Genomic DNA, 72,089 nt, shown 5'->3' with positions numbered 1-72,089 from the left:
TGGCCAGCCTAAGGCACACTTATGCAATAATCATGCTGTATCATCAGCATCTTGATATGCCACACCTGTGAGGTGGGATGGATTATCTCGACAAAGGAGAAATGCTCACTAACACAGATTTAGACAGGTCCAGTTCTTCAGGCCACAACCTCAGCTACTGACGCAGCTTCTCTTCTAACTACTGACCAAGCCTCTGCCCCAGCTACCATCCAAGCTTATGCTCCAACTACCAACCAAGCTACTGCTCCAACTACTTACCAAGCCTCTGCCCAGCTACCAACCAAGCCCGTGCGCCAGCCAGCAACTGAACTTCTGCTCCAACTACCAACCAAGCTGCTATTTCAACAACCACCCAAGCTTCTACTCTAGCTAGCAACCAAGCCATTTCTCCAGCCACTCAAAAGCCACAGTGTCTATACTGACATGGCTGAACTTCAGCGCAGCTGAACCAAAAGGTAGACAACTGAAACTCCCTTTAAACAAACAGCAATAATTACTGACAGACCTGTCAAGATGGCATTGGAAGTAGAGCAAAAGATGAGGTCTTAGAAGGTGAAATGGAGAATAAGCTTGCCTCAAAAAAGTTTGATGGTAAAAGCGAGTGCACAGTGGCACTTTTTGTACAATTTTATTGTTACACATGTTCAGATGTTAGTGTAGTTTAAGTTCCTTCATTCTGCAGAACCACAGCAATTTTGTTGAAAGGTTTTGAACAAAAAGCTTTCAGTATCTTTAATCATTGTCTTGGCCTTTATTTCATTGTTACATTTCATCTATGTTACAACTGACCCAGGGTATGGGGTCAATTGTAACGTTTCACTCCTTGTTTTTTTAGATTAAGCCATGCAAGCTCTGTTTGTGTTACACTGACATTTTAAAATGCCATTTATTAGCAGACACTTGAAGCTAGTTTGGGTGCAGTTTGAACACCCTTGGTTAAAGGAGCTCGAAGTTAGAGACAGAAATGTAAAAAAAATTACAATTTATCCCTGGTCTCCCCTAACCTGTTGTACAAAAATATGAATACAAACAATCCGCCAGTGGAATGAATGTTCACTGACAGTGTGGATTTAGTCATTGAGCCAGTTTTGTGCTGATTGCCCTGCAGACAGATGAACGCCAGCTTGTGCACAGTAACGACCCAGAAGGCGGGACTTCAGAGGCTTGCGCAGCAGAAGGTCAGGGGCTAACGGTTGAGGTGGGGGAGGATCCACCGCCACAAGTGAGGAGTGAGGAGGCTGCGGACACACACCCACTCCGGACAACTGCTTCAATGTCAGCTGAATGTGACATAGAAGGCAATGAACAAGACCACCAGAAGGATCCTGAAGAGAAAGAGAAGGGGGAAGATAGGGAGGAGCTCAAAAATGGAGATCTTGGTGTGGTGAAGGGTGAGAGCAAAGATATAGTTGAAGAAAAGGTAAGTGAAAACAAAAGTGTTGATAAAAACCCAGAAAAGGTGGAGGAGGAGAAAAAACAAGTTAAAGATCAAATGAAAGATAAAGAAGCGGTAAAAGAGGGAGAAAAACAAGGGAAGGCCAAAAGAAACCCAAGAGCAACACCTCACGCTCCAGCCCGTCCGAGGCCCTCGGCTCGCTCTGCCCGAGCCTCTAAAAAGAGCGACATCATCGCCAAGTTCCAACAGGGTGCACCAGAGTAAGTCACTAAACACGAGAGACTATTTATCTATCTCTCTATCCATCTATCTATCTATCTATCTATCTATGGCCGGTCTAGGACGCCGATCCCACGCAACTTCAAAATTCAAAAGTCATCCACTGCTTCGGCCACAGGGGCCTCCATCAAACAGAGGATGCTGCAGTGGTGCCGCAGCAAAACTCAACACTATCACGTATGTTGTCAAACCACGATTCAGCATTATTAATTTATTTAGTTGCCTCAAGACACCAAGTCCTTCTCTTGATCTTTCAGGGCGTCAACATAGAAAACTTCTCCTCGTCTTGGTGTGACGGGATGGCTTTCTGTGCGTTGATCCATCGGTTCTTCCCCGAGGCTTTCGACTACAGCACCCTAAAAGCCACTGAAAGGGAAAAAAACTTCACACTGGCCTTCCAAACTGCAGAGTATGTGCATCCAGTCTGTCTGTCTGTTCATCTGTCTGTCCGCCAATCACATCCCTCATCTGTCAATCTGTCCATCTAGCTTTCATCCATCCAGATATCTACAGTATCCATCCTGCCATCTATCATCTACGTATTCCTCAACATCCATCAATCCATCCACAACACCCATTATCTATCATTATCTATAATTGATTTCTCTCCCACTGTTGTTCTTCCCTCCCCATATGAACCCCGCGCACTTCCCTCCAGGTCACTGGCCGACTGCTGGCCACTGCTGGAAGTGTCTGACATGCTCATGATGGGCAACAACCCGGACCCCATGTGTGTGTTCACCTATGTCCAGTCCTTGTGTCACAGTCTCTCCAAACTTGAGAAAGAGAAAGAGGAGAAGGCCAAAGAGGGCCATAAGAAGGATGAGGATGCCGCTAAAGAGCTGTCAGCGGACAAGGATGAGGCCGAGCATGCTCAGAACGGGCCACTGATAAGTGGCCAGGAGGAGAAAGGTAGCGACGGCTCAGAAGCAACTGGAAAGGAAGAAGAGACCCCAAAGAGCTGTGAAACGGAGGGAGATGGAAGAGTTTTTGTGGAGGCAGAGTCCTAGGAAAGAAATGACCCCCCCCAATATATATATATATATATATATATATATATATATATCATTGGAGCACTGAATTGAGAATGTCTTAGTTTGTTGGTGGTTTTGACACGCTCTTATGTCAGCTGTGTCATGTTTATTTTTGGATAAGCTGCTTTTGTTTTTGTGCACATGAAGTAGCCAACTTTCATTTCTAATTGTTGTGTATACTGAGAAAGTTACGGAGCCCCTAAAGGGACATGGGGGGGGGGAGAAACTTCTCATTCGAACGAGAAACTTTCTCCTTATAATGAGAAACTTTCTCATTTGAATGAGAAACATCTACTCGTGAGTGCAAGCTTACTCACTACCTGCTAGCGGTAGCTTCCTGCGTTCGGGTAGCCGTACAGTAGCTTATTTACAACTTGCTTCCAGCGCATGTCAGCTGAGAGTGGCAACAGAAGAGGACTTGCTCTCTTTCCTCAAAACAAGGAATATACATGATCGTGTCATCGACCAACTAAAAGAAGATAAGGTGTGTATAAATGTAAACTTTCATCACACGAATATAGCAGTACAGGCTATAGATAGCCATGTTTGCTAGTGTGTGTGTGTGTGTGTGTGTGTGTGTGTGTAAATAAGCTACCACTCAGGTATAAATTTCTTTTTTTTTTGGCATGTCCCTTTAGGCCCTCCGTAGAAAGTAAATTCAGCAATTAATATTTTTTAATGATTTAAAGAGGCATTTAAGAGATGTAGAATGGATCAACAATAGAGTGATGGCCATAAAGAAGGATTCTAATCACAGTTGTTTGATCAATTAAATATTAAAGATATGAAAATTTGTACAGTGGTTGATACAGGGGTGGGGAACCTTCAGCTCGCCGCGTGCCATATTGGTTTCAAATTAGGGTTTCAAGCCCAGTGTGAGGGTTTCACGTGCAACTTAAGTGTAGGTTTGTGTGTGTGTTGACCAGGTGAAAACCCGACAAGTTTGTCCCTTCCTTCCGTCCTTCCTTCTTTCGATAATATTTCTAGCAGAAATGGAGATGCCCTTCAATTTAGTTGCCTTTATAGAGTGACATAACATCTGTGCATCCATCCATCCATCCATCCATCTTCTACCGCTTATCCGAGGTCGGGTCGTGGGGGCAGTAGCTTGAGCAGGGACGCCCAGACTTCCCTTTCCCCAGCCACTTCATCCATCTCTTCCGGGGGGGATCCCGAGGCGTTCCCAGGCCAGCCGAGAGACGTAGTCTCTCCAGCGTGTCCTGGGTCGTCCCCGGGGTCTCCTCCCGGTGGGACGTGCCCGGAACACCTCACCGGGGAGGCGTCCGGGAGGCATCTGAATCAGATGCCCCAGCCACCTCATCTGGCTCCTCTCGATGTGAAGGAGTAACGGCTCTACTCTGAGATCCTCCCGGATAACCGAGCTTCTCACCCTATCTCTAAGGGAGAGCCCGGACACCCTGCGGAGGGAACTCATTTCGGCCGCTTGTATCCGGGATCTCGTTCTTTCGGTCACGACCCACAGCTCGTGACCATAGGTGAGGGTAGGAACGTAGATCGACCGGTAAATTGAGAGCTTCGCCTTTCGGCTTAGCTCCTTCTTTGCCACAACGGATCGATACAAAGTCCGCATCACTGCAGACGCTGTACCGATCCGCCTGTCGATCTCCCGTTCCATTCTTCCCTCACTCGTGAACAAGACCCCAAGATACTTGAACTCCTCCACTTGGGGCAGGATCTCATCCCCGACCTGGAGAGGGCACACCACCCTTTTCCGACTGAGGACCATGGTCTCAGATTTGGAGGTGCTGATTCTCATCCCAGCCGCTTCACACTCGGCTGCGAACTCCTCCAGTGAGAGTTGGAGGTCACGGCTTGATGAAGCCAACAGAACCACATCATCTGCAAAAAGCAGAGATGCAATACTGAGGCCACCAAACCGGACCCCCTCTACGCCTCGGCTGCGCCTAGAAACTCTGACTCCGGTCGTACAGGGACCGTACAGCCCGTATCAGGGGGTTCGGTACCCCATACTCCCGAAGCACCCCCCACAGGACCACCCGAGGGACATGGTCGAACGCCTTCTCCAAGTCCACAAAACACATGTAAACTGGTTGGGCGAACTCCCATGCACCCTCGAGGACCCTGCCAAGGGTGTAGAGCTGGTCCACTGTTCCACGGCCAGGACGAAAACCACACTGCTCCTCCTGAATCTGGGATTCAACTTCCCGACGGACCCTCCTCTCCAGCACCCCTTAATAGACCTTACCAGGGAGGCTGAGGAGTGTGATCCCCCTGTAGTTGGAACACACCCTCCGGGCCCTCTTCTTAAAAAGGGGGACCACCACCCCAGTCTGCCAATCCAGAGGCACTGTCCCCAATGTCCACGCGATGTTGCAGAGGCGTGTCAACCAGGACAGCCCTACAACATCCAGAGCCTTGAGGAACTCCGGGCAAATCTCATCCACCCCCGGGGCCCTGCCACCGAGGAGCTTTTTAACCACCTCGTTGACCTCAACCCCAGAGATAGGAGAGCCCACCACAGAGAACCCAGACGCTGCTCCCTCATGGGAAGGCATATCAGTGGAATTGAGCCACCAAAGCTGCATTCCGCTTGGCCAGCCGGTACCCATCAGCTGCCTCAGGAGTCCCACAGGCCAAAAAGGCCCGATAGGACTCCTTCTTCAGCTTGACGGCATCCCTCACCATTGGTGTCCACCAACGGGTTCGGGGATTGCCGCCAACGACAGGCACCGAACACCTTACGGCCACAACTCCGGTCGGCCGCCACAGCAATGGAGGCGCGGAACATGGTCCACTCGGACTCGATGTCCCCCGCCTCCCCCGGAACATGAGCAAAGTTCTGTCAGAGGTGGGAGTTGAAACTCCTTCTGACAGGGGATTCCGCCAGACGTTCCCAGCAGACCCTCACAATACGTTTGGGCCTGCCACGTCGAACCGGCATCTTCGCCCACCATCGGAGCCAACTCACCACCAGGTGGTGATCAGTTGACAGCTCCGCCCCTCTCTTTACCCGAGTGTCCAAGACATGCGGCCGCAAGTCCGATGACACAACCACAAAGTCGATCATCGAACTGCGACCTGGTACCAGAGCCCAAGCTGTGCGTGGAGGCGAGTCCGACTATATCTACTCGGAACTTCTCGACCTCACACACCAGCTCGGGCTCTTTCCCTGCCAGAGATGTGACATTCCACGTCCCTCGAGTCAGCTTCTGTAGCCGGGGATCGGATCGCCAAGGTCCCCGCCTTCGGCTACCGCCCAGCTCGCATTGCACCCGACCCCTATGGCCCCTCCCACAGGTGGTGAGCCCATGGGAAGGGGGACCCACGTTACCCTTTCGGGCTGTGCCCAGCCGGGCCCCATGGGTGCAGGCCCGGCCACCAGGCGCTCGCCTTCGAGCCCCACCTCCAGGCCTGGCTCCAGAGGGGGGCCCCGGTGACCCGCGTCCGGGCAAGGGAAAACGTAATCCAATCATTTTTCTCATCATAGGGGTCTTTGGAGCCGTGCTTTGTCTGGTCCCTCACCTAGGACCTGTTTGCCATGGGTGACCCTGCCAGGGGCGTGAAGCCCCAGACAACTTAGCTCCTAGGATCATTGGGACACACAAACATCTGTGCAGCAACAAATAAACAGTTACTGGACAACCTTGTCTTATGCCTCTCTCCAAACAAAATGTTTGTACAGTGCCATCACTTAATTTAACTGAACTATTTCCATCAGCGTAGAGAGATTTTCATAGCATTACAAATGTAGGTTCCAATGCCAAATCTCTCAAGGCTCTCAAAAATAAGGGGACGGTCAAGCATGTCAAAAGCTTTGTAGAAATCCGACAAAAGAACAACATCAGTTATCAAGTCAGAATAATCAATAAGGTCAAAAAACAATCTTACATTATTGAAAATATGTCAGTTACACGATTGAAGACTCCAAATTGCCCGTCGCTGTGAATGTGAGTGCGAATGGTTGTTTGTCTATGTGTGCCTTGGGATTGGCTGGCGACCAGTTCAGGGTGTACCCCGCCTCTCGCCCAAAGTCATCTGGGATGGGCTGCAGCACGCCCGCGACCCTAGTGAGGATAAGCGGTACAGAAAATGGATGGATGGATGGATGGATGGATGTCAGTTACATATAAAGTCAGACTGATTTTCATCGATAACACCTCATATATCACGTGTCCATACTTTCTCGTCACTCTTCTTTGACTTCACCCTTAACCCACATCACTAACCATGTCCTTGCAGGTTTCTCTGCTGGTCACTTATTAATACTACAGTTCATCAACTGCATATCAATATAATTATGAGGACATAAAAAGACTTTATTTATTTATTTTTTAAGAAAATCCTGGCTTCAAAGCCAGACTTAAATAACACACAAAAATCGAACATGTGTAAAATTTAAAAAACATAAAATTTCAAGTCAAGTAAAATGGATAGCGTGGATAAAGTGCTGTTTAGTGAAAGTTTGTGAATGAATGTACAATGTATGATGTCATCCTGCTGAGAACTTGTGGTCAATGTCTGTATGATTGTCATCAGTACGGGTGTGCACTGTATAAGAAGTGAGTGTGCGTGGCTGTGTGTGAGAGGGTTCTGTAGTGTCTTTGTTCTTATTTTAACGTACCTGTACTGCTTTCATGATGGAAGTGGGACAAACAGTGCATTTCCCGCGTGTGTGGAGAGGAACACTCGACCAGTGGCTGCGTTGCCCTCGGTGTGCCGTGTGTAAGGCTGCCGTACTGAGTAGGCAATTGTATTATGCATACAGTGTTTACAGCAAAACAAAACATTTCTTCGGTTTTGCGCACCAGGGGCATCTCCGTTTAAAGCACGTTACCACTAAATTTCAATTGCATTGCCGTCTACTGGAACGACGACCTTTCTAAAATGGCCGCCACGTAGGCACGTCACTTGCCGGAGCGCGCTGTCTTATCTAGTTTTTATGTAGATGAGCGAATCACTCAGTACATTCAGTAGTCCCTCCCCCGCCTGCACACCGGCTGCTCAATGGTCTCTCGCCAAAAGCGTCACAGGCGAGTGACAGAACGAGTGCACTTCCGTTTCCGCTACCAACAGAACGGAGAAAAGAAAGAATCCCTTCATAAAGTGATTCAATTCAGTACGTTCACTCTCCAAAATTCGTTCGTTTGCGAACGACCAAACTATTGTGTTGTAGGTCTTGGCAAGGCTAATGCTAATCTAGCTGCTGTAGCGTTACGTTGTTCTCCTCCAACGGTGTTTTCTACCGGCAGCGACGTGACTAATGTCAACAAACATGACGACGGACACTTTGAATCTCGAGTCGCAGCTTTTATCCATCATGGACGTGCTGGTAAAAGCGGCCGTGTTGGAAATAAGCCAGTTGTTCTCGGAGAGCTCGGCGTCCCTGCGGCTCCACCTCAGCCAGAGCCTGCGGGACAACGAGAGCCTGAGGATGAGGATGAAAGCGATGAGGAGCGAGATCTTCTCCCTCCGCCTGCAGACCAGGAGCAACCGGCCCGTCAGCCGCTTCTCCGCCTTGAGAGCGAATGTGACAAAAGCCCGAAGCAAAACACCAGGTAACCAAGTAGCTGGAGCACAAAAAGTTTGTCACACATAAAATCACTCTTTGCTTTCTTGCGTGACAGTCCACAGGTGTCACACTTCAAGGCCTGCCACATCATCTTATGTGGCCCGCAAAAGCAAATCATGTGTGTCAACTTCCATGATTCTTGTGAAAATCTGTACCCAAAAATTCAAATTATCATATGTCATGGATGATAATGTTGAAATACTGCAAGGATTTTTTTTTATACAAACCTGTTTTTCCAGTCACTTGAACAATAGTTGAACAAACTATTATCCTTGACTTCTGATTCCAAAACTAGTTCATAGATTTGGTGTATATGTAGTAAACATATTTATGTTTTCACAGTCATAATGGCCCTCTGAGGGAACCCCTAACCACAATGAGGCCAGCAACAAAAAAGAGTTTGACACCGTTGCAAGTTTACACGATCAAAGTGGATCAAGCTTATTGAAAATGGTGAAAAGTTGTTCTTAGACGTAATCTGTGGTCATTTATATGCTGTACGAACATTCTTTTTGGACAAAGACGGGGGACATTACTCTAAAACAAAAAAAACCAACGTCACTTAAAGTCTGAAAACTGTGATCGGTCGTCACCAAAATGTATGTGGTCATCTCTATGTATGCCCTCTTCAACCTCTGAAAATATCAAAATGATAACCCCAGTATTACAGAGTTTGTGCATGTTAAGCCTTTGTTGAATGCCCACAAATCATTAAATTTGTTTCTTATGTGATCTAATAATGTCTTGAGATGGTGAATTGAGGGTTTTCATTCGCGATAGTCCAGGTGTCAGTGGGTCATGGTACCTCTTGGATACTGATTAATGCGAGAGGCTAAAAGTTTGATACACACTTCTGTAATAACAAATTTGATCGAATTAAGTTTAAAAATGTATTTATTAGGCGGCGTGGTGACTGACTGGTTCGCAAATTTGCCTCACAGTTCTGAGGTCTGGAGTTCAAATCCCGGCCCCGCCTGTGTGGAGTTTGCATGTTCTCCCCGTGCCGCCGTGGGTTTTCTCCGGGTACTCGTGTTTCCACCCACATCCCCAAAACATGCGTGGTAGGTTGATTGAAGACTCTAAATTGCCCGTAGGTGTGAATGTGAGTGCGAATGGTTGTTTGTTTATATGTGCCCTGCGATTGGCTGGCAACCACTTCAGGGTGTACCCCGCCTCTCACCAAAAGTCAGCTGGGAAAGGCTCTAGCACGCCCGCAACCCTAGTGAGGATAAGCGGTACAGAAGATGGATGGATGGATTATTATTATTTTTTCCACAATCTTTTGTTGGTGTTATGTTACACAAGCAATCTAATTGCTTATCTCCTTAGTGATGTACTGTGGAAATCCAGCCAGAAATAAACAACCCAAAATAAACAAATTTAAAAAATGTCTTCTTAATTATCCATCCATCCATTTTCTGAGCCGCTTCTCCTCACTAGGATCGCGGGCGTGCTGGAGCCTATCCCAGCTATCATTGGGCAGGAGGCGGGGTACACCCTGAACTGGTTGCCAGCCAATCGCAGGGCACATATAAACAAACAACCATTCACACTCACATTCACACCTACGGGCGATTTAGAGTCTTCAATTAACCTAGCGTGCATGTTTTTGGGATGTGGGAGGAAACCGGAGTGCCCGGAGAAAACCCACGCAGGCACGGGGAGAACATGCAAACTCCACACAGGCGGGGCCGGGGATTGAACCCCGGTCCTCAGAACTGTGAGGCAGGCGCACCTAACCAGTCGCCCACCGTGGCGCTCTTCTTAATTAATGAATATTAATATATGTGAAGACACTTATCACGTTAATTTCTCACAAAATTTATCAGCAATGATTAAACAAGGAAGGAAACAGATAAATATCAATATGTGTGTTTACATAAGTGTTTACATTTTCAAATGATCACTTCTACAACATTCCTAGGAAATCATGTTGTCCCATCGCTGGTGAACTCATGTAGTCTTTGGAGGGCTGGTGCCTGCTGGTACCATGTTGGTGACCCCTGGATTCAGCTCCCCATCCGTTTTCTATACCTGATCATCAAAATGATTAAAAGGTGGTGTTCTGTGACTATCAAAACTAAATTAGTCATTACTGCAGTTTGAGGGTGTTTATTGGACTTTTGTAATAACACATACTTTCAGATGTAAAGCTTTTGATGTACTTGCAGTAATGGACTATGATGTTAACAGGCCTAAAGTATTGTTGTGTTGCGTAGTTGTGTAGTAGCGGTCAACAGAAATATCAGCACCCTGCCTCCACTCTGCCTGTGTTATTATGCTTGGATCAGACTACAAGACATATTTGGTCTTTCCCGATTGCACTATGTGAGACTACTGGCATAAAATCTTGCCATATCTCGGTCAGACAGTAGCAACACTACACGACATGTATTCCGATACCACTGCATCCCGTCTTTTACGATCACTGGGCTTTATCTTGTCCAATCAAACACTGTCGGAGAGGCGGAACCATCAGGGTCAACGCGACCAGATACAGTTGTTACCATGGCGATGATAACAACCCGCAGCCTCAATGTATTTTGTGTGGAAAATGAGGAAAAACGTGTGGTGGTTTTCACCTGTGCTCGGGAGAGGATGTTCATTCAATGATTGCTTGAGTTATGTTCACGTACTTTGAATACGATACGGCTCGTGAGTAAGCACCAAAACGTTATGTAGCATAGCAAGCTAGTGCTAGCACTAACGGTTGTATGTAAACATGCCGGCGTTCTGTCAAATCATGCTCCCAAGCTTCGGTAAACATCGGTTTGTGCGCATGAATAAATGTTGACAAAAGTGACCAAGTATATTGCGGTAAGCACGGGGAACAAAGCGCCGGTCACAATACGTAATCCTATTGGTTGACATCAGATTGCAATGTCGGAGATTTGTCGTTGATATGTCACACTATACGGAAGATATCCAAAAAAATCAAACGTGCTACACTTTTCCTTTTGGCGTCGTAGGGCCAAATCGTTGGTCGTGGATTATGTCACACTACAAGAGATTTTGTCGTTCCCGAAAAAATATGGCGGGACCGAACTAGGATATGGGCTGTGATATTGGACCAATATCGGGGCTAAAATCCTGTAGTCTGATCTAGACATTAAGAAACAAACATTTTCAGGCTGATGCAGGTGATATTCATTCGGTAATCATTCAGCCCCAGTGACACACCCAAACACACAGCTCCACCCACACACATGACACACTCACCCCAATTACTCCTAGTTATAAGTAAGGAAACACAACCCTACGTCTACAGGTAGAAAACAAAAAAAAAAGTGAGATTCATATTTTATAGATTCACAACACACAGAGTAAAAATATATCATTATTTTATTTGTTATAATTTTTATGATTATAGCACCCATCTCATCTGACTTCAGACGAGAGGTGAGTTACACCCTGAACTGGTCGCCATCTAATCGCAGGGGACATGTAGACAACCATTCACACTCACATTCACATCTATGGGCAATTTAGAATCTTCAATTAACCTACCATGCATGTTTTTGGAGTATTGGATGAAACCGGAGTACCCAGAGAAAACCTATGCAGCCACTGGGAGAACATGCAAGTTCTGTGGTGTGTGTGTTCCGGGTTTTGTCCTCCCCCGTTTCACACACACCTGCTCCTGTGAGCATCTTCATCACCTGTGCCTCGTTCAACCTAATTACCCCTTGTATTTAACCTCGTGTCTCATTCCCCCTCGTTGCCAGTTCGTTGTACCTTGTCGTCACATTCCAGCATTCCTTGTTTCCACGTCACAGACTCACAGTAAGAGTTGACCCTGTTCCGATTATCGACCTTGCCTCTTTGCCTCATGTTTTTGGATACTGTTGCCTTTCTTGGATTGTCTGCCTGTGTACCGACTTATGCCCGTCTATTAAACCACTCTTTTTGGAAACTGTCCATTTGTTTTGGAGTCGTGCATTTTTGGGTCCTATCCTCTGTTCCGTTCATGACAGAACGAACTGGCCATAACATGGAACCAGCAGACTCAGACCCGGTGCGCAAAGCCCTTCAAGCGCAGGGTCAACGCCTCTGGAAGCAGGATGAGCAGATTGCTGCCCTCCACCTTCATCTAGAGGGACTGTCAAGGCATCAGGACAATATGATGAAACAGGTGGCCTCGCAGTTTGAACTTCTTATGAAAATTATTCAAGAGAAGGAACCAGTTGGCACCTCACCCAATACCGCCACGGCATTTCCATGTGAAGTAGTCACCATGCAGCCACCTGCCACCTCCGCTGCTGTCTGCCCAAAGCTCTCTCGACCGGAGAGGTTCTCTGGAAATTCTGGGAACATTAAGCCGTTCATCACGCAGTGCGAACACCACTTTGAGCTGCAGGCAGCTGCCTTCCCCACCGAGCGGGCAAAAATCGCTTTCGTCATTTCCCACCTGACTGGTCGTGCGGAGGCGTGGGCAACTGCTGAATGGAGCCGCAATTCCGCCGCGTGTCATTCATGGGCTTTTTTCGTAAAGACTATGGACCAAATTTTTCAATTTTCCACTCCAGATCGTGAGGCAGTTCGCTCCCTTGTCACCTTACAACAAGGCAAGCGCAGGGTGTCAGATTACGCGATTGAGTTTCGCATTCTAGCAGCTGAGAGTCATTGGAATAATCGGGCGCTACTCGATGCCTTTTTTCAAGGACTATCCCCCGCCGTCAAGGATCATTTAGTCCCGCTAGACCTGCCGACCGACTTGGACACTCTCATCGCTCTCGCCGTAAAGATCGTCAAGAGGCTGAACCATCATTTCGCAATTTTGGAAAGAGTTTTGCAATCTCATAGGTGCTACCGTCAGTCTGTCATCTGGGTTTCATCCTGAAACCAACGGCCAAACCGAGAGGCTGAACCAGGACCTGGAGACTGGGCTCCGATGTCTCGCTTCACAGGAGCCGCGATCCTGGTCTCAGAAACTGGTTTGGGTCGAATTCTCCCACAATTCCCTCCCCTCTGCATCCACTGGTCTATCGCCTTTTCACGTTGTGCATGGTTACCAACCATCTCTGTTTCCTGCCATAGCCCCAGAGTCCACAGTTCCAGCGGCATTAACCTTGGTGAGATGCTGCAGGAGGACCTGGGAGCGAGCCCGCCAGATGCTGCTGCGCCAGGGACGGTCCTACAAAGCCGCTGCTGACCGTCAGAGGAGACCGGCCCCGAACTACAAAGTGGGTCAGCGAGTTTAGCTCTCGACCGAAACATATTCCACTCCGGGTGGAGTCCAAGAAGCTCGCTCCCAGGTTCGTTGGGCCCTTCCCCATCACAAAGATCATCAACCCTGTCACCGTGAAGCTGAGGCTCCCAAGGTCGATGCGGGTCCACCCTGCTTTTCACGTCAGCCTACTCAAGCCAGCCCGGGAGTCCCCTCTGGTCCCGCCTTCCAGGCCCCCTCCTCCCCCCCGGTTTGTGGATGGGGGCCCTGTCTTCTCTGTGAAGGGGCTGTTGTCGTCTCGTCGGAGGGGGAGGGGGTTTCAATATCTGGTGGACTGGGAGGGCTATGGGCCTGAGGAACGTTCATGGGTACCGTCTGCGTTTATCATGGATGATTCGCTCATTCGGGACTTCCACGTTGCGCATCCAGGGGCTCCAGGGCCGTCTGGGGCCGGCCGTTAAGGGGGGGGGGGGGGGGTACTGTCGTGTGTGTGTTCCGGGTTTTGTCCTCCCCCCTGTTTCACACACACCTGCTCCTGTGATCATCTTCATCACCTGTGCCTCGTTCAACCTAATTACCCCTTGTATTTAACCTCGTGTCTCATTCCCTCTCGTTGCCAGTTCGTTGTACCTTGTCGTCGTGTTCCAGCATTCCTTGTTTCCATGACACAGACTCACAGTAAGACTTGACCCTGTTCCGATTATCGACCTTGCCTCTTTGCCTCATGTTTTTGGATACTGTTGCCTTTCTTGGATTGCCTGCCTGTGTACCGACCTATGCCCGTCTATTAAACCTCTCTTTTTGGAAACTGTCCATTTGTTTTGGAGTCGTGCATTTTTGGGTCCTATCCTCTGTTCCGTTCATGACAAGTTCCACACAGGCGAGGCCGGATTCTGTGCAAAACAGTACTATATAATATTGGAATTTGTAAGAACATATAGTAATTAGGGGGGTCGCGATCCGATCTTTGAGATGGAAATTGGTCCGATGTCAGCAAAAAAAAAAAAAAAAAAACCCCACAAGCATTAGATCCGATCGGACTGCATCTAAAATCTCCGATTTTACCACTCTTACACAAGCAGTCCATTCCATTCTCTTCCCAGCACTCCTATCCACCAGTGCCCGGACGGCATACAGATCCCACGTGACAACAACAGCTTGCTAAGGTGCCAACATAGTAGCAAGGCGTAAGAGTAGGGCTGCACAATTCTGGCCCAAATAATAATCACGATTATTTTTGATCAAATATTGTAATCACAATTATTAATCATGATGATCGCTCATTAGGGGAAAAAAAATCTTTATTTTTATTGCACTACTTTTCAACAAAGAATATATTACAGTTTTCAGTGCAAAAGGAATCTTTAGATAAGGTTACGTGATTGATTATAACTCTACACTATCAAGCGCTAACTGAATTAATTATTTACAGTACCCACCACCTCCCCCTCTCTCTCTCTCTCTCACTCTCACTCTCACTCTCACTCTCACTCTCACTCTCACACACAGAAAATGGCCGTAGCTAGGGTTCCTGAATCAACTGTGTTAATAATTTCCCCAATCCTGTGATTCCTCTGGTTGGCTAACAATACACAAGGCGAATTAACAGACTCGGATGATCTGCTTCAGTGACTTGCGTTAGCGGTCTCATCGAAAACAAAACAGACTCGTATGATTTGGTTCACTGACTCAAGTTGGCTTACTCAGATGTTTTGGTTCACTGACCCAACGCAATTACCGGAAACACAGCAGGCGCTTGATGTGGTTTACAGATTTCTCAAGTAGCACATAACATTTTGAAATAAACAAGTAGTTGCACACAATGGCTGATATATTGTATGCACATACGACGATAACAATATTATTATTAGGGCTCAAGCGAGCACCAGGTGGTGCGAAGGCCATTTTAGAATCACTGTTTGTTGTGTTTGCAATGAATGAATCGTCTTATGGGGTACCTCAACATACTCAAGAACTCAGCAGTTTTTACCAGCATGTGTATCCTGGTAAAAATGTTTTAAGGTTTCGAACACGACCCCCCAAAATTCAATCTGTAGCCCCCCTGAAAAGTTGGAATCAAAATCAGTCCTTGACTCCTGTTTCACCAATCTGTATGAAATTGGGTGGACATATTTAGCATAATAGAACGCATGGGAAAAAGTCCCAAGGACTCATTCCCAAATTTGAACAGAATGTCGTCCATTTTCGTTTGAAGCAGCCATTTTGTTACAATTCCAGGGCTCAAACTTTGTATCCTAGAAAGATGGGAAGTACTAAATCGTGATTTTTTTTTTCAAAAAATTCTTTTGGCCATGTCATTTAACTTGTGCCTGTGGTCAAGGTGAAATGATCATTTTAAGACCTGAGCTTGGACCTTTATTATTATGTTTATTTGTGGTTTAGAATGGTAACACGGTCAAATAGGTTTTATTCCAAACAAAATAAGAGCAAACTATATATAATTTACTCCATATGTATTAAACAACGATGAGTAGTAGTTACCATCATGTCTGCCTCGCATTCGAGAGGTTCTGGGTTCGTTTGCATAGTCTTCCAGTACTTGTATGGGTTCTGTTTCTTCCATGTCCCCAAAAAAGCTTTGTAGGTTAACTGAAGACTACACTCGAGATCAGTGATTCCCAACCACTAATGTAATACCAGCGACTTATGGTGACAGGCAGAAGAATTAAATGCTCTTTCACTAGATGGCAGACGGTACAATTCACCTGTGTGTCCACCTGTTGTCAATTATACAACAGAAGACTAGCTAGCTAAACAGGCCCCGATTTCACAATAAGTAAAATACATTTGTGAGTAAATTGAGATGTCATCATTATTTATAATGTTGGATTTTTTTGTCTATATGCTAATGTGAACATTTGAACACTGCATTTTTGTTGCATTTCACACACAATTTTACACTGCCTTTCTAGTTGTTTTAAAGCCTCCAGCAACCCAAGAAACTCCTTCCATCTCTGGGCATCTGGCACATGAGACTTCTCCTGATATAAAAGAGGTATATATTTTTTTGAGATGTCTTGCTGCAGCAAAATTTGCTTTTTTTTTTTTTTTTTTTTAAAACGTGCTTTCTTGTTAGCGTGCAGTCGAAGAGATCCCTGATATCATCCTGATAAAAGATGAAGAGGATACTGGAACATGCGAGCAAAGTGAAAGTGAGTGCATGGTCATATTCTTCTAAAGCAGTAATTGTCAAAGTGTCATAAATAATCATTGAATTTTGTCACACTCACAACCCTGCATTCGTGTTGAGCAGATTGTTCATGAGTTCTGTAATTTCCAATTTTCTGGGAGGCCATGAAGGTCACAGAGTGTGCTTTGTGATTGGCTGGGGGAGTCATAGGGTGGAGAGAGAGGAAGCAGAGAGAGAGAGTGTGAATATTGAAGACACGATATGATTGTTGCAGTAAATACAGTGCAGTACAAGTTCTCACCCAACACTAATTTATTGATTTGTTTTGAAATAAATGTTGAATGCAACCCTATGGGGGGGGCACAAGCCAGTACAAACTGTAGGCCGGTCCCAAGCCTGGATAAATGCAGAGGATTGCGTAAGGAAGGGCATCCGGCTTAAAACTTTGCCAAACAAATATGAACGTTCATCCAAAGAATTCCATACCGGATCGGTCGTGGCCCGGGTTAAAAATGTCCGCCACCGGCGGCGTTAACCTACAGGGCGCCGGTGGAGATTGCTACTGTGGGCTGAAGATGAAGGAGAGGTGGAAAGCGGGTTCTTTGGCAGAAAGAGAAGAGGAAAGCTCAGAGCCTAGAACTGATTGTGGGGACTTTGAATGTTAGGACTATGACAGGAAAAGCTCGGGAGTTGGCATGATGATGATGATAAGAAAGGTGTGTCCAGGAGACCAGGTGGAAAGGCAGTAAGGCAAGAATAGAAGTTTAGGGGCAGCGTTCAAATTATTTTACTATGGTTTAGATGGGAAGAGAAATGGAGATTGGTGATTTTAAAGCAAGGAGACTTGGTGGTGGAACCTCAAAGGACAGGAAATTATACAAGGAAAGAGGTTAGCTAAGAAGAAGTGGGACATTGAGAGGACTGAGGAGAGGAGAAAGAAATACACGGAGATGCGACGTAGGGAGAAGGTAAAGGTGGCAAAGGCCAAACAAGGGGCTTATGATGACATGTATGCCAGGTTGGACACTAAAGAAGGAGAAAAAGCTCTATACCGGTTGGCCAGACAGAGCAGAGGGACAGAGATGGGGAAGGATGTGCAGCAGATTAGGGTGATTAAGGAAAGAGATGGAAATGTGTTGACTGGTGCCAGTAGCGTGGTGGACAGATGGAAAGAATACTTTAAGGAGTTGATGAATGAGGAGTAGAAGAGGCAAGTGTGGTGGACCAGGAAGTAGCAATGATTAGTAAGGGGGAAGTTCGAAAGGCACAAAAGAGGATAAAAAATGGAAAGGCAGTTGGTCTCGATGACATACCTGTGGAGGTATGGAAGCGTCTCGGAGAAGTGGCTGTGGAGTTTTTTCACCAGCTTGTCCAATAGAATTCTAGCGGGTGAGAAGATGCCTGAGGAATGGAAAAAAAATGTGCTGGTGCCCATTTTTAAGAACAAAGGTGATGTGCAGAGCTGTGGGAACTATAGAGGAATAAAGTTGATGAGTCACACAATGAAGTTATGGGAAAGAGTAGTGCAGGCTAGACTCAGGACAGAAGTGAGTATTTGCGAGCAACAGTATGGTTTCATGCCTAGAAAGAGTGCCACAGGTGCATTATTTGCCCTGAGGGTATTGATGGAGAAGTACAGAGAAGGTCAGAAGGAGCTACATTATGTCTTTGTAGATTTACAGAAAGCCTATCACAGAGTTCCCACAGAGGAACTGTGGTACTGCATGCGGACGTCTGGAGTGGCAGAAAAGTATGTTAGAATAATACAGGACATGTACGAAGGCAGCAGAACAGTGGTGAGGTGTGCTTTAGGTGTGACAGAAGAGTTTAAGGTGGAGGTGGGACTGCATCAAGGATCAGCCCTAAGCCCCTCCCTGTTTGCAGTGGTGATGGATAGGCTGACAGATGAGGTTAGACTAGAGTCCCCGTGGACCATGATGTTCGCAGATGACGTGATCTGCAGTGAAAGCAGGGAGCAGGTGGAGGAACAGTTAGAAAGGTGGAGCCAAGCACTGGAAAGCAGAGGAATGAAGATTAGCCGAAGTAAAACAGAATATATGTACATAAATAAAATGGGTGGATGGGGAAGAGTAAGGCTACAGGGAGAAGAGAGAGACTTAAGTAGGTGGAGGACTTTAAATACTTGGGGTTAACAGTCCACAGCAATGGTGAGTGTGGTCAGACAGTGAAGAAACGGGTCCAAGCAGGTTGTAACGGGTGGAGGAAGGTGTCAGCTGTGTCATGTGACAGAAGAGTCTCTGCTTGAATGAAGGGCAAAGTTGATAAGACAGTGCTGAGGCCAGCCATAATGTACAGATTAAATACAGTGGCACTGAAGAGACAACAGGAAGCAGTTGGTCATTATCCCTACGCTGTTGCTATTTCAGCTTAATGTACAAAAGATGCCTGCTCGTCAAGTTGACTTACCTGAGGCAATTGTGTAATCACCTTTGCATTTGTTTTATTTGTTAACACTGATCTTTAATTGTTTTAGTGGCTCTTTAAATTAAAAGTTGAATACTCAAAAAGGCACACGGTTTGGAGTTTAACTAAAATTTAGTGAGTGGACACGTGATATGTCCTCAAATTTGAGACTTAAGCTCAGTAACTTTCAAAAGGATTATTTTGTTTTTTGTGTGTGATTAATTTTTGTTTTTCTTTCTGGCTGCTCCGTACAATATGAGCAAAAACAGTTTGTTGAATATCAATTACTCAAATGATCTAGTGAGGATAGGCTGTACAGAAAATGGAGGGATGGATGGATTTTTACCTATCAAATGTAACATAAATACAGTCATTACAACTACTACTACTCAACTCTTACTTATCAACGACCACTAGATGACAGTGTCGCTCTGCAAACAAATTTCTATTCCTAGGTTAGGTGGGGTGTCTTTAAAGAGTTAATTTGATTTTGTTTAGTGTTGCTATAAAATGGAATGCTTGTAAAGAATGTTACATGTGGATAATATCTTTGAAATGAGAACAAGTTTAAAGTCACCCAGCATCACGGAACAGAGTTTGTTCCATTGCAAGCTCCACTCCATGTACAGTATTTGGAAAAATAAATCACATACAGTATTTGTATACATTTTGCCACGTTTCAAAAACAATATATAATGGAATGCATGTTGCTAAAGAGTCCTACTTACCTTAGATGTCTGACACTGGATGTTCTGGCTAGTTCAAACGCATTTCTAGCCAGGCAAAAGGATGTGCATCTGTGGGTAAATGCAATTTCAGCCCCTATTCACGTGTGCCAATCAGTGGTGAGGGTTCAAAGTGGGCAAAAAAAAAATCCAAAGTCTCACTTAGTCTACTTTGCAAGTGAGCATAAAGTGCTTTGGAGCCTAATGGGATTGTCAACTCATCTGTGCAACATGAGATACATTTGTGCATTAGTAACATAACACATCATAAATGCATTTTGAGACAAAATACTTGCATGACAGAAGCTAAAGTTAGCCAAAGTCTTGTCTGGATCAGACCTAAAAGTCCACATTTGACTGCAGTTTACGTTTTACCGTGTAAATTTAGTGCTCGCCCTGTTGTGAATGATGAAAATCCACTGAGTAATTGAGGCCCCCCTATAAATATTTCTAATTGCCTATAGATGCCACAAGATGACGACAAACTACTACATTTATATTAGACAGCGCAATGGACTGTCTAAAGGAAGCTCACTTCAGTAGTTATCTATCATGAAGTGTTATATTATTTCAGCATGTATTTAAATATTTCAATAAGTATTTATTTGAATATGTATTTATTTTATTTTTTATTTAAATATGTATTTCAATATGTATTTTAATATTTAATTATTTCTCTATTCAATTTGGTTACTCCTGTCCCCTGTGCATCATGGAATAGTGAAATATTTAAATAGATGAATAAATATATAAATAAATACATATTGAAATAATTAAGTACTTACTGAAATAAGTAAATGCTGAATTACTTATCTGATTATTTATTTAATTATGTATTTAATTTTGGGAGTCTCGGTCCTCCATACAGGGCTTTGACCTGAGCACAAAAACAAAACAGATATGTTTTTCAGTGAATAATGGAGGTTAGATTCCCCCCAAAAATCGGCAAATAGGTGAAGATGTGAAGCAGAAAATAGCAAATATGTGGGGAACGCTGTATTATAAAAAAAATCCAAAAGAATGCTTATATCTTGTCCTTGACAGAGGTCTGCGCTTGTTCACTGACATTGTAGTTGTGTTTTTCAGGTCAGGACGCCTTTACACATCCCTCTGTTCAGAGTGAGCTTGCCGCTGGGGCACAGAACATACACTCTGCGGGATCTTCTTCTCTGACAGGAAATAAAGAGGAGCTGAGAATCATCAGCATTCATGGACGAGGAGAAGGGCCTCTCCAGGATGAGATTGAAACCCTCTTTGCGGCAACTGATCAGCAGGTTTTTAACTCTCAGGACCTTACCCGTGATAGTTTCCTGAGTGTCCTCCCTGGTGCCAGTAACAGAACCCTGCTAAAAAACACCGAGCTGGACAGAATTCCCTCCTCTCAGACGACCATATTAAGAGCAGCCGACGGTAGGGGAGGACATCCCAGTCACATGGACCAGTTCTCCCAGCAGTTGAACCCCATCTTCCAGTCTCAAACCCTCAACAAATCCTTAGATTGCAACTTCTGTGGCATGTTCTTCCCCAACCGGGAGGACCTGATGGCTCATCGGGCCACACACATGGCAGAGCCGCATATTTCCTGCACTATGTGCGGCAAGTCGTTTGCCAACAAAACCACACTGGGCATCCACATGCGCATACATACCGGCGAGAAGCCGTACGTGTGCTCCCTTTGCGGGAAGCGCTTCACGCAGAACGGCAGCCTGAAGATTCATCTGAGGACGCACTCAGGGGAGAAGCCGTATTCCTGCTCCCAGTGCCCGGCCAGCTTTAACAACCCCAGCAACCTCCGCAGGCACATGATTACGCACAACACTAATGGACCGCTCTGACTGTGATTTGTGGAAAAGGATCAATTATAGTGCTGTAAAAAAGTATTTGCCCCCTTCCTGATTTATGCAAAGACAACCAAGTAAATATACATTGCCGTTTCTCAAGAATGATTTTACTTTATTAATGGGACTAAAAATGGCAGGAAAAACTAAAATCCATAAATGCGACAACTGGTGATGAGTCTTTTGTATCGCTGTGGAGGAATTTTGTCCCAATCTTCTGAGAATTGTGATAATGCATTCATATTGGAAGGGTTATTCGAGCATGCATTGCCCAATTAAGCTCATACCGCAGCATCTAAATTAAATTTAAGTTCGGACTTTGATTTAGCCACTACACAAGATTATTTTTTGGGGGGGGCCATTCAGTTGTGGATTTGCCGTTATGTTTCTGGTTGTTTTCTTGCTTCAAAAACCAAGAGTGCTTAACCCTGAGGGCACAAACTAATGGCTGGACGTTCGCCAGCAGAGTTTTCCGGTAGACAGTCGAATGAATTCTTTCGTTAATCACAGCAAGTCGTCCTGGTTTTGAAGGTGCAAAGCAGCCCCTGAAAATCACACTGCCACTACCATGTTTGACTGTTGGCGCTGTGTTATTGTTATCAAATGCTGTTTTATTTTTACGCCGAGCTGCCCACCTTCCAAAACATTCAACTTTCAATTCAACTATTTCACCAAAATTCTTAGGGTGGGGATCATCAAAACGTTTCTTGGCAAATGTGACTGACATAAGCCTGCTGGCAGTGGTTTATACCTTCAAACTCTTCCATGAATGCCATTTTTGCCCAGTGTCTGTCTTATTGTTGAGTCATGAACACTGACCTTAACTGAGGCCTCTTAGCCCTGCATTTCTTTGGATGTCATTCGGCGTTCTTTTGTGACCTCTTGGATGAGTCTTCCTTGGTTGGCGGACCACTCCTGGGAAGCCTCACCACTGTTGACAATTTTCCTCCATTTGTGGATGGATCCCACCAATAAATAATATCTTGATTTGGAAACTGCTTTTACTTGGGTTGTCTTCGTAAAATATTGAAATTGGCTTGCTAATCATTTCATCAGCATGACATTTAAATGGGATTAATATGAAAAAAAAAAAAAAAAAGTCTGAAATCAGGAATGGTGCAAATTCTTTTTCAGGTCCTCTGAATGTTTTGTGATTTTTTTTTTTTTTTTAATGGGAGGCATGGTGTATAACTGGTTAGCACGTCTCCCTCACAGTTCTGAGGACCCGGGTTCAAATCCGGCCTGGCCTGTGTGGAGTTTGCATGTTCTCCGTGTGCCTGTGTGGGTTTTCTCCCACATACGGTTTCTTCCCGCATCCCAAAAACATGCACGGTAGGTTAATTGAAGACTCTAAATTGCCCGTAGGTGTGAATGTGACTGCGATGGGTTATTTGTCTATATTTGCCCGGCGATTGGCTGGCGACCAGTTCAGGGTGTATCCCGCCACTCGCCCATAGTCAGCTGGGATAGGCTCCAGCACGCCCGCGACCCTAGTGAGGATAAGCGGTACGGAAAATGGATGGATGTGTTTTTTTTTGTTTTTTTTTAATATACTTTGTTTCAGACTCTTCTCTTTTGGACAGCTATGGTTTAGAAAAGAGACCAAACGAATAAACACCAGCAATTGCAAATAAACCTGTATTTTAGAACAGAAAAAGAGATTTTTAATGCTGAAAATGACCAAAATCCAGCCAATAATCTCGCAATTGGATTTACTTTAATTCCACTTTAGCTTGCTACTGTACTTACCTTGATGGAATCTAGACTGTATTGCTACAACATTGTGCACAACAAATGAAGCCAAGTCTATATTAACAATGCTCAAATGTCAACTTCGGAAACACTGTAGCTTTGTTACCTCTGCAGGGGATTTGTTTAATATGGCAGATTAGATTGATTTCCCCCCAGGATTTTAATACATTTTGTTCTAAGGAAGCCTGACAAAATTCCAGATGTGGATGAAACCTTTGCTTTTCAGGTCTTACAATAGCAGTTCATTCAGATTTTGCAGGTTGAAAATATATATTAGTTGTCGATTTCAATTTTAAACAAAGTTTGAATATTTGACCCTTTGAGCTACATATCTAGTGACAGAAAGGTGACAATTTGTTTAATTGGGTTATTTACACATTTGAACCTACCTCCATTGTTTTGAACTTGTCTTGACTTTTTGTACTTTTGTACTGTTCTTTCCCCTTGTTCCTGTCGGATTATTAACATTTTGTGGCTCTGTCAACTGCACATGAATAAATACTTGTTTTTTTTCTACAACAGTTTTGTGTGTGTGTGTGTGTGTAACAGACGGTGCTTTCAGTTTTAACCTCTAGATGACACCCTTGCTATTTAGTATTATGATTACTGTGACTCATGTTTGTACTGCACAATGTAAAGCAGGATCGGCAAACTATGGCCCCGGGGCATTATGCGGCCACCTCCATTTTTGTTTTAATTCAACCCACTGAGCATTTACATTTGAGTCCAGTAATATTTGTTGTATTGGTTTAGCCGGGCTGCTATAGCGTGCTGGAGTAGATAGTATTGTCTTCATAACTATGGTGTGAACCGCTACACACATTTCCAGCTGTGTTAAAGCTAATTTTACGACAGGATAGGACACCTTATGAAACACTGTTTGCAGATGTCTGCTTTTCAATGGATGGACAATATTTTTGAAAAAGAAGGTGAAGGTGAGAGACTAAAAAAATACATCATTGCATGATAATGAGTTTGTCTTCATTTGTTTTTTGTGTAGTTGTTATACTGTATACTGCATTTCCAACAGTGTTGTCTATTACTCAAAGCAAAAGGTGACCTTATAAACAACAAATTTCTTCTTTAATAGAGCAAGAGACTAGCTAAAATGTTTTTAACATTCCTTTCCTCTGAGATGAAATACTCATACCGTTACAAAAGGTTTTCTGACAATAAACCAGACTTTTATAATGTATTGAATAAATGGACAAATAGATATAATTATTATCTGGGCTAGCCCTATTTTGGGTCGTCCACCAATGGGCCTCTTTCAAGGTCGAAGAAGTTTGATCAAATTTCAGAAGGGTACTTTCCAAAATTTGTTCATGGGCTCAGCCCACCCAAAGCACTCGATCGAGACTTGTCCCTGGGGGCCAATACTTTTTCACGGCACTGTATACTATTTTGAATAATTAAAACTATTTGTGACACAAACAATTGTAAATTTCACATTTTCATTAATTTTATTTGATTCGTTTTTAATTATAATTAAATTCATTATGAATTAATAAAAAACATTTTTTATTAAAATAGTGTATTTCAATGCACATTTTAACTTAGTTTTCGCTTTTAACCTACAATGACGTGGCCGATCTGTCCATTGTAAAAATCAAATTTTGCCCACCCTGATGTAGCATCAATGCGTCATCCTCTCTGAAACAGGGAAATTCCTTGCATGTTCCTCTTATCACTCCTTGCGCCCCCCCCCCCCCCCCCCCCCCCCACATTTAATTATCTTAAAACAACAACAAATACAAAACCAGTAACGCCAATTAAATATCGTTTTGCATGCCATGCATCATCACACCAACTCTTTGAAGTAGAGGGTATTTCTTCTGGTCAGACTGCAGTGGACGGGTCTTGTGTTAGGTTTATTATTATTATTGTGTATGTATGTGTGTGTGTGTGTGTGTGTGTGTGTGTCATGCAGCTGTGGAATGTGCGTGTATTTCCACGAGCCACACTTCCTCCCGGGCTATTGTTCTTGGGCAATCAATGAAATGACATCAGTGTGAGTTTATGTGGACAAGAAGTGGGAGGAGAAGGGAGGCAGCCAGTTTTTTCATATTTTAACATCTTTTAAATCCCAAATTACTCATTCATAGCCATAGATTGAGCAAACAAGTGCTACTGGCACTTGTGGCTACTACTGTTGAAAATGTATTAGTATAGTAACTATTTCAATTAATTTCTCAAAGTAATGTAACTAATTACATTGGATTAAATTTGGATTACTTTTTTACAATTTTGAATGAATGCATCTGGAGGACACTTGGATCTTTCCTCTAAAAAAGTGGTTTAAAACCATAGATTATTATTTTGGAATTAACCACATATTTGTTCTTTACACAAATCGTAAAATGATAAAACACGATGACATCTAAATTCATAATAATAAAAATATTGAACAAATGCTGAAATGGCAGTGCTAGTATGATGTTGAATAAATGCTTAAACTGCAGGACACTAATGTCAAATAAATGTATTTGTACTAGTGTGTTGAATTGATTTCCTAAGAAAAAAGTCAGATTTCATTTTATAAGGAACTAATGTTACACTTATTTAGAAGTTAATGTCAGGTTATCGCTTCATTTCATTGTTTTATTTTTGTTTGTGTTTAATTATTTCTATTGGGCTTTATTATATCCATTTGGTACTTTTCATCTGAAAGATGTTGCTTGAGGATCAAATAATTTTTTGTTTTGTTTTAACAGAATTTGTTTTTTATATCTTATCAGTTTAATATTTGGTTCCTTTTGTATAAATGTCGTTGACTTGTTCGACTGTGTTCCATGTATTTTGAGTATCTACTATCCTGTGACTTGTATTTTGTCCTAGAAATGAACTTATTTGTCAAGGGTGGGGGTGTGGGGGCGAGGGGTTGTGCGAACGCTTATTTGTTTCCACAAATCATTGGTCAACGTTAGACGCCCCTAGTCCGTGGATACTTGTGTGGACGCTATGATGGCGTGTTTGGAAGTGTATGTGCGGAAACGCATGGGTAGGAGCGTCTGGTGTTGCTCTGTACCTAATCCTCTACTGTCTTTTAAACTGATGTAGTTTTTTTTGTTAGGTATTGTTTCCCTTGTATGTCATTCTTGTAATGTGGCTTTTTTTCCCCCTGTCTGAGACGAATTTCATCCCGGGGGAGACCAGTAAACTGAAAATGATATGAAATATGGTCAAACGTTCTTACCAAACAGCGCAGAACGATAAATTTCCCACGCGCAGTTTTTTGTCCTTTACGGTAAAAGCGCTCAAATGGCCCCGCCCCCTCTTTGAAGAAACCTCTCTGATGTCGCCTGGCTGGCTGGCTGGCTGCTCCAAACAAGCTTGACCCAGAGGCCAGGAAAGGAGGGGAGAAAGACGGGAGACAAAACACACACTAAACGGAATAATCCATAAGGCGTCTGGGGACATTCTGACGATAAGGTAAACGCATGTATAAAGGCTGCTAAATTGGTAATATAGCGGTGTTTTGTCGCGAAAATAGTGGCTGCACTGCAGCGTTGGGAAAAGGAGTGGTCACGTCCACCGGGAGACCACCGATAGGGCTTTCGAAGTGTGTTCCCCCCCTTTCCTTTCGGACACACTTCACACTATAAGAGAATAAAAGCCACACGCCGTCGTCCTTGAGCTTTGACTACGTGTGTAACTATAACGGCGAGCGAGCGAAACGACCGTTAAATCCGAGCGGTTGCTAGGCTAGCGTTAGCTGTCTTTCTCGCTCTCTCCGTCGTGGCTTATTGTGATGCTAACGTAGCGCGACAGCCGAACCAGGTCACACGGCCACTTCAAGCCGTGTGGGCCTGATTTGATGTCCAACGTTGTCATTTATCACCGCGCCAGTGTTTGTGTGTAACGACGCCGTGTATCTCAGGCGCTCCTTTTGTTCGAGGAGTATTTATTCTTTTTTGTGGGGGGGGGGGGCTTTGGTCAACTGTTAGCGGCCAAGTTTATACGCTGCTATCTTTAACATTCAACGACGCTCCTAGATGTGCAACTGCTAACGGCTGGGCAGCCAGGATTCCAGAGGCTTGTTGAAATGGGAAATCGGAGCTCACATGACTGTTAGTTTAACAGCTGAACTAGGTTCTGTTCCTTATTACAGTCGTGTGTGTGTGTGTGTCTATTGACCTAGATATCTTATCTCGTGTGTTTGCTTCGTTTGCGCAACTGAGACATCTTTTTGGGTGGTGGTCCTCTTCCAGCTTAGGTCTGTTAGTTTGTCAACCCGTCCGGTGGGTCCTGCGCAAACTTGTTTTGGTATTTACTGTCAACCATTTCACAAACGTTTTTGAATGTGATACATAAAAAAAATATTATTTTTTTCAAAACATAGACATATACTTATCTAACTTTTCTGTAGCAGAGTACGAGAATGAGTCACATGATTTTGAATCTGTCGATACCGACTCCCAATCACATACCTTGGCAATGCATTAAGAAAATAGAGCGCACACCAAAACTGTCGGATTTGTCTTACATATTTTACTTGAGTGAACGTATACCAATATGATACCATTTTTATATGGCTATAAGTAGCTCTGCATCAAAGGATTATTTTAATAATCAATTAATCTGTTGTTTTTCAATTAATCAATGAATGGGATAAAAAATAATTTCCATCCTTTTATTCAAAAACAATACTTTGATATTGACAGTGCAGAAAATGCACAAACACAAATTGATTATGATTCAGTAACTGCTTTCGTCCATAACTTGTAAGAAAATGGGTAACAATGTTGATCGTTGTTTTCTAAAGTAAAAGCAGATGTTTGTAAATGTCTCTCTTTGATTGAACACAAAGGTAAACCATTTGCTTTCAATAGTGAAGCAAAAAATAACAATGCAAACAAATGCAATTTACATATCCTGTCTTAAATTAACTATCCAGCCATCCATCCATTTTCTTCACTGCTTATCCTCACTATGGTCGCGGGCTGCTGGAGCCTATCCCAGCTATCTTCGGGCGGGAGGCGGGGTACACCCTGAACTGGTCACCGGCCAATCGCAGGGCACATAGAAACAAACAACTATTAGCACTCACATTCACACCTATGAGCAATTTAGAGTCATCAATCAACCTACCACGCACATTTTTGGGGATTTGGGAGGAAACCGGAGTGCCCGGAGAAAACTCACCCAGGCACGGGGAGAACATGCAAACGCCACACAGGCGGGGCCGGGATTTGAACCCCGGTCCCCAGAACTGTGAGGCAGATGTGCTAACCAGTCAACTCACCGTGCTGTAAATTTAATAGAATCTAAAAAAAAAAAAAGAGTTCAGAAACTCCACTTAGTGCAATAACAAAATATAGATCTTAAATGGTCAGTGGATCATTTTCACACAGTGCAACGTTGGAGAATTAAAACTCGGTGCATTCCAACACTTGTAGCAGGCAGGCAGCTACTCTTAACTACTCTTTAGGTTTAGTAGGGGTGCTCCGATCAGGGTTTTATACTGCATATTCCGATACCAATGATCCATAAATTTGATCTGCAGATTACTGCTGATACCGATCACATGGATTAGCTGTAATTTTTTTTCTATTTATTTTAATGATGAGGGCAGTTGTCAATATGATCTGGGGAAAAAGGAATCATAAAATCACGTTAATTTAGACGAAAACATATTTGATTATTTTTTTTTCAAGAGAATAAATACCAATGCTCTATGCATGCATTGCACCGCATTGGCCCGAAGAGGCCAAGGCAAGCACAGCAGGAACAACAGACTGTATTATCATTGACTGTATTCTAAGACAGTCGTCCCCAACCATCAGTCCGCGTACTGGTGAGGCATTTGTTACCAGGCCGGAGAGAAAAAATGACCAATTTATATAATTTCTGTTGTATTGCAATTTGCGTGTCAATGTTTTTTATTTTGAAAATTGACTGGATCTCCTCTACCGCACCAGCTGCGCGTCTCAGACTCGAACGCTTCTGTTTCCGGTCTGAGTGGGCTGGCTAACGGCGGGAGATCTCAAAGAACGAAATCATTTCATAAACTAATTCATTTCATTACGTTTACTGAAAAGATTTGTTCTTTTCAACGAAACGTTCGTGAACGAAACAACACTATATCAGGAGTGCTACTTAAAATACGGGTTTATCGCAACAGTTAATTCTCACGCACCAAGTCCGCTCTGATAAAGATACAATCGGAGGTTTCTGCTCGACACAGGCAGAACTACATTTACAGAGTTAAGTCTACTCATTGAGGAGCTATGGAACTGCAGTCTAGTCTGGCTGCCTACAATAACTCCGACCCCCACTCCTGCATTGCGCCCACAGTGGACGCACCACGATAGAGTGCATGTAACAGACAGATGGAGACGCATTTACACACAGTGTTGCTCTGCTTCTGTTGGCCCAATGCAGCACAGCGTGTAGAAGGAACAACATCTTTGTCCCTAAAGCTGTGCAGGCTTTCAGACAATGAAACACAATGTGAAAACATTTTGCTTACATGCCCCTAAGGGCGAGCCGAAAGATACTTAGAAAGAAGTCTGCAAAGCCTGGTATCGAAAGCCGCCTCGCTGAACTGCATCGTCAGAGTTGAGAGGACGACAGAAAGGTCAGCAATTTTGACACATTCAAACGACTTCACATCCAATAGAAGTTTAACAAGTGTGAATTATTTTGTGACAAGCCAGCTTTTTGCACACTGGTTGCACTTAAACGAGGTCATAAATCAATAGTGCTGTTTGCAGAAGAGCAGTTACGCACATGACGTAACCACCAACTGCATAGCTGCATGGTAAGACCAACGCTAAAATAAAAAATAACTATGTACCGTAATTTCTCGTGCATAATGTGCATTTTCTTCCCCAAAAAATTGTCAAAAGTCAAGAATGCACATTATACATGGGTATCCATCCATTTTCAGAGCCGCTTCTCCTCCCTAGGATCGCGGGCGTGCTGGAGCCTATCCTAGCTATCATCGGGGTATACCCTGAACTGGTTGCCAGCCAATTGCAGAGCACATACAAACAAAACAACCATTCGCACTCACATTCACACCTACGGGCAATTTAGAGTTGTCAATTAACCTACCATGCATGTTTTTGGGATGTGGGAGGAAACCGGAGTGCCCGGAGAAAACTCACGCAGGCACGGGGAGAACATGCAAACTCCACACAGGCGGGCCCGGGGATTGAACCCCGCTCCTCAGAACTGTGAGGCAGACGCTCTAACCAGTCGTCCACCGTCCCATTATACATAGGTATAGGGGAAAATGAAAAAAAAAACTTTCATATTTTATAAATGTATGGTGCCATCAACAGGTTATGAAAAAGCTGTACACTTCCATTAAAAAATGCCACTGCCATCTAGAGGTTATGAAACCGGTGTATGAAACCTTCTTTCCAATATGACAGGTACGTATAACTGCATATATGTACAGTTGTGGTCCTAAGTTTACATACCCTGGCAGAATTTGTGAAATGTTTTTTTTTTTTTTTTTTTTTATAAATATGACTGATGACTAAACAATGAACATTGTCTTTATGGTTATGTTTTGTTTAATGAGATTGCTTTTCTGAAATGCTTGAGTGTGTTTTAATTTGAATCCCATTAAAATAAAATCTAATGTTTCGCCTGGTCCTTCATGTTTTCTTAAAAGGATTGTACCCATTTTACAAATTCTGCATGGTTAATCCAATATATGAGCACAACGGTTTTCTCATTTACTCAATAAAAGTAGGGCTGTGAATTTCAAAATAAGAGCAAGTGAATAAAAAAAGAGAGTATTACGTGTTCAAATAAAGTGCTTAACTTCGGAATAATTATTTGAAACAAACTAACAAAATTCAGATATTTTGATCATATGGGTTAAAGCAAAATCATGCATTGTAAAAATGCATTATACATAGGTGCAAGGGTTTTCCCGAATTTTGAGCTTAACTTTGGGGGTGCGTAGTATACATCGTTGAGCATTATACACGAGAAATTATGGTAAATGTATTGTTTACCATATCGCAGGGCACATGTAAACAAACAACCATTCGCACTTACATTCACACCCATGGACAATTTAGAGTCTTCAATTAACCTACCATGCATGTTTTTGGGATGTCAGATGAAACCGGAGTACCTGGAGAAAACCCATGCAGGCACGGGGAGAACATGTAAAAAGATGAATCTATACATCACTGAGTCAAACTTTAATGAAATGGCTACCAGGAAAGTAGTAATTGGTATTTTTAGTTAATTTGATTAGCCTAAACCTCTGATGTGAGCTTGTTTTGACTGTTGATGGCTGCTATTCTATGTGTGGTCTCTTAAGGTGTGCAGGTTAAGCGAAAGAGCCCTAATGTATGTGAACATGTATGTTTGTGAGGAGCTTAGTGGATTGGTGGGCTAAAGCTTCAATCCCATTACTAACCACGCTTTTCTCCAACTCGCGCCAGTGGCATCATGCTGACAAAACTCAACAGCAAGCTAATGAGAGATACAATATTTTCGTTTTGACAGTGCATTTGCTGTGGGGTTTCATGAAGTCGACAAATGCCATATTGTTGCTTATGTGCGAATGGTCACAGATGTCTGGCAGGCCTGGGTGAGTCATGGTGACTGATGTTTCAGAATCAGGTGAAACTATGACACTCATGATGTGATCAGCTGTTAGAGTAGTATGTGTGTATGCGCAACCTTTTAAAGCAAACCTTTTCCTTGACATTTTCAGCACTTGTCGAAGTCGTGTTTGCTTTCATTTCTTAATTTTTAAGGTGTAGGATAATTTTTGTTTGTTGTTTTTGTCCCCCTGAATGAAATGTAGTGTATGTCAAATTTGGTGTTTGACAACAACTTTTAAAGGGCACACAATTCTGGGATTTTGGGGTGGCCTCCCATTTGTTCATATCGCCGGATGTCACAGGCGACGTCAGCAAATCTCGTCAGACATCAGCTCACTCGTGTGCTTTGGACTGTGGTGTTTCAGGACTACGAGCGTATGCGCAATACACTGTGATTTGACTTCTTGCGTCATTAGGACGATCTAAATCTGCACGTATACTTACCTCCATAGCTGATGAGCTGCCTTCTGCAATTAAGTATTAAATAGATTGATTTTAACAATGATAGATTTTAACAAAACAAGCCAAATGTGTCATTTTTGATGAGAAAATGTCCAAACTATGGCTTGAAGGGGCGTTCATTGTATTCCATCCATTACAATTCCAAAAGTGAACTAACTATAACTCTTCATTTAACACAAGAAAATACTTTTTAGAAGGCCAATTCCAACCTCATTTCCATAGAAAAATCTTTTTGACTGTTTCGTATGTAACATTCAAATTTCTCGGTGATGGTAAAATGTGGGTTTTTGTTACCTGTAAGCTAAAATCATCAAAATAATAAATAAAATCATAAAATAGTTTACGCTGTGTAGTGAATCTATCTGTTTTTTAATTGAGCTGTAGATGTAGGTTTTCTAATTATAATTTGAGATTGACCTGTATTTACAACTAAAATAGAAACCTCCACTTTTTTGCTAAATATCAAGGTCCAATTTCTGGGGAAAAAAAATCAAAATAATGATACTCAAGTAACAGCTTTCAGAAATTTCAGCTTACTGCAATTCCCTCTTGTTTTGATTCTGAATGTGGAGAGGAGATTTGATTGCTGCCAAGTTTTTAGGTGGCTCAAATCTAGGGAATACAGAAATCATGAAAAATCCTGAACTATTTTCCCATCACCTTTAACAGACTATTGTGACAGATTTTTTTCAAAATAACTGATATATAATTGCTTGATGCAATGGTTTTAGCATTTTTAATAAAGTCAAAGAACATCAGTGTCCCTTGTATCCGTAGATTTTTCTGTATGTGGCCATCGGAGGAAAAAGTTTGGACACCCTGTTTTAAATCAAGTGACTCAAACTCAAAAAAAAACAAAAACAAAAAAAAAAAAGTGATTGGTACGTCCCTAATCTTAAATCGTTCAACCCCTCAAGGACAAAATGTCACGATTGAGTGCAGAGGTTAAACCTGGCATTCATTCGTTCATTTTCCGTGCCGCTTTTCCTGACTAGAGTCGTGGGTGCTGGAGCCTATCCCAGCTATCTTTGGGCGAGAGGCGGGGCACACCCTGAACTAGTCGCCAGCTAATCGCAGGGCACATATAAACAAACGTCCATTTCCACACACATTCACACCTACGGGCAGCTTGCAGTCGTCAATTAACCTACCATGCATGTTTTTGCGATGTGGGAGGAAACCAGAGTACCTGGAGAAAACGCACGCAGGCACGGGAAGCACATGCAAACTCCACGCACACCTGGCATTAACTTTTTAAAAATGCAGAAAATAAATTGACAATTTGAGTAGAATATTAGTGAAGTGAAAGTAATTTATGGTTGGGTCAACTGTGGGGGAATTTCTCACCACAGAGCACTCATTTAAAGGAAGAAGCCAATCATATCGTTCTGTGGAAACCGACCAGTTGAAGTGTTCATGCTTGACGCTTTGATGCTTAGTGCCTACATGCATGGAACGAAAGTGTAATTGTTGGCTAACCACGGTAGCTCTTGCATCTCTTGCACTTGCCTCTGATGTCGAACATAACATCCTGTTTGTCAGGAACTGGGTTGGGGTAGCGAGGGGAGTGGCTGTGGGACAGAGGCAATTGTTTTCATTGTTCAGCGATACTTTGCACAGACCTCTAAGGCCAAAAGAAACAGCTGTGAATGGGAGAGACAAATGGAGGACAGAAGTCAGAGGTACAAAAAAAACATGGCTGTGCACTCGAGATTGAGCGTCCTTCTCGCTCTTGTCGTACTTTCTCACAAACTTTTCATTGTTCCGCCAGGCTCCTCCTCAGACGGACAGCTGCAAATTCCTTCTTCTGACACACAATAACAACCCTGAGTGCACTTGTCAAGAAATTTCACAGTTTATAATTCATCTTGTATAACTGACAGCGATGCTCATTACTGAAAGAGCGAGTGTGTAACGCGCTAATGATGATGATTATTCACTCATGTCTCGAATTGATATGGAAGGAGCCAGTGTTCATATGAGTGAGTTTGACAGGAGTAGACATCTTTTTGTGCGTGTGTGCGTGTGTGGATGGGCTGGTAAACTAGCATTAAGTGTTGTGTGGTGAACACTGGTCACAGCAAGGTCATTTGCCTGTGGACACGTGGGTGGGCTGCTATGCAGCATTGACAGAAGAAAATTTTAGGAATGCAAGATTAGCTTTTATCTTTAATTCCCTATAACCTTACTTATCTTTCCCCAGCCCCTCCTTGTTTGCTCTTGTCTTTTTCCACATCCAATCATGCTTTTCGTTTGATTTGTTTGGGGCTCTGTCTTCTCAGGGTATAAAACAGCCCAGGCCTGGTTTTGACCGTATATGGGCATGCAGTACTGGATAGTGTTTTTTTCTTCTTATCCCTCCAACAGGTGGGAGGTAATTGCTTCGGGGCTTTTACGTGACTATACCTTCTGCGTAAATAGCGGTTTTGGTACAGACAAATTTCCTTGTAGAGTTGTGAAATACTCTACAGCCACTCCTTGTTTTCTCATCAGGCTGTCCTATCTTCCTCACTTTCCACACATTGAGCACAGCCCCCCAAGCATGGGATGTCTTGAGTCATTCGTTGTACTGACTTACAGGAACAGACACTCCGCTGGCTTCATCTTAAAAGATAAAAAGAAAAAAAGAAAAAAGCCGTTGTAATGCTGTGTCAGTAACCGTAAATTGAATCATCACTTCTCTTCTTACTTAATCATCAGTATGGTATTTGAACAATCCACCTGCCATGTGTATAGACACCTGCTGCCTGAAATGTAATTATCTCAGTTTGTTACCCACATTGCTCTGAATTTACAGTACCCATCTGTCTCTGTGCATGTTGGCTACACAGACGTTTTGAAGAGTTAACAGACACCCCCTATTACTCTTGCTATCTTGAATAACCGGTCATGCAGGTGTTTGCTAAGCGGTGGTTGAGTTTATTCACCTTGGGTATTGGAGGGGGGCAGTTGACCAGACTCCTGGGGGTGGATTCACTCACTGATAAGAGGATCTGAGTCGCCACTTGTCGGGCTCGTATAACAAAGTGTCTGTTTCTGTGAGGGGTCAAAACCAAGATAACAGCAGAGCTTGGTGGATGGGTGTTGAACACTAGGTTGGTCTGCTTGAGAGCAAACACATCCCCGCTGACACATAGTTTGGCCTTCTCACTATGTTGCTGTTTTCCAATGAGCCCATCCTTCACTAAAACACTTCTCTCTTTGTTTTCTGTCTCTGCAAGCAGTCCTGTTTCTGAGCTTGGGGATTCACTGAGTTTCTACCAATGAGCAACTAGAGCGTCACCTCTGGTCTTGGTGTGATCGCTCACCTCTTCTATCAAAAAACGCCCACAGGTGAAGGTGTGTATTTCTAGGTTTGCTGACTCTTAGGTTGATTGTGTTCCTCTCCTGAAAGTATAAATCACTGCAAACAGGCTTTCTACATAAGCATCACTGTAAATACCACGTACCGTATTTTCACGACCATAAGGCGCACCGTATTAAAAGGCGCAGTCTCAGTTACGGGGTCTATTTCTGTATTTGACATACATAAGGCGCACCATATTATTGGGCGCAGGCATGGTAAAACATACGCTATCTTGTAACATACGGTAGCATGCATGCACGCTAAAACATGCATGCTAGCGTATGTTTTTAAAAAGGCACTGGGAGCAAAACTGTGTTTGGTTGTACTTTATTGACTGTATTTTTTTGATCAATCTTCATCCACAAATCCATCAAAATCCTCATGTTCTATATCCGAAATGAATAGCTGGGCAAGTTCTCCATTAAACATGCCGAGTTCCCTCTCGTCATTGTCGGAATCAGTCTCGTTGCCGGGGGGGCTGTTCAGCAATGATGCTGGCTTTCGCGAAAGCTCGGACAAACGTCAAAGCAGATACATTAGCCCAGGCATCCAGCATCCATTCGCATATGGTGGCGTAACTTGCCAGGCACTTCGTCTTCTTGACTTGGCGAAGCTTATTTTCCTGCTTCCTCTACTTGCGAACCATGGATTCGTTGATCTTGAATTCTCTCGCGGCTGCTCGTTCCCATGTTCCTCCGCGTAACTGATAGCTTGCAGTTTAAACTGTGCATCCTAACCGTGTCTGTTCGTAGGTGCCATTTTCGGGGGTCCTTAGCCAAACCGATATTGTTTTGCACAATGCACATACAGGCGCTATATACCTACTGTGGGCGTGCCTTTAGCGTCCTCTTTCACACGCACCCTTCCCCCTTTAACGTCCGCATGCTGTCCTCAGTCATGTCCGCCTTTCCTCTATATAAGCAGCGTATCGGCAGGAAATGCTCCCAGTCAGTCAAGCGGAGCGCTCATCAAAGTCACCCAACAACATTTACAGATTTTGGAACTCTGTGCACACATAAGGTGCGCCGCATTATAAGGCCCCCTGTCCATTTTGCATAAAAATTTAAGACTTTTAAGTGCGCCTTATGGTCGTGAAAATACGGTACTTGAGATATTCCCAACCAGTGTGCTGTGAGAAAGCATCTGGTGTGCAGCGGAAAATTGTCCAATTTCATGTAACTGGTCTTAAAATGATTTATTTACAACAAATAATGTATCTTTTAGGGTTAAAATGCTTAATCAAATAACTTCAATAATTCCAATATAAACAAGTCACTGCAAAATCTCTGCCTTCAACCTTCACAGTGATAATTTTTGCGCGTGGACTCATGGTACTGCAGACTCAGGCACCACTGTGTAGAAATACACGTGGACAAAATTGTCGGTACCCCACTCTTAATGAAAGAAAAACCCACAGCGGTCACAGAAATAACTTTAATCTGACAAAAGTAATAATAAATACAATTTTAATGAAATTAACCAATGCAAATGAGACATTGCTTTTGAATTGTGGGTCAACATAATTATTCTAAAAATAAACTTATGAAACAGGCCTGCACAAAAATTATGGTACCAACATTTTGAGGCAATCACTGCAATCAAACGATTTTTGTAACGTCTAATTAGACTTCTGCACCTCTCGGCAGGTATTTTGGCTCATTCTTTGAGCTAACTGCTCCAGTTGTCTCAGGTCTGAAGGACGCTTTCTCCAGGCAGGATGTTTCAGCTCCTTCCACAGATGATCTAAGATTTAATCAGGGCTCATAGAAGGCCACTTCAGAATACTGGTAGTCCAATATTTTTCTCTTGGGCATTTTTAGCTGGGTCATTATTTTGTTGCAAGACCCCATGACCTGTGACTGAGTTTTATATCCTTTCACTTTAATTTAATTTTTTAATTTTTTTATTTTTTACAAGTGCAATGTTTCTATTTAAAAGCGGAACTAACATTCCAAAACAGCATGTCTACAATCACAAACACAAGGTATCGATGTTGGGTAATGTTACAAAGTGACAAAATAATCCATCTTTGTTCATATTACACAATGTAACATTTTGGTTTTTTTTTTAGTACTGGTATACAATTACTATCAGAGACACACACAATGTGTGTGCATGTGTGTATTTTTGTGCAGTTGTGTGTGTGTGTGTGACGCATACACACACTGTCTGCCCTCTCCAACACAGCATGTTGTGGGTGGTCATTATAGCCTACAGTGCAGGCTTATGGGCTCCAGGTGCTGACCCAAAAGAAGTTCTATACGGACCCACATCATAGCCTAAAAAGAAGGTTACTATTCAAGACATACAGGGCGCTTCTATTTTCAGCGGCGCAGGATTACAGGCTTTACGGTAATAACGAACCGTACGGACCAATCACATGCAAGTTCAGCCATCCACTACAGCCAATCAAATCAGCATCTCAGGCAATAACCACTGACTGTGTGCAGCCCAGACAGAGATGAGAAATGTAGCAGGGGAGAGAGAGCGAGAGATTCGGCATGGAAGTGGAGTTAAAAACGGAGAAATGCCATCATGAAACAAAACAGGTTTTGAACGAACATAACCTCTAAAATGGTTAAATTAAGATTTGCTACAGTAAAATTGTTTGAGACTTCACTGTTTTGTCAATATCCCAAACAGAAAAGGGGAAACTCAAACTTTGTTTTTCTGAAGTTAAGCACTTTATTTGAACACTAATAACTTTATGGTTCAATGTATACCATCTCATCAAATTTAGAGCAACATTTTTATTTTGAGCTAAACAAAAGCAGAAGTGTGCGTGCGTGCGTGTGTGTGTGCGTGTGTGTGTGCGTGCGTGCGTGTGTGTGCGTGTGTGTGTGCGCACGCGTGTGTGTGTGTGCGTGTGTGTGTGCGCACGCGTGTGTGTGTGTGCACGCGTGTGTGTTGGTGAAGAGCTTCTGAGTTGTAATTTGGCATTTTATGTAATGATTGCATATAATTGGACGTAGGCCTTGTCACTGTCTAGTCTTTTTAGAATCGATTATTATAAAGATATTTTGTCGAGTAACCAACCCCCCCCCCCCCCCCCCCCCCCCCACACACACACACACAAAATCTTTTCTTTTTTTTAATGACCAACTTGCATTTTATTCTCATTTATGAGGGCTGGACTTCTATCTTTATAATGCATGTTGGTACTGAGTGTATGGTATAAATTTGAGAAAACAAAATCAGCCTTCGCTAAAAGGTTAGCATTCACGATTGGCGCACTAGTGATGACTGTTTTAGCTACAAAAACGCTAACTACCGTTCAGCTCACTGATACATAATGTTATATGTATATTACACAACTGATAGTGTCTTAAAAATTACTTACAGATGCTATGTCATTTTTGGCAATGTTTTTTTACGGGCTCAACAGTGCGTACGTCTGCAACAAATGTCATAGACATGGACGGTGGCCAAATGGTTACACTGAAATGGACAATTGTAGTGAACTATCTGGTGTGTGTTTGCATTTTTCGGCAACTCAACAATGATGTTTGTAGTCAAAACACCCCGCATCTTTTCCTCGAACAGTGTTGTTTGGTTTGTCAGAGAAAAGGGGGGTTATCATAAAGAATCGTAACAAGTACTTTCATTATGACTGTTGTTTAATCCATGCCTTGTGTGATCCTTTTATTTTATAGTAGTCTGTCCCCAAACAGTTTAAAAAAAAAATAAGTAAAGAAAATAAAAATCGCCTTCTTAAATCATAAATAAAACCCAGATCCTTCCGTTTCTCTATATAACGTGTAACACCCCCCTCTTCCCCCTCGGGGTGGTGTAGTGTGTATGGAGCAGTGCGAGAGCGCAGCAGCTCTGCTGGAGTCGGTCAGGGAGCAGGAGGTGCAGTTTGAACAGCTGACCAGGGCGTTGGAAGAGGAGAGGAGGAGAGTGGGCCTCTCTGCCACCAGCCCTTCGGCGCTGGGTTGCCCCCTCCCTCACACACAGGTAACACTAGCAAAATTTGCACAAAAAAAACCCCAAAAGTCCAGACCCTCTTGTGGATGCCTTTCGCCTCCATATTACCACGCTAATACCCTCATTCAAATATATGTAACATCGCCTTCCGGTCGTCTTAATTAATTCATCAGTTTCTCATGCTGATCTCAGTCACCAGTCTCTCCACCGTTCCTATACTGTGTTTGTCCCGTCATATGTCAGTCTGCATTTACAATGCATTGCACAAGTCCCAGCCATGTAAAAAAAACATTGCACATCTAATGGTAACGTGTCGGAGGTTGTCATCATCTTTATCATCGTGCACTTTTAGCATGCCATCACTCATCAGAAGCGCACCTTTTGTCAACCCCTCTTATGGAATCTCAGTTGTTTTCCTCTTCTTGTTCCAGCATGTTTTGGAATGTGGCCATCTGTCGTTGCTGTCGCATGCACACAGTCAAGTTTTTCACCTTTGTTAATTCTCCCTTTCTGTGTCGTAGTGAAAAATTTCTGCATGCTTGTGAGTTGTCTATTGGTCATTCAATGATATGGTCCAATAGGCAAAATAAATGGATTTTAATTTTTAAGTGTATACAATTTGGCAGCCATCAGTATGTGGGCTATGTTGCTAATAAAGGTGGCAAAATATTATTTGAGACGATTATGATGGAATAATTTTTAAAACAAATCTGAAAACTGTAATGCTAGAAAATGGTGGTTTTGTAGATGACTTTTTGTACTTCCCACTCCAGTTACTACTATGTTTCCAACTCGTCTGTAAAGGCCTCTGCTGTTTTTTTTAATTATCAACAAGCGCTGAACTTTCTGGTGATCCTGTGTCATTGTACTTTGAGGTCATGTTTTGCTGTATTCAGATAGACACCGAAGGCATCTCTTGGCAGCAGAGATGAAAATTTTGAATTCCATCTGTAAATATTATTCTTCCTTTGGCCTCACTGACATTCATTAGACTGTTTTGACTGTGCGAATCCTTGAACGCGCTTGATAAGAAGGTGGGCCCAAAGATAAAGCCTGAGACAGTGGCGAAGGTAGTGTAGCTTCATGTTGACTATTTAATTTCCAATGACAATAATACCAATGTTTGCTTGTTCTCGGAACACTGCTTTGAATTCAGAGCAGAGCAGATGATTTTATGGGAAGGCCCAGATTTTATGTAAATTTGCCCTTCTCATGAACCTCCACTTCCCATTTTAAAGAAAAAAAAAAAAACCTCACTGCCATTAAAGTACATTTCCACAGAAAATGCTTGGAAATACTCAAAATGTCGGAGCTGCCACAGAATGTATTTAATCCCAGTTGTATTCATCCCCAAATGATTCATCTTGAGGCTAATGCTGATAGAGTAGCTGAAGCTATTGTTGCGTGAAACTGAGTGTTACTCAGGGTTAGTAAAGTCTCTGGTTTACACAGGATGACAGACATCGATTATGTAACTGATTAGAGGAGGAAGTCGGGTGTAAGGATGAATGGCTGTATTCCAGAATGTCCTCCCTCATGTCTCACAGTAATTCACAGACCATAAACACACAAGCATGGTTGAAGGACCTTATTATTGTTGTGTGTTTCGTAAGAGAATAGACTGGGGAAAAAAATGCCTTAACCTAGGGCTGGGCGATCTGGCAAAAAAATTTTTTTTATATAGTCTCCTCTTGATTATTATAGCGATTTTTATTTTTTAATCATTTTTAAACTTTTTTTTGTTTTTTAAAGCATCTGCATTGAAAACTAAAGAAGCTAGAAAGTAGTTCAATATTTTAATGCATTTTGTTAAAACCACTCCTCATAGTCAATATTTAAAACAATAACCCGAAAGTGATATTGGCATACTAAGCCCATAAGGCAAACGATTTTCACTCAACAGCGCAACAAATGTAGAAAAATAAAACCGTGCACTAGTTTGAAGTCCTGTGTATTTTTGGCGGTACAAGATACAAAATAAAACAAACTGCCCCCTCTGGAATAATGAAGACAAATTGGATTGTAAACGTCATTCTCCAGTTATGATGCTATTGTTATTTTTTATTCTGTTATTGCTACTTTCAAATGTGCATCATCTTTAATAATAATACAGTACACAACTAGTTTTGCTATTTTACCCTTCCTGAAAACGATTGACTGTTGCTTTGGTCCGGTGGGCTTTACCGTTACCAGTGGCTAACTGCTAATGCTACATGTACTGTGCTCTCCACATTATCACTTGGGTGGTGGTGGTACTTCTTCTAATGAATAAACTGTGTTGCCTGTTTTTGAGGGCCCCGACATACCTTACACATTAGCTAGTTGGCTCCAGGTCGCTTTGGAGACGCTACCACACAACCGGCGCTGGAAACTCGTGTACCGGCCAGCTGCCTCCATCGCCGGTCCGGCGCATGGGCAGAGAGTGGCCGCCAAGGGCGCGGCGCGCTCTGTGTGACGGCTGAATTGGACCCAGAGTTTCGATTTCGCCAGCCGTGTTTTCTGTTTACGCCCACAACTGGCAACCGGAAGTTGAACAGGAAAAGGATGACTCTGATTGGCCTTTGTCACTCACATCCAGCCATGTTAGATCGAGGAAATATGCAAACAGTTGATAATCGAGATCGACGGGAATTTTATCACAATCTTCGATCTCGATCATATAATCGCCAAGCCCTACCCTAACCTGACATTACTCAGTAGAATTGTTGGTGTTTGTACACAATTTAAACTCGTCTCTTTCTATCACATTCTAGAACGGGCGTTTAGGGGATGCGGACATCGAGCGACTGAAATTGACAGACTCCTACATACACAGCACACAGGTACATGTTTAAGTTAGTTCATGAACATGTTTTATTGTTTGGCTATAGTGAATGTTTAGTGGGTTTAATTCGAGGTTGGGGTTGTTACAGTACAGAATGGTGGACCCAGCACACGGCGCTCTAGACGAGAGCTACACACCAGAGGACGACTCCCATGAAGCACATTCTGTCTTTTCTGAAGAAGGAACCACACGGCGGCTTGACAATGGGGTGGGTTGTAACTTCCTAAGAATATGAACTGAAAGAATGCAAACTAAACTATTTTGTCATTCCGATTGAAGATATCTGGTCAACTGTTTACATGTGATGTTATCTATTCTGATCGGGTATATATCGGCCATGTGACATGCTCAAATCGTTGTAAACATCACGTCATTTATCAAGCTGGATGTCGGTCATCTGCTTAACACAGTAGCTGGCACTGTTTTTACACTTTTATCAAAACAACAGCTTGATTAAAAACAAGTTACAAGTAGTTAAAAACAACCATCACATGTGAGCTCTGGTTGGAAGGCGCCATATTTCCGTGTGTAAACTACGACGTCACCGTGCAGTAACGTTAAAGACAGAGCATGCGCAGACGGAGTGCAGCCCGGCACCATTACGATTCACGATTTAGATATATATAAATATTTACTTCTGATCGGTTTGGCAAAAGAAATAGTCCACCCCTGTGAAACTGAATGAAATTGCATTCAGATTTGGCTCGTTTACTCCGATTGAGGCGTTTATATGAATCATTTTCATTCGGTTTGGGCTTCTAAACTGATTATAATCGGAATACAAGGCTCCATGTAAACCCCCCTAATGTAACACAATTAAAATTTTGTGGTGTACCAGCATAAATTGCCCCGTGGGGATGAAGTTTTCTTAATCTGGAAAAAAACTTCAAAGAAAAAACTTCAAAGTAAAACCTGTCTCCAATCTCTGTCACAGATGAAGAAACCCATCTCACGCACAGTCCTGCCGAATGACTCAATGTCCATCAATGGCGGCATGTCTATGTCCGGTATGTGCGGCTATAGCGCAACACTGGACCGTCCATACAGACAGATGGGAGGGGACTACCCCACTGCCACGGTGCCCAGAAACTACCACTACGGCCCTGTAGGAGTTTATGATGACTACAGGGGAGGACCGCCATCAGAGGCATACACAAGCTTGAGCAGGGGCTCGCACATGGACGATCGCTACAGGTACAGGACTCTGTGTACACACTACTTGTCCTTAATAACAAGTTTAGTTAATTCCAATTCATATTTATTGTGGAGTTGGCGTTGTTCTGCTTTTCTGTCAATGTGTGTCACAATCGCGTCACCATGACGCACGCGAGTGTTGAGGGAAGATTTAGCAGTCACTAGTGAAATGTAGGCAAAGTCAACATTTCCCCTACAATTTTTTCCCACTTCATGAAAACTCTTTGTTACCAAACGAGTCAATAAGACACCACTATATATGGTTTCATTAAGAGGGTAATCTTAACATTTATTTATTGCATAAATAATATCCCTATTCCTATCATAACAGTCAGGCCTGTAAGTAGCACTCTGATGCTAAAATTAATTCATAAAACCTTATTTAACACAACTGTAAATTAAAACCCGAATAGTTCATTCTTTGAATGGTGGTACCTTACGAGTTTTAAATCGTTCTGTGACCAAGTGCATAACTCAATTTACTCGTTTATCAAATCAAATTTCCTCATTAAAAAAATATTTGAAATACCATTAATCCATTCAAAAGAACATTGTTACATGTTTTCAATAAAGAAAAATAGTACTGTATTATAAACTGAAATGAACAGGTTTTTATAAAGTTTAATAACTGCAGACTTGGACAAGCCAAATGTCTCAAATTTAGCTTCGTATGTGTGCCTTTAGGGGGTGTGCCCTAGTGAGTGACATCCGGAGCTTAAATGACCTATAGAATCCAACTGGCCTATATTTCACGAACAAGTTCAATGTACTTTTTGCTGAAGAAAATGAAACAGGCAGTCATTTCCAATAATCAATCTTAGGGCTGCGCGATATGTTTTTAGAGCATCGTCATCATGTAAATGTGAGCAGTAGTCACATCGCAGGGTCCTGCGATGTTGGTGTGCTGTGTTATGCAGCGAACAAGCTGTAATATTAATAAGTGACCAGCAAAGGGACGTGGTTGGACATGCTAATAAGATTAGAACAGATGTGACTGTAAATTATAACCCTTCAAACAACACACACAGAGCAGCCCAGAGTGTTATATACTTCTTGTATGATAACTATTAAAGATGACACGGGAAACCGGTTACACATTATACATTATATATATAGATATCTATATATATATCTAGATATCTAGATATCTATATATATCTAGATATATCTATATATATCTAGATATCTATATATATCTAGATATCTAGATATATCTAGATATATCTAGATATATCTATATATATCTAGATCTATCTATATATATCTAGATCTATCTATATATATCTAGATATATCTATAGATATCTATAGATATCTATATAGATATCTATAGATATCTATATAGATATCTATAGATATCTATATAGATATCTATAGATATCTATATAGATATCTATAGATATCTATATAGATATCTATATAGATATCTATAGATATCGATATAGATATCTATAGATATCTATATAGATATCTATGTCTTTTCTAACATTCCATACTACAAAATAAGTAAAGTATGGTTTCCTCCCACATTCCAAAAAACATGCATGGTATGTTAATTGGTTACTCTAAATTGCCTGTACGTGTGAATGTGAGTGCAAATGGTTGTTTGTTTGTATGTGCCCTGCGATTGGCTGGCGACCAGTTCAGGGTGTAGCCCCCTCTCGCCCAGAGTCACCTGGGATAGCCTCCAGCATGCCTGCGAGCCTAGTGAGGATAAGCAGTACAGAAAATGGATGGATGGATGGATGTCTGATTATTGCCGATGTTGGATCGGACCGATATCGGTATGGGCCAAAATTCAAGGCTGCAATATTGGTATCGGAAGTGAAAATGTTGGTTTGGGACTACTACTGCTCTACTAATCATAGTTCATTTTCTACTGTAGCTGTTATAAATTGTCCAAACAATACAGAGAGGGGAAAATAATTATGTGCTGATTTTCACATCACGAGTATGTAATCCTTTTTTTCACATCGCAACGTACAAACCCCAATTCCAATAAAGTTGAGACATTGTGTAAAACATAAATGAAAACAGAATGATTTGCAAATCCTTTTTGACCTATGATTCATTGAATACACTACAAAGATTTTTAATGTTCAAACTGATGAATGTTGTTTTTTGCAAATATTCTCTCAATGCTAAAAAAAAAAAAAACACCTGTTTGGAACATTCCAGAGTTGAAAAGGTTGAGTGGAAACCGGTAGGTTAGTGTTATAATTGGGTATAAAATAAGCATCCTTGAAAGGCTGTTATTCACAAGGAAGAATGGGGCGATGTTCACCAATTTCTCCCATTTGAAAATGTGTGGTGCATTATGAACCGCAAAATGCGACAAGACTGTTGAGCAACTGAAGTTGTACATCAATCAAGAATGGGAAATAATTCAACCTACAAAGGTTGAACTGTTAGTGTCCTCAATTGCCATATGCTTATTGTTAAAAGGAAAGATGATGTAGCAGTGCTTAACATGCACGTCACAGCTTTTTTGGAACGTGTTGCAGGCTTAAAATTAAAAATGAGCGAATAGTTGGCTTAAAAACAATGTTTATCAGTAGAACATTAAATATCTTTTCTTTGTAGTATATTGAATTGAATATAGGTTGAAAAGGATTTGCAAATCATTTTGTTTTTATTTGCGTTTTATGGAAATAGAGTATTTATAAATTTATTCTAAAGCTATTTCCATCACTTAAAATTAGTTTTTTAATTTTTTTTGTTAAATTGGTAAATTAGTTAATATTGCATAAATATAACATGGAGAGTTGGGTACAGACCAATAGTATGAATTTATGAAGAACCAACCAAGAACACTTACTAGTATACGGAAATGTGTTCGCCTTGTGTCGCTGACGTCAGCAAGCTCATGCAGATTCCGCCCTAAATGTGGGTGGGCCAAAATCTGTCTGAAAGTAAAATGTCATCAGAAAACAAGCCTAAAATTAGTACTAAATTTTTTTCCCTGCAGACATCGTTTTTAAGTCCTGAACAATGGAATAAGTGCCCATGTTCACAGCATTAGATAGGTCCTTTAACTCTGGTCAACTTGCCTTGTTTGTCGGCGCGTGAGCGTCTGGGCATGAGTTTTGGCCTACTGTTGCTCCTTGCAAGTGTTCTCATTTTGTATTTGTGCATTTGACTGTTTGTCCCATTTTATTAAAAAAAAAAAAGTCAGTGCATCAGCGACTGTGGGTCTACTCCACCAAATCGTTCGAATGGCGGCATATCTCAAGCATACTTGTAACTCAAATTTTGTCTTGCAGCACAAACCAAAACAATCGACCAAGCGACTGCTTATAACTCAAAACTTGTAATTTGGGGCACTTGTAAGTCAAAGTACCACTGTTTTTAGATGCTTTTCACTGCCATTTTTATACTTTCTCTTTTTGCAGGCCAGTTGATGGCTACAGAACTCTTGATTCTGGTTACCGGGCCCCGAGCCGCCAGCAGATGGACCCCTATGCAGCACAGCCTCAGGTGGGCAGGGGAATGAGGGCCATGGGCTCAGCAATGGACATGCGATACGGCCACGGACACTATGGTCTGGAAGATGACCAGCGTAGCGTGGGCTATGAAGAGTACAGCATGGGGCCTCCACCCATGCACCCCGGGGGTTACGGCACCATGCCACGGCTGGGTCCTGGCCCTGGTGGTATGGACAGGCGAAGACTAAGGTAACACAGCACAGACACATGTAAATGTTCTACTTGCATACATACATTACAGCAATTATCCGACTGCTCCCCATACAGGAGCTGTGAAGATACTCTAGATGGTGATATGGGAGGAGTTGATCCATACGCCTGGGGTGTTCCCATGACCCTGGAGCGAGGGAGCATGGCTTCCTTAGACAGCACACTGAGGAAAGGTCCTCCCTCCTCATGGAGACAACCAGAGCTGCCAGAGGTGATCGCCATGTTGAACTACCGCTTGGATCCTGTCAAAACCAATGCAGCAGCCTTCCTTCAGCATCTCACATTCAAAAATGACAAGGTGAAACAAAGTTCCCCATAAATTACAGCCATTTCATCTTGAATCCCTGTTGTTATTTTGCTGATTGAATTGCCATTTTTCCAGGTTAAGTCAGAGGTGCGGCGCCTGAAGGGTATCCCGGCCTTAGTGTCACTGTTGGACCACCCCAGCAAAGACGTGCACCATTCAGCCTGCGGAGCGCTAAAAAATATTTCATATGGACGAGACCCAGACAACAAGATCGCTATCAAGAACTGTGATGGAGTGCCAGCGCTGGTCCGATTATTGAGGAAGACCCATGACCAGGACCTCACTGACACAATCACAGGTATGCGTCTTCATTGACATGTATTATTCAAACATTGGAATAAGGGTGTCTACACGTGCACTTGGCACCAGGGCACCCTAGGTCGTAGTTTGATGATTGACTTTGTGGTTGTGTCATCGGACTTGCGGCCGCATGTCTTGGACACTCGGGTGAAGAGAGGGGCGGAGCTGACAACTGATCACCACCTGGTGTTAAGTTGGCTCCGATGGTGGGCTAAGATGCCGGTTCGACGTGGCAGGCCCAAACGTATTGTGAGAGTCTGCTGCGAACGTCTGGCAGAATCCCCTGTCAGAAGGAGTTTCATCTCCCACCTCCGACTTAATGAGACGGCTGGCCGGAGCTGTGGCCGTAAGGTGGTTGGTGCCTGTCATGACGGCAATCCCCGCATCCGTTGGTGGACACCAACAGTGAGGGATGCCGTCAAGCGGAAGGAGTCCTATGGGTCCGTTTTGACTTGTGGGACTCCTGAGGCAGCTTATGAAAATGGATGATAATAAAGCCAGAACACTGGTCTAGTGGTTAGCATGTTTGGCCTTGTTGTCTGGAGCTTGAATAGGTTTTCACAGCGTACTTCCAGCGTAACAGGAAGTCAAGTTAAAACTTGCACGTATAAACCATTTGACGTGATAAAACAATCTCAAATAACGATTTTAACAATGCTATATTTAACTTCTAGCTGAAACATTAATTAATAAATATTAGGTCACTTGGGCTAGTTCCACAAACATTGCCTTTGAGTTCATAGGTTTGACATTGATACTGGTTCTAAAGAACCCCGAGTCAAATGTTCATTTTAGTCTATGCTGCAGGCTGCTAAGAAAATGGATGTTCATAATTTGGACACCCTTGCAACCATGTAAACGTTTTTGACCGAGCCCCCTAAAAGAATCTGAATCGTGAGTCATTTGGAATTGGGACCGGAATCGCTCTAATTAAAACGATGCCCAACCCCAGATTGAGCCCATAATATTTACATGGTGGCCTACCATTTTCAGATACAGGTGAAGGATATGTAAGCTGTAAGATCCTTTCCATACAAATGACTCATGTTTCACGGAAAGGCAAATACAGGGACTACTTCAAATATACATTCATCAAGATCCAATGCCACCAATAGATGCCACAGAATCCTACTCACTGGTCCTGTGAAATCAAGTTTTGACACTTGTGTGCTTTAGCTGCTCCCAAAAAGGGTTGGTCTTAACAAAAGAATAATGCAGTAAATAAAATGGTTTTTTTTCTTATGAAGGTTATTACAAATACAGCTACCCCATAGTAGTAGCTGTAATTGTACTTTGAAGAATTAGCTCAGATAAGTTTAGATTTATCTGTTGGGGTAAATTTTACGCTTTTTCAATTGACACTGTTTTTGTCATCCCAGGCACACTGTGGAACCTCTCATCCCACGATTCCGTGAAGATGGAGATAGTGGACCACGCCCTGCACGCTCTGGCAGACGAGGTGATAGTGCCCCACTCGGGCTGGGAGCGAGCGGACAACGGCAGAGAGGAAAGCTGCAAACCGCGGCATCTGGAGTGGGAGACCGCCTTGACCAACACTGCTGGCTGCCTACGGTATGAAAGCATGAGAGCACTAGAGGAAGAACGCAGCCGAGGGACATATTTAGACAAACGTAATTATATGTTCGAATGTCTCTTATGTGCAACAGAAATGTGAGTTCAGAGCGCAGTGAGGCACGGCGAAAGCTGAGAGAGTGCACAGGGTTGGTGGATTCGCTGATGTACGTCGTGCAGTCACAGATCAACCGCAAAGATGTGGACAATAAGGTCATTAAGAAGTTCAGAAATGCTTTGGTTCTTTTTAAATGCCCCGCAAGACTAAACATTTCTTTTCAAATGCTTTTGTCATTTTTGCAGTTGGTGGAGAACTGCATGTGCCTCTTAAGGAATCTGTCCTATCAGGTCCACCGTGAGGTCCCCAGCTGTGAACGCTATGCAGAGACCGCGCCCATCAACCAGGGCCCTGCACCCGGCTCGAACAAGGGTGGCTGCTTTGGCTCTCGAAAGGGCAAAGGTTCGTATAAAATCACCCGACGGTCAGAGTTACAAGGTGTCTGCGGCTTGTTGGTGGAGGTTACACAGTTGCAGTTTTTCACACTCGTTTCTTCTTTCTCTCCTTCCTCTCCCTCCATTTCTGCTCTTTCCTTGCTTTCATCCTGTCCTGATAGACGAGTGGTTTTCTAAAGGTAAGATTTTCCTTGGTGTTATGATCATATTGTATGATCATGACAGTCTTTTTGATTAGCGAAATAAGGCTAAATTTACACTGAAGCTTCATTGCGCATTTCTGATTTTTATTGCCGATACAGTGGAGTCTTGAGATGGAAGTTTAATTTGTCCCGTGCCCACGCTCTCATGCAAAACTTCCCTCAAATCATCTTCCTCCATTCCCCTAAAAAAATAAACCCTTTAGTTTTTCTTTTTAATCAAGAAAAATAACACTCTAAAATATTGTACTTTATAAAAACAGAGTAATAGCATAATTAAATAAAATGTAAAGCAATAAACAGTTTGTGCATCTGCATCATGATCTAATGCTGCAATCCAATTCAGTGTGCTGCGCCTTCTGGTGTGCCCACCTTGACCTCTGGGAGGCAGTACTGTGTAATAGTCATGCAGATAAACGAAGAAGAATAGACTTCTTCTACTGTACTACTCTGTAAATTGATGTAATGTTAGTCATTTTTCGTAGAGGATGAAGACTATATGCCTGTGAATATTGTTATATTATCTTTTGTAGGTTCAAGATCCATTCCTTAAAACAGTGTTTCCCAACCTTTACTGAGCTTAGGCACATGTTTTATATCAGAAAATTATCTCTGCATACCACCTACAAAAATACCCCATAAGGTATAAATACTGAAATATCGATCTTTGTTCCAATTTATTCACCTGGCCCTTTTAAATTTAACACAAAGCTATTATTCTGTTGTATGAATGACAAGACGTGGATAAACAGGTTAATTGTAACTTATGCCACATATTGGAAGAGAATTAAATTCTTCTACCCGTCACTCACTGTACATTGCTGGTATATAGTATTGGAACGTCAAGGTCATTTCCTTTTGTTTTTGTTGTATACTGAAGACATTTGGGTTTCAGATCAAAAGATTAATATGAGACAAAAGATCAGAATTCCAGCTTTTATTTCATGGTATTTACATCTAGGTTTGTTAAACATTTCAGGACAGAGCACCTTTTGTTTGAAGCTACCCACTTTTCAAGTGAGCAAAACCATTGGAGCAGACATTATTAAATGAACCTAAAGTGAAGAACATTTAATTTGGTGGCATTACCCTTACTTGCAATAACTGCATCAAGCCTGTGACCAGACTGTTGCATTCTTCATTTGAAATGGTTTTCAAGGTCTTTCCTGCAGCCTCTTTCAGTTTTTGTTTGTTTCTGGGGGTTTCTCCCTTCAGTCTCCTCTTAAGGAGGTAAAATGCATGCTCTATTGGGTTAAGGTCCGGTGATTGACTTGGCCAGTCTAAGACATTCCTCTTTCCCCCCCCTAAAAAAGTCCTTTGTGTGTTGGCACTGTGTTTTGGGTCATTGTCTTGTTGATGATGAAGTATGATGAAGCTTCTCCCGATTACTTTGGATGCATTTTTCTGTAAATTGCCAGACAAAATGGTTTTGTAGACTTCAGAATTCATTCTGCTGCTACCATCATGAGTTACATCATCAATAAAGACTAGTTAGCCCGTTCCAGAAGCAGCCATGCAAGCCCATGCCATGACATTACTGTACCTCCACCATGCTTCACAGATGAGCTTGTGTGTTTTGAATCATAAGCAGAACCTTTTTTTTCTCCATACTCCATGAGGCCTTTCTCCATGAGGCCTTTCCATCACGTTGGTAGAGGTTAATCTTGGTCTCATCAGTCCATAAAACTTTGTTCCAAAACTTTTGTGGCTCATCTCAGTACTTCTTTGCAAAATCCAATTTGGCCTTCCAATTCTTTTTGCTGATGAGTGGTTTGCATCGTGTGGTATGGCCTGTATATTTATTCTCTCAAAGTCTTCTACGAACACTGGGTTGTAATACCTTTACCCCTGCCCTGTGGAGGTTGGCAGTGATGTCACTGACTTGTCTTTTTTCTTTTTTTCTGACTTGTTTCTTCAAAGCTCTCACAATGTTTCTGTCATCAACTACTGTTGATACCCTTGCCCGACCTGTTCAATGTCTGTTGCTCAGTACAGCAGTAGTTTTTTTTCTTTTTCAGGACATTCCAAATAGTTGTATTAGCTATGCCCAATGTTTGTGCAATGGCTCCTATTGATTCCCCCCCGCCCTTCTCTGTTTCAAAATGGTTTGCTTTTCTCCCATAGACAGCTTTCATGCTTGCTTAACAGAAAATGTATTTTTCACAGGTGAAACCCAAAGCGAAAAACAACCACTATCTATTTAAGCAATCAATCTAAACACTTGAGCAACTAGAAAACCCCATCTGTCACATGTTCCAATACTTGTGCTCACTTGAAAAGTTGCATGGGTTCAAACAAAAGATGCTCTGTGATGAGTTGTTTAAAAACATCTAGAGGTAAATACCATATATTAAAAGCTGGAATTCTGAACTTTTGTCTCATATTTTGATCTGAAACCCAAATGTCTTCAGTATACAAAAGATTTGTGGCTAAAACTTGTGGCTATTAAGTAAAATTGGTTAATTTCCTGTGGCACACCCGATACAATGTACTGCAGCACACTGGTTGGAAATCACTGCCTTAAAGGGTTATAAAATTGCGAATTTTGATGCTGATTTTAGCACATCAATAGCATTTTAAAATCATGTTAGGATTAAGCTGACTGGACTGTCATACAGAGCTATGTAGGTGTTTAAAATACACGTAATTCGTAATTTCTTGCTTTGTTTAGTTTGACAGTAAACTTCAACTGGGAGTGGCATTGAACAGCTTGAAACATCTTTTTAATGAAATGCTCACTCTTTGCCAAAGTGCTGTTTATTGTGAATTGAGTTTACTGCCACCAAGCACTCGTATCTCACGTTTGTGCTTGCAAGTCAAAGCAAAAAATGTGTCCGAATGACCGCTCGTATCTCAAAACTTGTAAGTCGGGTCACTTGTATCTCAAGGTACAACTGTATCCATTTTTTGAAGTGTCTATTTAGATGTACAGTACATTTGAAGTGAACATGAGAGAACCCACATGCACAGGTGCTCAAATTGCATGCAAGTAACTCCTCAAGCAGCTACACCAGGCAGTGTGACAACACAGAAGCAAACAATATGATTAAACATTTAGTTGGCCTGTGCTGACTTCTCTCTCCATTGATTTGAATGAAGGTAACCTTCACATTACTCCACTGGACCCTGTTCACATATATCTAAATGTGGAAAACAATCTAGATTATAAAATCTGACTGATCTGAAGGTATCCCATTCCAAATTATGCCACATGAGAGCAAAACGTTGGAAGTGTGTCACTGCGTCAGTGTAAGTCCAGCCTAACAAATGAATTGCAACGATGCTATGCCAATTCCACTGCATGATCACTGTGCTTATCTCACTGGTTGCATGGTCACTTTCACGGTGCATGAAACATAAATGCACAATAATCTTTTATTTTTATTTTTTTTAAAACGTTTTTTTTTCTCACTTGTAATGTCTTTCCCCTTTTGTGTGTGTGTGTGTTTTTTTTTTTTTTTACTTCAGGAAAGAAAGATGGAGATGATGAAAATGCAGACCAAGTTGACATTCCAAAGAGAACAATGCCTGCCAAAGGTGTGTGTTTATATTGGTAGAACTGAGTCTTGAAAAATAGGTCTTTAATCATAAGTCCTGCTCAAAACAAAAACCATCTAATACATAATTCGTTTACTGAGTGCCCAGAACAGCGCTATATAAATGTAATGCATTCTTCTTCTCCTCCTAATTATTATTACTACCAATGATTGTCCTACAAAATAGGAATCAGTATTTACTAAGTTTAAGGACATTTAAGTAAATGTCTTTTGCAAATGGACATGCATTGAGGTGGGGGGAAAAAAAACCTAACTGAAAAAATGTGTGTGTGTGTGTCAGGTTACGAGCTATTATTCCAACCAGAGGTGGTTCGAATTTACACGTCGCTGCTCAGAGAGAGCAAGAACCCTTCGGTTCTGGAAGCTGCTGCTGGGGCCATCCAGAACCTGTGTGCAGGCAGATGGACTGTAAGTACTTCTACGAACAAATTAATTACTTGTTTCTTCTGAATTTCCCTCTTCTGTAGAATAACTGGAGTAAACCGCAGTGATATTTTCAACTCTTTTCTGGTTCCACATTAGTATGGTCGTTACATTCGGGCCACTGTACGTCTGGAGAAGGGTCTTCCCATGATGGCCGAGCTGCTGGCGCACGGCAACGACCGTGTGGTGCGGGCGATGTCCGGAGCCTTGAGGAACCTCTCAATCGACAACAGGAACTGTGAACTTCTCGGTAAGATTACCAGATGTTCCTTTACCGGATATTATCAATATTTGTTTCCTTTTGCCATGCGTGAGAAGCTGACTTGCATTTCTCCTGCAGGTTTGCATGCTGTGCCCCACCTTGTGGCCAACCTGCCAGGAGGTCAGAACCAGTCGGGGCGTGCCCTGTCGGAGGAGACTGTGGTGTCTGTGCTGAGCACGCTCACAGAGGTGCTCGGCACCAGCTTGGAGGCAGCCAAGACCCTCAGGGCGTCGCAGGGCATTGAGAGGCTGGTTCTCATTAACAAAGATGGGTAAGAAAGCTGGACAGTCACTAATTTTCAGATTTTTTAAAATTGTTTTAAATTTTTAATTTAAAAAAAAAAAATAATTATGACGTGTAAAACTCTCATCACAGGCCTCTTTGTCGTTATGGTTGGTTACTCTCAAGAGGTCTCACATTGGGCGCAGTAGAGGAACAAATTGCAGATGCTGAGCTGCACTGCTCCCTGCACTTTACTTGCCCTCTAAACCCCATTCGCATTGACATTAACAAATGACAGACAGTCTAAATCGAATCGTCACTTGTTACTTTTCCCAAATAGACATGCTGTTGTCCAACAAATGGAAATTTTTATTTTATTATTTGAAAACTGTCTATTGAACTGGATAGAGTACGCTGGCACATTTTAGCTGCTGTCTCCCCCTCCAGAAAAGTTTTTTTTTTTTTTACTTTAATATGGCTTACTTTAACCAGGATCCAACAGTTACTGTGGCCAAAAGTAGAAGCCCAGGTCTGTTTTGCACCCATCTCAATGCCATAACATGCGTAAAGGCATACTGGCAGAGATCATCTGCCTGCTTTATAGCCAGCTAGCTACAGTGGTATGAAATTGTTTGCCCCCTTCCTGGTTTCTTATTTACATACATGTTTGTCACAATTAAATGTTTCCCATCATCAAACAAATTTAAATATTAGACAAAGACAACAAAGTAAACACAAAATGCAGTTTTAAGTTTTTATTATTATGGGAGAAAAAAAAATCCAAACCTACATGGACCTGTGTGAAAAGGTTGCTTGCCCCTTAAACCTAATAACTGCTTTGGCTACACTTAGCAACAACTGCTATCAAGGGTTTGCGATAACTTCAAGTGAGTCTCTTATTTATTCTGTTATTTTGGCTCACTCATCTTTACATAATTGTTGTAATTCAGCCACATTGGAGGGTTTTCGAGCATGAACCACTTTTTTAAGGTCATGCCACAGCATCTCAATAGGATCCAAAGTCTTCATTTTGTTTTTCTTGAGCAATTCAGAGGTGGACTTGGTGTTGTGTTTTGGAACATTGTCCTGCTGCAGCACCCAAGTTGGTTTCTGCTTGAGGTCAGGAACATTCTCCCTTTAGGATTTTTAGGAAGACAGCAGAATTCCAGGTCCTGAAGGAGCAAAAGAGCCCCAGACCATCACACTACCACCACCATATTTTACTAGGTTTTACACGATCAGTTTTTTGGACCGAGCAGCGATTTATTAAAAAACAAAAAAAACGATAACTGATCACAAGATGAGGCAATCTGTCTATTTAAATGACTTATTCATTTACTGTATATACTTGTGTACTGAGTATCTTCAAAAGTATTCTCTAGCATTTTAGACAAATGGTAAAACATTAATGACCTCTAGCGGGCATTCAAGGATTGGCCACTGACATAAGTTTAAGTTTTCTGTCAGGTCAAACTAACATTACAACATGACAGAAACAATGGGTGCTAACTAGGCTTTACATGATCAGGATTTTTGGGGCCGATCACCAGGTTTAAAAAAACAACAACAAAAAAACGATAACGATCACCGATCCGATCACAAGATGGAGCAACGTGTCTATTTACATTACATGATTTGTTCATTTATTGTATATACTTGTGTACTTTATACTGGGTACTGTATTTTCAAAATTATTCTCTAGCATTTCAGAAAAAAGTTAAAACGTCAATGACCTCTGGGGGGGCCATTCAAGGATTGGCCACTGACATAAGTTTAGATCAACTCAAGTTTACAACACGACATTAATAATGGGTGCTAACTTACTGTAATTAAAATTACTTTATTGCAATTAAACTTTGTAACTGTAACTTTAACAAATACTGTTAATGACATCCTTACTCTAACTTTCTCACTGTCCCGGCTATATGGACTGATGTTATCCAGAGTTTGCATCGGTTTGGCTTTTCCTTTTTTATTTTTATTTATTCATTTATTTATTTATTTTACTCCCACGCTGCGTTGCTTGAACACGGCATGCTCCTCTTTGTGTACATTCCGATCAAATTTTTTGTGTTGAAGCATTTAGATGACGTTCCCCACGACGTACGTCAGTTGTGCACAGACTGCAAATAACTTGCGTGTTGTTTGTCTGAGACACCGCAAAATAGTCCGACACCGACGTGTTTTTTGACTGACAAGATTGAAAAAAACGTTATTGGCTGTCAGATAGTTACAGTACTACGCCACAAGACAAGGCTAAAAATAAACTAGCTTTTGGATTCATACGCGACGGCGACGCGGAGTAAATGTCTTTTGCAGAGCCGATCGATGACGTCATTGATTGGATTGGCGAATTATGACATGAAACCCGATCAGCAGAAAAATGCTAATTATCGGCCGATACCGATCAAACCGATCAGATCGGTGTAAAGTCTAGTTCTACCTTAGTATAGCTAAATTACTTTATTGTAATTAAATTACTTCACACACACCGAAACTTTAGAACATGATACGACAGAACGCTGGCATGTTTACGTACAACTGTTAGTGCTCGCACTAGCTTGCTAGGCTACAAAACGTGTTGTTGCCTGCTTGCGAGTCGTTTCGTATTAAAAGTACGTGAACATACCTCAAGCAATCCGTGAATGGACATCCTCTCCTGAGCCTCGGTGATGACCACCATACATTTTTCACAATAAATTTGCGTGATCTATTGTTGTTGTTGTCGTCGCCATGATGACGAAGAGTATCCAGTCGCGTTTGCATTGACGATAAATCCCAGTGATTGTAAAAGACGGGGTTTCGGTGGTATCGGAATACAAGATTTTATTGCAGTAGTGTGAGATTGTGCAATTGTGAGACCAAATTTGTCTTGGAGTCTGATCCAGGCATTACGTGTTGTCTGTCTCAGATGTGTTGTCTGTCCCACACCGCCGGCACGTTTATATTTAAAAAAAAAAAAAAAAAAAAAAAAAAAAAACTTTATTGGTGGTCAGATATTTACCGTACTACGTCAAAAGACACGCGACAATGCTAAAAACAAACAAACTTTTGGATTTAGGTTCGGTGGAGTCCCAAAGCTTTAGAAATGACTAACCTTTTCCACACTGACAGATCTCACTTGCTTTCTTTCTCGTTTGTTGCTGAATTTCTTTAGATCTCTGCATGATGTGTAGCTTTTGAGGATCTTTTGGTCAACTTCCCTTTGTCGGACAGGTCCTATTTAACTGATTTCTAGATTGAAAACAGGTGTGGCAGTATCAGGCCTGGGTGTGGCTCGAGAAATTAAACTCTGTTATGATAAACCACAGTTATAACGGGGGAAATCACTTTTTCACACAGGGCCATGTCGTTTTGGATTTTTTTCCCTCCCCTAATAATAAAAAAACTTCCTTTGAAAACTGCATTATGTGTTTACTTGTTGTTTTTTGACGAACATTTAAGTTTGTTTGATGATTTTCCTGGGGGTGGGGGGGTCGCGCTGACATCATAGGCTATTTCGTACTCCTTGAACACAAGCAGCTAGATCCATTCCACACATCCACCATCCACACACAGATGTAATTATGAATATTACACTGCGGCAGACTAATATAGGAGCGCATTGGCCTGAGGTTCCGCCTGTCACGGTTGTTGACCAGACCAGACAAAACACTTCCGCCCCTTCTACTGTTAAGAAGTACCGGTACTTTTACTCCGTTACAATTATCTAAATGTCACTCGTTTTTATTTATCAATTATTGCTTAACTATTTCGTGTGCTATACTTCGACTTCCGCATTGGGCGCTTTTTGCGCCAATCCAGTTTAAGCGCTAGTGACGTTTAAGTCTAGTTCACCAATCAAACGACACAAAGTCACATGACCTCACACAACGTCTTCTATTGGGCTTCCCGGGCATAGGTATTAACACTAGATAAGCCAGCCCAGTGCAGTGGTGGGGCTAGACCTTTATCCTTGGGGTAGCCAGGGGTTGGCCAAGGCTATCTCAGGGGGTCCACAGACTATGACAATGAATTTGTTTCTCGGCCGATGAATTGCAATCAGTCTCTTAAGTGTTGCAATGTACATACTAAGCACACAGAAGATGAGGTTTGTGCGCATAAAATATAGTTTAACGTTTACAACACAATGTACATAGAAACACAACTGCAACAATTTTTCAATAATCACAGAGTAACCCACTCACACAGTTATGCGCACACACACGAGCTATTCACTCACACTGTCTGTCCAGCTTACCGTTGCCTGACTTGCTTCTCTTTAAAAATAAGTTATGTATCTTGTCGCCCTGTCTTTTCATTTCTCAATGGACCCTAAGGAAAAAAAACAGGCCGGTTTTGTTACTCTTAGCATCACTTACAATTGCACAATGCTATCAAATCCCCACTTCAAGCCTAAGCAATGTCAGGGGAAATAAAGCACTGTAGATGTAAACTTTCAGCTACTCAGTGGTTCCCAACAGGTTTTGCCTCAACCCAATTTTTTGATATTCTTTAGCAACTCAAATTTATTTCACAAAAAAATAGCCCATTAATATAAAAGCCACCGGTCATGAGAGGGGAGCTCCAACGGCCCTTCTCTGGTGCCCCTATCCACCCTCCTTTCCAACACACAAGGGAAACTCTCCCGCCCTCGGGCTGGGCAGGGACTGGCTGCATCGTGGCCCCTGCAGGTTGGGGGGGGCGTCTGGCTCTCCTGGGGTTGGCTGGGTGGGTGGCATTGGATCCCTGCGGCCCCCACCGGGTGGCCAGTTGTCGGGGTGCCTCGGTGGGGCCGGCGGACTGCCCTGGGTCCCTCGGTGTGGGATGTGTCCCGTCCAACGGGCTGTTCTCAGGTGGACCCATGGGCCCGATCCCGCCCCTTGATTTATTGGGTGGGGTCCTCAGCCTCCGCGGTGTCGGGACAGCAATTAGAGTACACTTCTGTCAGTCTTTGTGCATGTAAAACTGTGTCAATTCACTTGCATGTGTCCGCAGGCACACGCCCCTGGAACTCTTTCACTGGGTGTGGGGCCACTCACTTATTGCAACAAATAACTCATGACTATGCGAATCGCTTGTGTATCGCCTCACTCATACTCTCGTCCTATAGAATTTTATAATTTACATAGTCAATCCCACCACACTTCAGTTGTACAGCCGGGTTCTTCTCCTGTCCTTGTCCTTTTCTAGCTTGTCCTGTCCTTCCCTCACAGGGTGTAGCACTACAGCCCTATGCAACACTCATATTTAATGTTTCATTGTTGTAGATAATGTAATGAATGACTTTTCTCATCCTGTTTACAATTAGTGCTTTGTCTTTTGTCTTCGTTTCTCTCTTTCCTCTAGAAACCCTAGAGAACCCTCTAGAAACTGTTCTGTTCGACTGATTGACTCTGATTCTCAATAAACTTAAATTATTATACTAAGACACCAAAGCTGAAGTTTAAGAACTCCCCTGTGACACAGTAAAACTCTTCCGGCATAAAATGGATACAGAATCCTCCATTCTGCCAAACAGCCGAACAGGACAAAAAATAATAATAAAAAAAGAACACACGGAATGAGCTAACTTCAAATTCAGAAATGGCCAATAAAAACAGAAAAATATTGTACTTAATATTTTCCTGGAGGATGCATTTGGGATTTGCCTTTGAAGTTGGTAATAGTGAAAAATGAAGTGAAATTCTTTTCCAGAATGAGAGTGCTTAAAGAGGAGGATGCTATTCACGCGGCACAACTTGAAGCAGACATTAGGTGCAGGTGGAGATGGGCCTGGCTCAAGTTGGAGGCCAAAACCAAAAAGCAAAGAAATGAGGCAAATTTAATTATAATCTTAAATTTGTACATCAACATGTACTTGAGCGGTGTAAATAAGTTTTTCTGCGTGAAGAATTCCCCCCGGCCATTGTACTCGTCAGAGTCTTCCAGATTTCTTAATTGATGTTAAAATAAAAAAAATTATCTGCAGGGCCTGGGGGATCCCCCTACAATGTTGTTGTTTTTTTTTTGTTACCTTTTTCATGCCTTTGATATTTGCATGTCTGGTATACGCACATGCGCAATAGGTCAAAAACGGGCTAAAAACCGGGAAATATTTTGTATTTTAATTAAATGCTGCATGGCAGTAGTTTCAGCATTTGTCAGAATAAAGTAAGTAGTATATTATTCTTCGATTCTTTGTGATTCAAATCCAAAAATTTAGATTCGGCGTTCGTTTATTTTCGGCGGACTTGAAAGCCAATTCGCGTCACCACCCATTCGTGAAGAGCATTATTGTTTAGAAGAATAATCACCTTTATTGTCATGAACATGGATGCATGCATGCATGCACATGAAATTTGTTCTCTGCATTTTACCCATCACAGTGAACACACACACTTGTTAGTGCAACGTACTGGAGCAAGGGGCAGCTGAAACGCCCGGGAAGCCGTTCAGGGTATCAGTGTCTTGCTCAAGGACAGCACAGCCGTGAGTCCGGGGGATGTTGCCAGCTGATCCGGTCAGGGTCTTGAACCTTGGTCCTCCACGGTGGCAGGCGATGATCTGAACCACTGTTTCACGGCTGACTACAGACTAGTCATGTGACGAGAGTTCAAGGCAGTTACACTTCCAAATATTTTCTATTGGAATCCTAATAATCCCATCATATTACATAATTGCCCCTGACTTTGGTAACCAGTTATTCTTTCCCTCCCTGAACGTCCTGTGCTCTGTTTGGTAGATTGCGAACAGTTCTCCAAATTGCTTGCTTCAAGCTGTTGTCACTCCCAGTTGAAGTTTACTGATGAAAATGGACACACTTGAATCAAACTAAAAAAACCTAGTAATACTAGAGCTTTGTTGGCCAATGGCTACTTCTTGTTGACATCATTCTTGTATCTCATGGCGTGGACATCAGAGGGGGCAGCACACTAGTTTAAAGTAAGTCAAGAAAAATAGCTTTTGAAGGTCAGATCTGGCCTGCGGGCCCAGAGTTTTTACGCCTGTGTTTAATGGACTGATTTCATAGTCAAGATCCAATAGTTTTTTGGTTTACTATGCGTTTGAATGTCTTTGTCATGCAGCAAGCGGTCTGACCGTGAGGTTCGAGGAGCAGGCCAGGTGCTGCAGCTGGTGTGGGCCCACAAGGACCTGCGTCGGCCTCTTGAGAAAGACGGCTGGAAGAAGACTGACTTCCAGGTCAACATAAACCCCGGCACCACCAACGGCCCAAGCACCCGAGCCAATGGCACCTACGGGGACAGTACCACACCACTACTGGACAGAGGTGTGTATTTGTCTTTTAACGCTGTTTTTTTACTGCTGGGAGAATCAGCAATTTGAGCTCACATTGTGTTCTACCCCAATAGGGGAAAAGCGAAACATGATTCCTCTGAATGACCTCGGCTCTGGTGAGTGTTTTCTTCTCTTTGTTTATTCAAAGATGCATTTTAAAGTGTGTATAAAGTCAAATGGTTTTTTTTCCCTCCACCACTCTCTAATCTCTCTCAGAGGCTTACTCGACACTGGACCAGAGGGAGAGGCGACACACTCTGGATGACACCACAGACACTTTCCCGGTAGTTTTGAAACACTATCCGTTCACTTGTTAGATTGCTCACTTGACATCATTAAACCCTGGCTGTGTCTGACGTTTCAGTTTTTAGAACCTCACAATTAACAATTTCTTTTCTAACACTCACTACCTTTCCCCTCCCTTCTCTCTCTCTTTCTCTGGTTGTCTCTCAGAGAGGGGTATATGGGGGAAGAAAGGGCTCCCTGCCTCTGTTGGACTCCTATGATGGTTAGCCCCCCCCCCCCCTCTACCCCCCCTCTCTGCATGTAACAGCATGGTATGTCCTACTGACTTCTCATCCTGCATGGAACTCTGATAAGTGTTCCCTTGGCGTCTTATGATGTGAAACCCCTCAGGGCTAAGCTAAACTTTTGTTATTGGGATAACAGAAGCCTGGTGGAGGTCCACCTAATGGTCCACGGTAGCCAGGTTGCACTTGTGACCTGAGCCAATCGTACAGATTTCTAACCCTACTTTTTGTTTTATGTGGTGCTGTCACAGTAGCAGAATCTGAATTGTAATGTCTACTCGTGGGTTGAATGAGAACGAGACATGCCACAAATTGTGAAAATCTGTGAGTAATTGACTCCTCTCCAAAAAGGTTTAGAATTGCCTGAAGATGTAACATGATGGTGACAAAGCACTGCTTTACGTAACAGAACTGCAGCCTGACAAAATGAAACTCCTCTCCTCTACTCTACTCTGAGCCTCTCCCATTTGACCGAGCTTCTCATCCTATCTCTAAGGGGGAGCCCGGACACCCTGCCGAGGAAACTCATTTTGGCCGCTTGTATCCGGCATCTTGTTCTTTCGGTCACGACCCACAGCTCGTGGTCATAGATGAGCATAGGACTGTAGGACCGTTAAATTGAGAGCTTCGCCTTTCGGCTTCGCTCCTTCTTCACCACAATGGACCGATACAAAGTCTTCATCATTGCAGACGCTGCAGCGATCCGTCTGTCGATCTCCCGTTCCATTCTTCCCTCATGAACAAGACCCAAAAATACTTGAACCTAGGACAGGATCTCATCCCCGACCTGGAGAGGGCCACTCCACCCTTTTCCGACTGAGGACCATGGTCTCAGATTTGGAGGTGCTGATTTTCATCCCAACCACTTCACACACTGCTGTGAACCGCTCCAGTGATAGTTGGAGATCACGGCTTGATGAAGCTAACAGAACCACATAATCTGCAAAAAGCAGAGATGCAATACTGAGACCACCAAACCAAACCCCCTCTATGCCTCGGCTGTGCCAAGAAACCCTGTACATAAAAGTTCTAAACATAATTGGCAGCCCTGGCGGAGTCCGACTTACTGCCAGCAATGCGGACCAAACTCTGACAATGGTCGTTGTACAGGGACCACAGGACTCCCCGAGGGAGACTTTCGAACGCCTTCTCCATGTCCACAAAACACATGTAGACTGGTTGGGCGAACTCTCATGCCCCCTCGAGGACCCTGCCGAGGATGTAGAGCTGGTCCACTGTTCCACGGCCAGAACAAAAACCACATTGCTCCTCCTGATCTAAGATTCTCTCCTCTCCAGCACCCCTGAATAGACCTTACCAGGGAGGCTGAGGAGTGTGACCCCCCCTGTAGTTGGAACCCAACTTCTTAAAAAGGGGGACCACCACCCCAGTCTGCCAATCCAGAGGCACTGTCCCCGATGTCCACGAGATGTTGCAGAGGCGTGTCAACCAGGACAATCCCACAACATCCAGAGCCTTTAGGAACGCCGGGCGAATCTCATCCACCCCTGGGGCTCTGCCACAGAGGAGCTTTTTAACCACCTCGGTAACCCCAGTCCCAGAGATAGGAGAGCCTGCCTCAAAGACCCCAGACTCTGCTTCCTCATGGGAAGGTGTGTTGGTGGAATTGAAGAGGTCTTCAAAGTATTCTCCCCACCGACTCACGTCCCGAGTCGAGGTCAGCAGTGCTCCATCCCCACTATACATGATGTTGATGGTGCACTGCTTCCCCCTCCTGAGATGCCGGATGTTGGACCAGAATTTCCTCGAAGCCGTCCGGAAGTCGTTCTCTGTGGCCTCACTGAACTCCTCCCATGCCAGAGTTTTTGCCTCAGCGACCACCAAAGCTGCATTCCACTTGGCCAGCCTGTACCCATCAGCTGCCTCAGGAGTCCCACAGGCCAAAAAGGCCCGATAGGACTCCACCTTCAGCTTGACTGTATCGCTCACCGCTGGTGTCCACTAACGCGTTCGGAAGTTGTCGCCACAGCAGGCACCAACCACCTTACGGCCACAGCTCTGTTCGGTCGCCTCAGCAATGGAGGCGCGCAGCATGGTCCACTCGGACTCAATGTCCCCCGCCTCCCCCGAGACCTGAGTGAAGGTCTGCTGGAGATGGGAGTTGAAACGCCTTCTGACAGGGGTTTCTGCCAGACATTCCCTGTAGACCCTCACAATATGTTAGGCCTGCCAGGTCGGACCGGCATCTTCCCCCACCATCGGAGCAAACACACCACCAGGTGGTGATCAGTTGACAGCTCCGCCCCTCTCTTCACCCGAGTGTCCATCACATGCGGCTACAACTCTGATGACATGACCACAAAGTCGATCATCGAACTGCGGCCTAGGGTGTCCTGGTGCCAAGTGCACGTCTGGACACCCTTATGCTTGAAGATGGTGTTCGTTATGGACAATTCGTGATGAGCACAGAAGTCCAATAACAGAACACCGCTAGGGTTCTGATCGCACAAAACCAGAAAATATTTTTTCGTGGGGGAATAGTGTATAGAGTTTTTCAACAAAGTAATGGAGGATGGTTTCAATAGAGTAAATACGTTCCTCATTGTCATTTACTCTTGCGTTAACTTGATCAATTAGTCATTAAAAGCAATTTATCTATCAATTGAAATATAATCCATGTCGTTTTAGTATTTGAAAGAAATGAATTAGCATTAGACAGCAATCTGTCAACATTTAAAAGGTCTTGTGGATCCCTTCCAGCAATATGTGGATGATGGGATAAGAAAGTTCTGTCAGTTAAGCAAGATACACACAAACTAATTGTTTTTTCTAGGGAGCCGGGGGTCTTACTTTTAATTGTGAGGGTACCAAAAGTGACTAGGAAAAGTCACACCTCAGGACAATTGCTCAGGATAATCTTTGAGAGACGTTGGACAAACGGCCTTTGCTCTCTTTGATTGCAAGTGAGGGGAAAATGCTCTTATTGTACCAATTGTCAGTATGTGTACAGTGTTCATGGGGGATAGGGACCGAGCTCTGCTACAAATAGCGACGAGTTGGACGTAATTCACGTCCTCCCAAAAGGTTTAGAATTGCCAAAGTAAGACTTTATGACACAAAGGTTTGACCTGAGCAAAAATAAATAAAAAATCTGAATCAGGAAATTATGAATATGCTACAGTGGAAACAATATAGCAGTGTCAGTTTTTCGGCTAGGAACTATAAAAGTTAACTAAAGTATTCTCTATTCCCCTCTGTTGTTCCTGCAGAAAAACTGATCGTATGCATCACCCAGACTGGGCCGTCCCCACCTGACCACTGATTGAGGAGGTCCTCCTTGTTGTGTCTCCTCCTCCATCTCCAACCGGACCAATGGGATCAGGAGGCGACCGTTTGGCATCCAAAGAACGTGTTTGTGTTGCAGGCAAAGATGTTGCAACGCCAATACATACAAACCCGCTGTTTTGTTTCCTCTGACTTTTTTGGGGGGGATGATCAATTTACTGTAGCAGCAGAATTCTAGTCTGTGTTAAGTTATGAATCTGTAAAGGCAATCATCTTTGTTGACAATCATTTGATTCTGGTGTTTTTCTGCTTTTGTATTGTTTACTTTTATCGTTGTGGTAAAGTTATTTTTCTGCCAACGCCAGCATCCTAACGAGGGGGTTCTATGTAGACTGCAGTTTAGGGTTATATACTGTACATACAAAGAGAAAATGAGATGAGTGCGTACATTTTGGCTGGTTTATTTAAATGGTCCCTTCACGGGGATCGCTGGGATGTTGGGACGCGGCCGTTGGACCCGACAAGTCGCTGTCGTTGTTTGCACCGGAGTCGTTTTGTCAGGGATGACTTCCTCTCGTTGCAATGGGTGTGGACAAGAGAGCTGGTGTGTGTTTATTTGTCATACACTCAATATATGTTTGTGTGCCTGATTGTGCGTGTGGGAGGGAGAAATGTTTTGAACTTTTTTTTTTTTTTTTTTTTTTTTTTCCTCCTCCCCCTCCCTAAAGTGTTTTTTTTTTTTTTTGTATGGCCTGATTCAGAACAATACATTTGTTCATTTTGTTTCTTGTCAGTTTAAATATCTTGTTCTCCTCATTTTTTTGTGTGTTTTGTGCATTACCTGCCTCTTTTCTCCTGGAAAAAAAAATACCAACTCCTGTCTGCTATTATTTAATCCAAAATCTGGCTTGATGATTGTGGGGCGTGAAGCTGGCATTAAGTGCAACTAAACCACTAATCACTTATTCTTGGCTCTGCTATTTATGATTCAATTCAATCTTTCATTGACTGAATACTTATTTGACCTGAAGCCACTCGCACGTTAGATGTTTTACCCCCCAAAAAAAGAATATGTTAGGTGTATTTGCTTAGAGGAGACTGTCTGTACAATTTGTGAGTTGCATTTTCATTTAGGAGGTAAACAAGATGCTAATTTTTTTTTGTCATCTATTTTGTACACCTTTTCTGTCGATTTGTGATTCACCCACTCTTTTTGGAGTGGGTGGGTGAGATCCTTATGCAATTTATTTTCCATGTTTAATTGACACCACTGTTCCCCCTCCTACTTTCTTCCAGTTCTCCACAGGCATATAGTATATTTGTAATGTTGCCTATCCATGTAAAATTATTACGTTCCATTCATACCTGCCTTGGCTCTGACAAGTTGCTTTTTTCAAGAAAATATGTTACTGGTTATACTGATGTTTTGATAAATAAAGACCTTTTCTTAGACATTTGCTCGTCTGGTTGCTGTGAGTGTCTTTAATGTGTCAACAGTTCAGATAGCACTGTGACACTATGTTGGTATATTTGTGGGATGGCTATATGAACACAAATGACACAACACATGTAGACAGACTATAACAATACTCAAAGGCATATACTCCTGCTCCTCTCCTAAAAAGATCTAATATTACTCAGCTTACTGAGTAGTTGTCTTCGGGTACATCTGCATTTCTTTATTACACTGCCCCCCGGTGGCCAAGGTATTCACACCAGATCAGGGGTGACCCGAGACTGCCCCCTACTGGTGCTTGAACATTGGCCATTTTGCCCCGGATGAAAAAAAGTGCCCTTTTGCATGGAAACCTTTTTAAATTATTATTTAGCAATACAGTGGATCCCTGCATTTTATATAATTTTTATCCCCCAATTTTTACTTTTTTTTTAATTTGTGGGGGGGTTGGGGAACCAACCTCAAAATTATTTATATCGAGGTTTATACCCGCTTATTCAAGAACTCTGGTTAAAAAAAAAAGAAAAGAAATTAACTCCTCCTTTTCTTTTAAGTGAATCATAATGGGTGTCAATCATCCGCGGATATTCAGGTTCGCGGGGGTCCACTTAAAAACAAACTCAATTTCCCCAAAGTTTTTTTTTTATATCTGTCACACATTTGTTTGACAGACTGTGGTCCGTGTAATCTGCGGCCATTCATTTTTTTCCTTCCGATGTATGAAAACAAAAAGCAATGACAAGGAAGACAACACTTCTCTTCTTCTTCTTTTCCTTTCGGCTTGTCCCGTTAGGGGTCGCCACAGCGCGTCATCCTTTCCCATGAGAGCCTATCTCCTGCATCCTCCTCTCGAACACCAACTGCCATCATGTCTTCCCTCACGACATCCATCAACCTTCTCTTTGGTCTTCCTCTAGCTCTCTTGCCTGGCAGCTCCATCCTCATCATCCTTCTACAAATATACTCACTCTCTCTCCTCTGGACGTGTCCAAACCATTGAAGTCTGCTCTCTCTAACTTTGTCTCCAAAACATCGAACCTTGGCTGTCCCTCTGATGAGCTCATTTCTAATTTTATCCAACCTGGTCACTCCGAGAGCGAACCTCAACATCTTCATTTCCGCCACCTCCAGCTCTGCTTCCTGTTCTCTCTTCAGTGCCACTGTCTCTAATCCATACATCATGGCTGGCCTCACCACTGTTTTATAAACTTTGCCCTTTATCCTAGCAGAGACTCTTCTGTCACATAACACACCTGACACCTTCCTCCACCCGTTCCAACCTGCTTGGACCCGTTTCTTCACTTCCTGACCACACTCACCATTGCTCTGGACGGTTGACCCCAAGTATTTAAAGTCCTCTACCCTTGCCATCTCTTCTCCCTGTAGCCTCATTCTTCCCCCACCACCCCTCTCATTCATGCACATATATTCTGTTTTACTTCGGCTAATCTTCATTCCTCTTCTTTCCAGTGCATGCCTCCATCTTTCTAACTGTTCCTCCAGCTGCTCCCTGCTTTCACTGCAGATCACAATGTCATCTGCAAACATCATGGTCCACGGGGATTCCAGTCTAACCTCATCTGTCAGCCTATCCATCACCACTGCAAAAAGGAAGGGGCTCAGGGCTGATCCCTGATGCAGTCCCACGTCCACCTTAAATTCTTCTGTCACACCGACAGCACACCTCACCGCTGTTCTGCTGCCCTCGTACATGTCCTGTATTATTCTAACATACTTCTCTGCCACTCCAGACTTCCGCATGCAGTACCACAGTTCCTCTCTGGGTACTCTGTCATAGGCTTTCTCTAGATCTACAAAGACACAATGTAGCTCCTTCTGACCTTCTCTGTACTTTTCCATCAACATCCTCAAGGCAAATAATGCATCTGTGGTACTCTTTCTAGGCATGAAATCATACTGTTGCTCGCAAATACTCACTTCTGTCCTGAGTCTAGCCTCCACTACTCTTTCCCATAACTTCATTGTGTGGCTCATCAACTTTATTCCTCTATAGTTGCCACAGCTCTGCACATCACCTTTGTTCTTAAAAATGGGCACCAGTACACTTTTCCTCCATTCCTCAGGCATCTTCTCACGCACTAGAATTCTATTGAACAAGCTGGTCAAAAACTCCACAGCCACCTCTCCTAGATGCTTCCATACCTCCACAGGAATGTCATCAGGACCAACTGCCTTTCCATTTTTCATTCTCTTTAATGCCTTTCTAACTTCCCCCTTACTAATCATTGCCACTTCCTGGTCTACCACACTTGCCTCTTCTACTCTCCCTTCTCTATCATTTTCCTCATTCATCAACTCCTCGAAGTATTCTTTCCATCTACCTAGCACACTGCTGGCACCAGTCAACATATTTCCATCTCTATCCTTAATCACCCTAACCTGCTGCACATCCTTCCCATCTCTATCCCTCTGTCTGGCCAGCCTGTATAGATCCTTTTCTCCTTCTTTAGTGTCCAACCTGCCATAAATGTCATCATATGCCTCTTGTTTTGCCTTTGCCACCTCTACCTTTGCCCTGTGTCGCATCTCAATGTATTCCTTTCGCCTCTCCTCGGTCCTCTCAGTGTCCCACTTCTTCTTAGCTAACCGTTTTCCTTGTATGATTTCCTGTACTGTGAGGTTCCACCACCAAGTCTCCTTCTCTCCTTTCCTGCCAGAAGATACACCAAGTACTCTCCTGCCTGCTTCTCTGATCACCTTGGCTGCAGTGGTCCAGTCTTCTGGAAGCTCTTCCCGTCCACCGAGAGCCTGTATCACCTCTTCCCGAAAAGCTGCACAACACTCGTCCTGTCTCAGCTTCCACCACATGGTTCTCTTCTCTGCCTTTGTCTTCCTAATTTTCCTCCCCACCACCAGAGTCATCTTACACACCACCATCCTATGCTGTCTAGCCACACTCTCCCCTACCACTACCTTACAGTTGGTAACCTCCTTCAGATTACATCGTCTGCACAAGATGTAATCCACCTGTGTGCTTCTACCTCCGCTCTTGTAGGTCACCCTATGTTCGTGCCTCTTCTGGAAAAAAGTGTTCACTACAGCCATTTGCATCCTTGTTGCAAAGTCTACCACCATCTGTCCCTCCAAGTTCCTTTCCTGGATACCGTACTTACCCATCACTTCTTCATCACCCTTATTACCTTCACCAACATGTCCATTACAATCTGCACCAATTACGACTCTCTCTCTGTCTGGGATGCTCAGAACTACATCATCTAGCTCCTTCCAGAATTTCTCTTTCACCTCTAGGTCACATCCTACCTGTGGGGCATAGCCACTAATCACATTACACATAACACCCTCAATTTCAAATTTCAGCCTCATCACTCGATCTGATACTCTTTTCACCTCCAAGACATTCTTAGCCAACTCTTCTTTTAAAATAACCCCGACTCCATTTCTCTTCCCATCTACACCATGGTAAAATAATTTAAACCCTCCCCCTAAACTTCTAGCCTTACTGCCTTTCCACCTGGTCTCCTGGACACACAATATATCAACCTTTCTCCTAATCATCATGTCAACCAACTCCCGAGATTTTCCTGTCATAGTCCCAACATTCAAAGTCCCCACATTCAGTTCTAGGCTCTGTGTTTTCCTCTTCTCTTTCTGCCGAAGAACCCGCTTTCCACCTCTTCTTCTTCTTCTTCTTTGACTTCGACCCACAGTAGCTGAATTTCCAACAGCGCCCTGCAGGTTGGCGGCGCCGGTGGCGGACGTTGTTAACCCGGGCCACGACCGATCCGGTATGGAATTCTTTGGATGAACGCTCATATTTGTTTGGCAAGGTTTTAAGCCGGATGCCCTTCCTGACGCAACCCTCTGCATTTATCCGGGCTTGGGACCGGCCTACAGTTTGCACTGACTTGTGCCCCCCATAGGGCTGCATTACAAGGAAGACAACACTGATCGAGGCAAATTCATGGTGGTATGATTGGCTTTCCCCTTACGAATTATGGCCCCAACCGTCCTCCATTCAGAAGCTTAGATATGTGCCTGTAACCAATGCCATCGTTATGTTTTTGCAACAATTAGTTTGCGATGGTCTTGAGAGAGCTCTTTGTTCTTACCCATCATTACATGTGTCTTGACTCACACCTTGGCATGAGACCTTTTTGTAGACCATCAATTAGAACTGAACCAGCTGATATTAATTTCCACTGACAAGGGGTTGGATTGCTTTTTGATTATTGATAGATTTTAGGTCTTGTCTTGGCTTTCCAAGCCTTTTTGCACCTCCCTTTCTTCATGTGTTACTTACTTTTCCCCTGTGTCATTTCTCACTTTTACATACAACTTACTTTCTGAGTTTATTTGTTCTACTTTCTTTGTATGTAGGGATTACTTGTGGTTGTTCCCAACATTTGGTGACATTTTGATAGCACCTTTGGAAGTATATTTAGTGAGCAAAAAGGGTGACGTGTTACTTATTTCAGCCGCTGTATATGCTACAGTAGACAGAATGACAGACTGTCAGACAAGCAGAGAATTAAAAGACAGATTTGCATATTCAGGAAGTTCATTTGTCTTTTTTCATTTAAAATCTTAATTTTGTTGATGCAAAAGGCAGAAGAAAAAAGCATAACCACAAACACATTGTGCTGTAGAATGACAGTTTTATTTTTTAATCATTGCAGCATCCTGGCTAAAAGTAACATGCACTCAAGGAGATATTTGAATACAATGGAAGCATTTCCACAAAAACATTAAGATTTAGATTTACAAGTAGTTTTTCTAAACTATATTGCTCTATATAGTACATGATAAAGAGAAGCATATAAAAGAATGATTAATAAATAGCAGGAAAAGCTGTCCATTTGATTTTATTAGCATAATAATGGGCCCATTGTCAAGTCAAGTTTATTTGTATCAAAGGACTTCACAGGCCCACAGTTGACTAAGATCGGCGAAATCCCCTGATCTAAACCCCTCAATCATTA

The 72,089-nt window shown here is 42.9% G+C and overlaps 2 protein-coding genes across 12 annotated transcripts in view; both read left to right on the top strand.

Moving 5' to 3' along the window:
- The window catches only part of smtnl1 (smoothelin-like 1), a 7,902-nt gene extending 4,398 nt beyond the window's left edge, over window positions 1-3,504 (top strand). For 2 of the 3 annotated variants that reach the window (XM_061787564.1, XM_061787562.1), the window contains 4 exons: window positions 1,109-1,656; window positions 1,738-1,852; window positions 1,933-2,084; window positions 2,334-3,504. In XM_061787564.1, the coding sequence (XP_061643548.1) occupies window positions 1,274-1,656; window positions 1,738-1,852; window positions 1,933-2,084; window positions 2,334-2,685 (1,002 nt within the window). In that variant the 5' untranslated portion in view covers window positions 1,109-1,273 and the 3' untranslated portion in view covers window positions 2,686-3,504. The other variant, XM_061787563.1, reaches the window with a different exon arrangement.
- Window positions 3,505-26,590: 23,086 nt separating this feature from the next.
- LOC133484552 (catenin delta-1-like) lies at window positions 26,591-67,129 on the top strand. Of its 9 annotated transcripts, none has more exons than XM_061787319.1 (22): window positions 26,592-26,749; window positions 35,583-35,697; window positions 39,498-39,661; window positions 42,385-42,453; window positions 42,544-42,663; window positions 43,390-43,649; window positions 47,041-47,322; window positions 47,401-47,641; window positions 47,726-47,948; window positions 49,330-49,522; window positions 49,618-49,735; window positions 49,826-49,982; window positions 50,137-50,154; window positions 53,644-53,712; window positions 54,013-54,140; window positions 54,255-54,405; window positions 54,496-54,688; window positions 61,686-61,888; window positions 61,971-62,012; window positions 62,113-62,180; window positions 62,350-62,404; window positions 65,657-67,129. In XM_061787319.1, the coding sequence occupies exons 3-22, from the start codon at window positions 39,503-39,505 to the stop codon at window positions 65,707-65,709; spliced, it is 2,802 nt and encodes a 933-aa protein (XP_061643303.1). In that variant the 5' UTR covers window positions 26,592-26,749; window positions 35,583-35,697; window positions 39,498-39,502; the 3' UTR covers window positions 65,710-67,129. The 9 variants fall into 9 exon arrangements, with proteins under 9 accessions (XP_061643310.1, XP_061643303.1, XP_061643307.1 ...); XM_061787323.1 differs by having other exon boundaries at window positions 62,350-62,453; XM_061787320.1 differs by having other exon boundaries at window positions 26,601-26,749; window positions 35,580-35,697.
- Window positions 67,130-72,089: the final 4,960 nt, after the last annotated feature.

This window comes from Phyllopteryx taeniolatus, chromosome 10 (genome assembly GCF_024500385.1).
Source record: "Phyllopteryx taeniolatus isolate TA_2022b chromosome 10, UOR_Ptae_1.2, whole genome shotgun sequence".
Classification (NCBI taxonomy): Eukaryota; Metazoa; Chordata; class Actinopteri; order Syngnathiformes; family Syngnathidae; genus Phyllopteryx; species Phyllopteryx taeniolatus.
This window is presented reverse-complemented; position numbering and strand designations above follow the sequence as displayed.

What these genes read in the sequence shown, in the direction of transcription:
- LOC133484552 (XM_061787319.1), top strand. Translation starts at nt 39,503, where the DNA reads ATGGAGCAGTGCGAGAGCGCAGCAGCTCTGCTGGAGTCGGTCAGGGAG. An exon ending in CCTCACTGACACAATCACAG is followed by an intron (nt 47,949 to 49,329) that starts GTATGCGTCTTC and finishes TTGTCATCCCAG; the next exon opens with GCACACTGTGGAACCTCTCA. An exon ending in GTTCTCATTAACAAAGATGG is followed by an intron (nt 54,689 to 61,685) that starts GTAAGAAAGCTG and finishes TTTGTCATGCAG; the next exon opens with CAAGCGGTCTGACCGTGAGG.